The sequence below is a fragment of the Papio anubis genome, unplaced genomic scaffold (assembly GCF_008728515.1).
Source record: "Papio anubis isolate 15944 unplaced genomic scaffold, Panubis1.0 scaffold255, whole genome shotgun sequence".
Classification (NCBI taxonomy): domain Eukaryota; kingdom Metazoa; phylum Chordata; class Mammalia; order Primates; family Cercopithecidae; genus Papio; species Papio anubis.
In genome coordinates, this window is record NW_022162623.1 from 698 (window position 1) to 72,786 (window position 72,089).

Sequence of the window (72,089 nt, forward strand, 5' to 3'; positions counted from 1 at the left end):
CTGTTAAGAGAATAACGGGCCCAGCACAGTGGCTCATGCCTGTAATCCAAGCACTTTGAGAGGCCAGAAGTCGGTGAATTGCTTGAGCTCAGGAGTTTGAAATGAGCCTTGGCAACACGGCAAAACCCCATCTCTACAAAAAGTACAAAAAATTAGCTGGATATGGTGGCATGCACCTTTAGTTCCAGCTACTCAGGAGGCTAAGGTGGGAAGATCACTTGAGTCTGGGAGGCAGAGGTTGCAGTGAGTCAAGATCACACCACTGCGCTCCAGCCTGGGCAACAGAGCCAGACCCTGTCTCAAAAACAAAACAGACAAACAAAACAAAAACAGAGAGAGAGAGAATAATGGCTTAAAACTAGAAACAAGTCAAACATTCATCAATAGGAAAATGGGTAACAAGTTGTAGGCATATCCGTATGTATTAGTCCATTCTCACATTGCTATAAACAACTACCTGAAACTGGGTAGTTCATAAAGAAAAGATATTTAATTGACTCACAGTTTTACAGGCTGTACGGCAAGCATGGCTGGGGAGACCTCGGGAAACTTACAGTCATAGCAGAAGGGGAAGGGGAAGCAGGAACATCTTTACCTGGTTGGCAAGAGGGAGCAAGATAAGGGGAGCAGTACTATGCACTTTCAAACAACCAGATCTCTTGAGAACTCTATCAGGAGGCAGAATTTGGGGAATGGCACCAAACAATTAGAATCCATCTCCATGATCCAATCTTCTCCCATTAGGCCCCATCTCCAACACTGGCAGCTACAATGCAACAAGAGATTTGGGTGGGAACACAGAGTCAAACCATATCACCATACAATGAAATATTACTCAGTAATAAAAAAGAATGAAATGGCCGGGTGCGGTGGCTCACACCTATAATCCCAGCACTTTGGGAGGCTGAGGTGGGCGGATCACCTGAGGTCAGGAGTTCGAGACCAGCTTCAACATGGAGAAACCCCATCTCTACTAAAAATTCAAAATTAGCCAGGCATGGTGGTGCATGCCTGTAATCCCAGCTACTCGGGAGGCTGAGGCACGAGAATTGCTTGAACCTGGGAGGCGGAGGTTGCAGTGAGCTGAGATTGTGCCATTGTACTCCAGCCTGGGCAACAAGAGTGAAACTCTGTCTCAAAAAAAAAAAAAAAGAAGAATGAACTAAGGATACAGAGAACAACATGGATGAACCTCAAAGCACTACATTAAGTAAAGGAAGCCAGATGAAACAAGACTCCATGCTTTCTGGTTTCACTTATATGTAACTCTGAAAAGGTGAAACTATAGTAGAAGATAGCAGATCAATAGTGGCTACAGGTTAAGGGTGGGGAAAGAGGATTGACTACAAAGAAAGCACAAAGAAAGCTTTTGGGTGCTAGCAATGTTCTATACTATATATTGATTACTCATATTTGCCAGGGTTCACTGCACTTGGGCTGAGTGAATTTTATGTTAGTTATACCTCAATAAAACAGATTATTTAAAAATACATCTGCAAATCCTATTCCCGCCATTGATCAACAGTGTCCTCTTTCCATTGCCTAAAATATCCAGAATTTCATTTGAAGTTTTGATGCCATATAAAGTGAGTCATGGAAGCCAGCTTTTATTCATCCATCCATGCAGCCAGATAGCCAAGTAGAATAAGAATAAAATACAGTTTGGTTTTTAGAAATCTTACAATCTAAAAATAAAACTATCATGTTTAACATTTATGGTGTGAATGTTTTATACTGCTATTCTAAGCACTTTGTATATATTAACTTATTTAATTATTTCAATAATGCTATTATATGAATTGCATTATTAACTCCATTTGAGGAAGAGAAAAACTGAGAAACAGAGAAGCTAGGTTAGCTTCCTGGCTGGTAAATGATAAAGTTGGAATTTGAACCCAGGGAGACTGACTCTATACCTGCTCTGCCCAATATAGTAGCCGCTAGCCACACATGCCACCTGAGTACTTGCAATGTAGTTAGAATAAACTGAGACATAAGTATAAAAATGTACCACAGAGTTCAAAGAATTACTAAAAAAAGTAAAATATTACATTAATAATTTTAATATTGATTATATATTGAAATATTTTAGATATTTTGAGTTAAAATGAAATATATTATTGAATTACACTTACCTTAATTCAATAATTTATTTACTTTTCAAAATGTGGCTATGAGAACATTCAAAATTATCTATGTGTCTAACGTTATATATCTATTGGACAGCACTGCTGTAGATGTTGAGAATTTAACTATCACATTCTACTGCTTTGGTGACAGACCTAAGAGCAATTATGAGATGATGCATAAGTGGCGAAATAGAGGTATGGACAAAGGATCATGGGAGTATTAAAAGAAAATTATCAGTTTTGTTCTGACCAGGGATAAAGAACCTAAGGAAGGGCCGGGTGCAATGGCTTACACCTGTAATCCCAGCACTTTGGGAGGCCAAGGTGGGTGGATCACCTGAGGTCAGGAGTTCAAGACCAGCCTGACCAACATGGTGAAACCCCGTCTCTACTAAAATACAAAAAAGTAGCCAGGCATGGTGGCTCATGCCTGTAATCCCAGCTACTTGGTAGGCTAAGGCAGGAGAATCGCTTGAACCCAGGAAGCAGAGGTTGCAGTGAGCTGAGATCGCGCCATTGCACTCCAGCCTGGGCAACAAGAGTGAAACTCCATTGAAGAAGAAGGAGAAGGAGAAGGAGAAGGAGAAGGAGAAGGAGAAGGAGAAGAAGTCAAATCTCAAATCCTGCAGGCAGAGAGCTTTGAGCTCTCATCCTGCCTCCACCGCCTATTATCATGAAATCTTGGAGTTTCCTAAGCTCTCTCTTAGCCTTTGTTTCCTTACCTCTAAAAGAAAGATGACAGCAGAGCCTATTCCTAAGGCTTTTCTTTATTGGAGTTATATCTATAGATATTTAGTGTATTAGGTATTAAAATAAATAAATGTTAAAATATTAATTCACTTAAAAATATAAACTCATAAAATGTTAATGCAAATAACATATTTTAATTTGTAAAAGCCTATATTTTCCAAAACAAAACAAAAACTTAATGAGAATAGTATCATTGTTTTACATTTTTGCAAGTCTCTTTAATGTCTGGCTTAATAGAAGATAACTGGATTCTCATATCTGTTATATCTCTATCTCATATCAAAGAATGCCAAGGTCCCAGAACTACGCTTTCAGAACTACTGGCCTAATACAAAGCTCTCAATGGCTGTTAGCCATTTTTATTCACAGATTCCATTCCCCTATGAGTTACTGTGAGGATCAAATGAGAACATGTATTTTTAAAAGACTGTGAAATCATGACAAGCTTACAATGCGAAAAACTCCAGTCTGAGACATTGGTGGCTATTCTTGAGTATTTATATTTTTTCAGCAATTGAAATTTAAACTCTTGAAATGAATTTATCAGAGCCCTGCTTTGCTATTTTATGACCTCAAATGGAATTGGTCCTCAGAAATGCATATAGAAGAAAGAAAAGGAAAAAGAAAGAAAATGAAGAAAGGAAGCTCCGAGAGGAAGGATGGGAGAGAGGGAGGGCATGCAGGAAGGCTGTCTGACATTCTAAGATGTCTTAAAATGTTTAGGGATCTGCTGATGGAGACATTGTCTTAGCTACTTCATCCTAAGACTCACAGACTCTAGAAGCCCTGATAAGTATCTTCACAAAAGGACAATCATCAAAGCAATATATAGTGCCCATCAGAAGACGACTCAATTCCTTTGAACAGAAAGCCCAAGAGCTGGGTCGAGCGCGGTGACTCACACCTGTAATCCCAGCACTTTGGGATGCCGAGGAGGGCGGATCACGAGGTCAGGAGATCCGGACCATCCTGGCTAACACGGTGAAACCCCGTCTCTACTAAAAATACAAAAAATTAGCCAGGTGTGGTGGTGAGCGCCTGTAGCCCCAGCTACTCGGGAGGCTGAGGCAGGAGAATGGCATGAATCTGGGAGGCAGAACTTGGCAGTGAGCCGATATCACACCACTGTACTCCAGCCTGGGCCACAGAGCAAGACTCCGTCTCAAAGAAAAAAAAAAAAGAAGAAAGAAAGCCCAAGAGCTACCCAGTTGGCCCTTCAAGGGTAAGGGATGAATTTGAGTTGCTCCTGCTGATGAGGAGAAATGGAAGGAACATAGTATTGCCCTTTACCCACAGTTTCAGTTACTAGTGGTCAACGGAGTGAGGTCTGCAAATAGGTGAGTAGGATATCATAAGGTATTTTGAGAGAGACCACATTCACCTAAGTGTATTACCATATATTATCATACTTGCTCTATTTTATTATTGTCGTTAATCTGTTACTGTGCCTAAATTATAAATTAAACTTTATCATATGTATGAGTGCACAGGACAAAAACATGGTATATATAGGGTTTGGTACTATCTACAGCTTCAGGCATCCACTGATGATCTTGGACCATATCCCCCATGGATAATGAGGAGAACTAATGTAGGCAAAAGATTCAGCATGAAAGTTGCTGTGGATCTCATGACACTAAGGAAAGTATATTAGTCATAATCACTTCAGAACTTAGCTCAAACAGGCTTAAGGCAAAAGAAAAAGTATTGGTTCACATAAAAACCAGGTCTCACATAAAGAGAGCTCTCGCTCTCTCGCTCTCTCTCTCTCCCCCACCCCTTCTCTCTCTCTTTCTCTCTCGGTCTCCTTCACAGACTACTTTGCTTTTACCACAGACTCTGCTCTGTTTTTGTCTTAGAAGCTCCTAGAGACCGTTCTTAACTGTGAGTAGTCCCAAAAGAAAGCTCTTCCCAGCAGCCGAAACAAGTTTCAGTTTGCATCTTATTCATCGGGCTTATGTTTCTGTATCCATCCATACAATAGTATAACAGCACTGAATTTAATTCAGTTGTTAGTGACCTAAAAGTATTTCTAGCTACCTTAGGCTTATTGCTTTTAGCTTTATGGGGCATTATATTAAAATATACAGACTTTATAGGCTGCTATAAATCAATCCATCCACGATATCCATCCAAAGCAATTGATCAATATGTCTGCAGCTCTAATTTGCACAAACATGATTAGCAAAGTTTGTTAGAAAGATATTGGCCTGTTCATCCTCTAGTCTAGCAGGATAGAGGCCTAAAAACAAAACGAAACAAAGCACTTCTTGTACACAAGCCACACTGTGCCTTGAAAGATATATGTCCTGTTTCATTAAAATTTATTATGTTGGACGATCATAAGATGTTTACTGGAGTCTGGCCTCTGCAATTCATTAGAGCTCCAGGGAATAGAAATGCTCTCCTGCAAACCGAAGTATCACAATGGCATGCGATAGCTTTGTTTGACATCATCGGTTTGGGTTTATCACATCTGGCTTATTTTGAAAATTATTTCACATTAAATGATTTACTTTTTAAAGGGGAATGAAGGGAAAGAGGAAGAGTAATCTAATAAAAGAAATTTAAAACTCAGTTAATTAGGACAAAAATGTTTTTAATCCAGCTCTATAGATTTGGCAAAAAAAAAAAAAAAGACACCAGCTGGAAAGCAATAAAGCATATCTACTTCTCATCCACACCGCTGCCAGCTGCTGCTTCAAGGGTTTGGCAAAACAAGCCTTTGTACAATAAGTCCACTTCTTTTATTCCTAGAGACTACAGCCTTTTTTGAACTTGGATGGTGACTTCATAAAGAGTGCTGTTGTTTTATTTACTCTCAATTAATCATGCTCGACTGTAAACAAAGTGTCTGTTTTAGTTCTGCTGACAATTATCCACTTGTCAACAGCTCCCTCAAGTACCTTCAGCATCTGGCTACGGCAGGAAACCTCTACATCAAAATGAATGTTTCAGTAAACTCAGGATTTCATCAGCAGTCAGGATTACATTGTAACAAATGTCACCAAGCCTCCTTGATGAGAATACATAGCATCAGTTGATAAAGTGTTTTTCAGGATATCCCTTCGTTTCTCTCTGTTTGCTTTGGCACAAACAAAAACAAAAACAAAAACCAAACAAAAAAAGAAGAAGAAGAAGAAAATTTCAGCTAAGGACTCTTGGAAGACGGGGCTGAGGAGGTGGCGGGGGGTGGGCAGCGGACAGGGAGGGATGGGACTGTGACTTGGGATATTTTTACAAACAACCAAGCACATGAAGACAGCTTCAGAAGTCTTCAACTATGGACAGCAAACGTCCTCATTAGTTACATTCCATGAGATCAACAGAGCCAAACTGTTATAATTGGTGGTAATTTGTGTGAGGAATTCATAGTAAGTTTTAATGCTATTTCACTAAGGCTTGAAAGTGGCACGACTTTATCCAATGTTCAAATACCCGCTTTCCCTTGGGAATTTTCCTCCCATTTAAGATGTGTATAGAACGTAGGGGAAAGTCAGTGCCAAGGTCATTAATATTTTGACAACAGTAGAACTGTTATAAAGACAAAACAAATGTTACATTTGGTGGTTTGTTGAGGGGGAATTACTAAGGTGTGTTCCCTGGAGCTCCCCTTGGAGAAGCGAGCCATAGAAAATTAAACTGAACATCCATACTATATCCCATTTCTGTTCTTCCAGCCCTAAGAAAGGAGAAAAATCATATACATCATGTGGGAAGGAGAGCTGAGTGGGGGCTCTGACAAACCAGTCCTCAGGGACAATGTATGGATTATTTACTTAGACTTTTTTATCTCCTTGGGATTAATTTACACCCACTTCAAAACCGAAGAGATTCAAATAATTTGGCACCACTCCCTCAAAGTTGGACTTCTGAGTGAGGAGTCAGTGGTGGGGAGCCCGAGAGGATTATAAACCATCAAGAGATATCAAGCACCCAGCACCGCCAGACCGGCGTTCCCATGGACCCTAAGCGGCCTAGAACTAACGCCTAATCCAGAAACCTTGCCATCCTTCGCGACAGGAACGGAGGGCCAGGACAGAGAGACCCGCTCAGCGAGGCCCCTCCCCCAGGACCCCCCATCTCTACAGTTACCAGCTAAGGTGGATTGGCGGGGTAGGGGGAGGCGGACCAGTGAAGAGTCTGCTTCTCTCCTCTTTCTGACAAAAGCTAATCAATCTAACTGCACATAATTGATTTTAATGAGGGGGGGCGGGGTTCTTCGTTTTAACGATTGCCCGTGGTCCTCAGCTTGCGCAGGCAGCGGCTGCGGGTGCTGATCTCCGTCTTTCTTCGCCGGCCGGCCTGCGCGACCCGTGAGCCAGCCACACCGCCTAGCTTTGGGGCCCTAAAGAGCAAAGAGGTCTGAGAACGGGGATCCTGTCCAGACCGCTGCCCCGTTTCACCTGGTAATTTATGCACAATTAATTGAGATATCTTTTATACTTGATGTGTTGCAAAATTAATGCCTAATTTATGTAATTAGTCAATTAACTCTAATTCCAGCATATGTTCCCAATGCCCAGAAGGTGTTCTGTTTCCCAGGTACTTATTTTGATGTCACGAAATGCAGCTAATTAATTTTACATGCATATTAATTTGGGATCTCTTTAGCAGTTCCCTTTGTGCAAGTAATTTTAATATTTGTCTTTCTAACCTTTTGGGGTAGGGTGAGGGAGGTGCAGGTGGGTATGAGCAGCACGTGGGGGCGAGCGTGGATGGTGCCTGAGGGTGGCCCAGGTGGCGGGGCGGTGTTCCCGCAGAGGCTCCAAGTGGCAGGGAGTGTAGGCGCTGCGCTCAGCAGGCCCTTAGGGGGCGTTACTGTTGCTGACCCCACGTAGTGCATTTTGCTCGCCTTTGGGAAACAGAGAGCCTTCAGGGCAGGGAGGTGGAGGCTCCCGGGTTGGCTGATCGTTACCCCTGGGGCATTTCCCGGGTCCCTAGACAAATCGCTCCTCGCCCAGTGGCCCTCACCCCTGGGAGCCAGTGACACTTTATTTATTTATTCATGTATTTGCGCCCTGAAGGACGACTCGGATTTCCAGGCCAGTCGGAGGAAGCAGAAAGCGAACAGGCTGCTCAGAGGTAGTGGCCCTTCCTTCCAGACGTCGTGCTGATCCCCAAGTGCCCGGAGCCCGAGTCCCTGAGCTCCCCAAAGCTGAGGGGTGGAGCAAGAGGGGAAGCGAGCCTCCATCTCGGGCTGCGCGAGCCTCCATGGGGCGAAGACTAAGCAGGGCGAAAGTCTACTTTCCAAGTTATTGGGTGGCACATTAAAACTTTTATCCATTTTGGACAAATTAATGAGCAATTTAATTAATAAAATCAGAGAGTAGTGTAAGTGCTATGATAATGAAGTTAAATGAGTGCACAGTAAAATATTCACTAATCCAGCGCATTGCCAAATACCCCCTTAATTCTGCTTAACACTAAAAGGGTTTTGAGCACCATAATGAGATTCTTCTGTCTGCTAATTAATTGACACGCTCCTGAATATTCATATGAGCTAGCACCAATACGTTCCTAATTGCACCGTGGAATAGATCTCAGAGGAAAGTAAATCGCCATAGACTTAATTAAAATAATGTATTCCAGATCCAGGACGGGAAAGATGAGACATTTGCCTTCGAGCGCGCTAAGAAAGTGGCACCTGGTTGGTGGAGGGGAGAGATATCAAACGTCGGCGCCCAGCCTGAAATAAGTGGCGTGGGACGCGCAGGGAGGGCGTTCAACTTCAGAAAGCAGCGGCTACGCTCGGTCCAAACACGGCGGCTCGGGAGGCCATAGCTCTTAGGTGCGTCGGTGTTCCTGCTACCCTGCGCGATGTTGTCCTAATGGAGGAAGTGGCCGATGGACAGTCTAGGATCCCGGCCCCTGACCCAGGGCCCTCTCTTTCCTCCCTGCGGTCCTGGTCCCGATCATGGTCCCGGGGCTGGTCTGAAGTGCTGTCTACAGAGGCACTGGGGGAAACATCATAGGTCCGGAAATTCCTAGGGAAACTTTTTCGAGGATTTGTGGACGCCACAGCAGCCCCAACTCTCCCAACCCAGCTTGCGACATGAGAGAAGTCACTCACACTTCTCTTTGGGGGAGAGCGACAGCTCCGGGGAGGATGCTTGGATCCTGAAAATGACGGGATCCAGGTCCCACATCCCTCAGGAAGCGCTGCGGTCCTCAAAACTGCGCAGCTAAATTCCTGGGCACATTCTCCCTTCCTTGGCCAGTCCAGTGACCGTGCCAGGGAGCATTCCATCCGAGCTTACCTCGGCAGGTAGAAAGCAGAGCAGCGAGGCTGCAGACCCTACATCTGGGCTCCACATCAAGGCCATTTTTACCAGATAATGCAAGAGAAATAAACTCTCCTCCCTTGGAAACACAAGTCCCCCACCCCCTTCTTTTTGGGGGGAAAAATCACCACAGGTTAGAAACTGAAAAGAGTTTATTTGAAGGCATACAAATGCATATTTATTATACACATGTAGGCATTAACAATGTAAATTACACCGCCAGCAGTTGCTGGTTGTTTATTCATTAGATCTTTAGAAAATCTACATTGCCTCCAGACAGCGCGATGATAATGTGAAATACACAAGCAGTTTACATAACCAACTTCAACGCAGAGCTTCGCGCTCCGCCACTCGGAGTCATCAACAGGTCGCGGGGAAGCGGACGCGAAGGAAAACCTAAGTTCCTAATAACTACGGAAAATCTGGGAAACCTATGAGGCCCACAGTTCCCTCTGTCCTTTTGGGAAGCTATAAAAGACCTGGAGAAAAAGAAGCAACTGTCTCACTATGTTTGGTTCATATATTTTACCCCATTTGTGTGTAACTTTTTTTTTCCTTGCAATTAAAAAAAATCGGTAAAAAGGGAATGGATGGGCGGAACGGAAAGATCAATGTCCTCCCCAAACTCCTGGTATTCTGGAGTTTTCCTTAAAGACTGTGAACCCAAACTGCTTTCAGGGGTGAAGTAAGTGACGAGGTTTCCTTTACTGCCTGCGCAGGAAGAAAAGACAGCCAATCTACCTTGGCTAAGGGAGGCCATCGGCTCCACCAATCAAATCGCTATGGCTATAACAAATGGTTATCCACTCCAAAGAAAATCACTTGCTGGATCAGCCTTCTTGGAATTAAATCCTCCGTGGTTCTAGATTTATCCAAAAGATGGAGATGAGGTGACACTTTAAGAGAAAAGTAGCAGTGCAGACTTAATGGTTATTTTAAGTACATAAATATTGTATATCAATATATTTACAAGATTCTTTCCCAGTAAAAATATTACTGGGAAATGAGGAGGCGGGTGCCAACTAGGGTCTCCTGCGTTGGGCCAGTGAACGACGTCAGCCACAACTCTTAAGTGGTAACGTTTTCGAAAAACCGCGCCGATCCTCTGAGGGTCGGGTTAATGATTTACCCCATTTGCCAACCACCTGGCGTAGCCTACCGCTACGCCGCGGAGGTGTGCCAGTGATGCGCTGCAGGAGGGATGCTGGGGCTCTGTTTTCTGCTTCCTTCTTTTCCTCCCTTCTTTACCTCCTTTCTTTTGGTTAGGCCAGCTGAGCACAGAAGAAAATGCCCTGTCAATCCCGGAAAGCTTGCGCTACTGGGAATGCCTCGAGTCAGTTTGCAGACCTAAAATCTGGTGTTCATACCTGTGCTGGAATTGAAACTGTGGGCTGAGAAAAAGGGCGGGAGAAGGAGGGTAGAGAGGGAAAGGTTAGCGGGAATGAGAAGGGGTGGGGAGAGGGAGGGAGAAAGTGGGGGAGAGGGAGGGAAAGGAACGCAGGAAGCAGGGATCTATTTTGGGGGCGTCGGTAAGTCCTTGGGGCAACCTCGTTTTCCCCTGCTGACAAGCTGTGTCAGTTAACTACAACCCCCCAAAAGTCAGCCAACAGTCCCCGCGCTGCTAGAGCGCCCCAAGCAGAGGCCGCGAGGGCCAGGGTGCACCGCGAGGGGCTTGGCACCGTGCACCAACCCGCGAAGCGGCGCGCTAGTCCCAGGTGAGCCAGAAATGAGCTGAAGGACTGCCGCGGCGGGGCGGCGAGCGCCAGGCAGCACTGCAGGCCCCACCAAGCCCCGCCCCCTAGCCATTCTTAGCTGGGGGAGGCCAGTACGGATCAGCCGCTTTCTTCCTTTTCTCTCTTTTTCAAACCAGCTTTGTGGGTGGCAACTCAGCGGGGGACCCATGGAGACAAGAAAAGAAAAAGCAGAGAAAAAGAGGGAGAGAGGGAGAGAAGGAGAGAGGGAGAGAGGGAGAGGGAGAGACAGAGAGAGATCAACAAATAGTTTGTAACCTTCCTAGGAACACAGCGAGTTATTACATTTGAAAGCTGTTGTGGTCTTCAGCTAAACCTGCTTCTGCCATTAAGAAAACACATACTACACACGTTTACCCTGGTTAAGCTCTCCTCCCTGGTCAGCCTGAACAAACAAAGCAGAAGCGCAGGGTTTAAAGGCTGAAGATCTATAGGTTGTCCGGTTTCAAAACAAATTAAAGCAGAGGGATCCACCAAAAAATATATATATTATAGATGCCAAATATTCTTCATTTCACATATCTGCAGTTGCTCCCCAATCGATTTTATTCCAATATATTAGCAAAGCACATTTTAGCCTACTGTCCAGGATTTACGTTAATATTCTATTCAATCAGTAACTTATTTTTCCCAAATCGTACATTCAAAGGAGCTTAAAACCGTTTTCCCACTTATTGGAAGCTTTAAAACATTTTATAAAGCTAAAAATCACTTCCCTGTTGCAGCTCTTCCAAAATTCCTTCCCCAAAACTAACATTTTAAGAGTGGGTGCCCAGCCAGAAATACAATTTTTTTTTTTTAAAAAGGAGCAAACCAATAATTTTTGACAAAGAAAATTCATATGAACAGTATAGGATGATTTTTCTCTCCCCCCCCACTTTAAAAAAAAAAAAAAAAACCCTTTGCTCCACCCCGCTATTAAACAAAACACAATACCTTTCTCTGGGTGGTACTGCACAGAAGTTGATTCAGTTTTGACAATGTTGTTTAGCTATCATTTGCTATTTTGAATGAATGGGAGCAATCCCCCCTTTTACAACATTTGTTTCCTATTATGGAGAGGTGCAGCAGTTGAGGGCAGACATGTGAAAGTGGCTGTTTGATTCTCTTTTTCATCTCCCTGACCCTGCTTTTGTCCCTTCTCACCCTGGGAATGTCACGCCTCGCTACTTCACTTTGAGATGCTCCAGAAAGTGGCTTTGTTATTCCCTTTTAGACATACACGAAATTGTTCTCATTCCCCCCGCTGTAAAAGATACTTCACATCGGGACTCGGTTCACAAGTGCAATGCAATTTGGCTTAGTCCAACCTTTGTTCTGCTTGTACAAATGAGCGAACAGTGCACACATTATACAGTTGATCTACTGCTGTCTTAACCCCAGAGTTAGGGGCTGGGAGAAAAGCAAGTTAATCCCTTCAATACCAAGGTGGCTTTAGCAATATTTCCTCCAATAATAATAATAGATTTGAATTGCTTCTTCTGTTTCACACAGTACAGAGCAAAACTTATGGGGAGGGTTTAGCAACAACACAAAAAGCCTTCCACCAACCTTTTGCAAATAACTTTTTAGACAAATACACTTGTGTGCATGGTAATGCCCAATTTAAAGCTATGCAACTGTTTGTGCAAAGGAGGGATTTGATTTGGAAACAAAGATTTTAAAGCCTTGAAGTCTCAGAACAAATCACAGCCAAGCAAACATCAAATGGTATTTAGCAAAGCAATTCCAAAGAGAGGGCATTGTGCTGAGCAGGGAAAGAGTTGTTTTCACAGGCAGGCATTGAAATTGCTTGCTCACTATGATGGGGGAGGGGGAGGAGGAGAGCGGGTGGCACCTCTTGGGGGTGGGGATCAAGCTGCACCAGCACTTAATTCTGGCTACTCTTTATTTTATGCTTGAGGTGGAGGGGAAACTGGGCCTTCCATGCTCTCCAAACTGCAGCAGCTGCTTGGGATATACTATTAAAATGTGTGGGGTGTTGCCTCTCCCTTTACCTCACTCCTAAGTGAAGCACAGATTTAACTCTAGGTGCCCCAGCCACAGCCAGAGGCCCTATTCACCGCTGGACAAGTTATTCTGGTGGCGGCTAAAAATTGACACCCTTGAAGTTGAGCCCCCCAGTTTGGATGGGAGTAAAGGGTGAACAGGAGGTGGAGACTCTTGTCTTAGAACCCCGCAAGATTGGGCCCGGAGGGGAGATCTAATTATGGCCAATACACTACTTGTCAAAGGTTTTTTTGTTTTGTTTTGTTTTTTCCTCTCTGTGATGAGTTAAGGTCCAAACCCCCTGTAGCCCAATCACCAACGGATGAAATAGCTGGCTGCAAAGTTCTCCGGCAGATATTCTTCCCCACTACTTGGAAAAAGTATGCTCCTGCGGCAGCACAGTGCAGGGGTCGCTGGCGAGGATAGGGAGTGTGGATGGGTACGGAGTCCTTTCACTGCCCGTCCGCAGTTGGCACCAGAGCGGAAAGTGTGTCCCCTCCCCCGCCTCTTTCCTTTGGGCAGTTTGATTTCCCGCCAGACTCAGTCGGAGTGGTCTGAAAGAGCGGGCTCAAACTCCCGGGGCAGTCGTGGGAGAGTCGTAGCGGATAGGTTTCCCCTGACACGCGCCGCGTGCTCGTCTCTGCCCCCCCCCCCCATCTCCGCCCCCAACCCGAACCTGCAAGTCGATGTTGTCCGGTGAACCCGGGAGAGGAGAACTTTCTGAGCTAGTTCCCTCTGGTCCCAAAATCCAGCAAGTTAAAGCCAGGCCTTGCGGTGTTGGGGGGTTGGCGAGGGAGGCGCACAGATACTGAGGACAAACAGCCCCCAGGACACTCAGGATGGCAATTTTTTTAAATTGACCACTGACAAGCTGAGCGAGTTTGTTTTAGTGCTGAATACCCCGGGAATGAAATCCTTTTAAAAGGGAGGCTAAGTCGTTTCACGCCACCAAAGTGCAGATTTGAAGAATGACTGATGGGACAAAGAGGCGCGATGCGTTAGCGCGGGTTCCCAGAGCGAGCGCAGCACTGGGGCAAATTCGCGAGGCGGCCTGGAGAAGTGGGGCGGGGCAGGGGAGACTCTCAAGGCCCTAAAACCTGAAATCGACGGCGCACCAGCCTTCGACCCTCTCCCTCAGCACATTTCACTGTCAATTTGGTAAAGAAGATGCAAAAAGGAGAAGGGAGAGAAGAAAAGTGTAGCGAAGAGGAGTGAAGGACCGGAGTGCTGTAGGAGAGGGGAAAGAAGGAGAGGGAGGGACTCAGATTGAGGAAACGTAAAGGAGTTCAGGGAGACTCAGGGAGAAAGAAGAGGACCGCGCAAAGGAAGGCTTAGCCGAAACGCTCCAGGCAGCGCAGAGTTCATTTTCCAAGTGGGGACGACGGGTATTGTTTTTGGCACCTAGGAAACCTTCGGAAGCTGCCGGGTACTTTCCCTCCACCTCCCGTCTATGTTTGGTAAATATTAACAAACCAGAGCGCGTTATTTTCTGGAGTGTGCATGGAGGGGCTGGCGGGGACTAGGGACAGATTTCCTCTCCTGGAGCCCCCGCCCCCCAAGCCGCAGCCCCACCCTTCACACACACACACACCTGCTTGACAACAGAAGGAATCAAAATCAATATTGTATTTGTCACCCCTCTGTCTCCTTTTTACTCCCTCAGCAACCCGGGTGCCACTGAAGCGAATTGTGGATTTATGGAGGGAAATTAGCATAAATTATTACGAAATCTGTAGCCGTGTGTGGTCCAGCTTGTGGGAAAAGAGGCTATTGCGAACTCTCCAAGCAGAAAGGTGGTCGGTGGTGGGCTCTGCGGAGGCGATGAATGGCTATTGCACGAAAGAGATTTCCATTTGGTTTGCACATGGGTATAATTGACTTATGTGTATTTTATACAGTTTTCCCAACAACTCGCTAAGCCTCCGGGTCGGATGTGCCTCCCCCCAACCCCCACCCCCTGTTTGCTTTGGGTTCTGCACAATAGACTCTGATGCACTTTTCAAGATTTCTGGAAAGTGCTCCTTCCCTCCTCCTTTTCATAATACCAGTCTTAAAATGCTGTCAATAACATGCAAATCCTCCCTCCCCGCCCTGGGCTTTGTAGACCTCCAGCAGAACCAAGATAAAACTTTGTAGCAAAGCCCGAGTTTTAAATGTGTATCTCACAACTTCTCTCCTCATCCAAGGCAAACTTGTGCTATTAGGCTCGGTTTACTTAAGTAACCCTGGTCGTGTGCAATGTGCGTCAAACTCCTATCTCCACACTAGCCAAACTTTAAAGATTCATCATACACAAATTCCTACTTGTATCCTCGCATGTTCCAAACTTGGGGGTGACAACTTTCCCGGGGAGAGAGACAAAGATTTATTCCAACTTCGGTCTTTTTTTTTTTTTTTTTAAACCCGAACGTTTTTACTCTTAGAATTTAGTTAATCTCCTGTTTACTCTGAGCAATGATTTCGACAGGCATACAATGGCCTCTTTGCAGGGCAACAAAATGCCAATTGTTAAAATAAAACACTCCTCTCTCCTTATTCCCCACCCTCAACAGGCACCCATGCCGGATAGAAAAGAATCTTCTGGCTGTCACTGGGCGAACGGAGGAGAGCTTTCATTCCTATCTAAATCCCGAATCCAGCCGCCCATGATATTTTATCGGTCTATATATCAGTATGAACAGATGCACATATTTACTGAGAGGATCCTAAAAATTCTTGGGGGTGTCTACACTGGTACCCTTCCACCGCAGGAGCGCTCCTGCCTTGCCCACAGTAACTGTTTTGTACCGAGGCCAGCCGTACTCGCGAGCAGGAAAGCCGTGGACCAGCGCCTTTCCATTCTGGGAAACACAAGCCTTGCCCACTATTCCTCCTCACGGATCCCCCAGGCTCCCAGGCTCTTTGGACTTCCCAGCTCCTTCCTCCCCCGGACCTTCGATTCGAATCTGGCCGCACCAAGTAACCCCCCAAAACGCCGCACCTCCTTATGACCTGAAGCGCGAGCAGCTGGGACGAGTACGGCTGCCTCCGGCCAAAGCTTGGCGGAGGTTCCACCCGAGTCCAAGTGGTTTATCTGCTGAGAAGGGCAATACATTTATCTGCCCTTCTCGAGTCATACCCCCAGAGACAGGTCAACATCCCTCCCCCCAGCCCCTCGCACCCATCTCCTCCTCCCGGTTATTTTTTCCGAATTAAGAAGGTGACATTATTCTTTTCTTCAAGCACTTCTGTTAATATTGAAAAACGTGCGCTTGCATCTCAAGCGAGGCAGCCCAGAGCCAGAGCCATTTCAATATTAATGAAATTGTTTAATCTCCTAAATTCATCGTGTTTAAGTTACGTTTTGGTGAGTTATTGACCGCCTCCGAAACTATACTTAATGAAGTTGTGTGTGTGTGTGTGTGTGTGTGTGTGTGTGTGTGCATGCGCGCGCTGAAAGATCTTTTTTATGCTAACCCAAAACAGCTCCACTAATAATGCTCTAATATCACTTAAAGTGTTGTGTTGAAACTTAACACCCAGAATTCTCTACGACCACCATTTCTAGGGGAAAAAAAAGTTCTCACATTTCTGGACTTTGAAGATGATTCTGTGTGGTCTGTAGGTATTGAGTTTTTAACAACCCAGTAAAATGAATGTCTTTAAAAAACCTTAAAGGTCGGAGAACGTGCAGAAACCGGTGGGAACTCCTGGTGTGTACTCATAGAGTGCGTGCATGCAGGCGGGGTCGACTCACTATTTACTTCATAGCAATTTGATGATGATGATGATGACGACGGCAGCGACGACGATGAGGATAATGACAATAATAATGATTCATTTAACCCTCCCAAGGCGAATCTGAGCCGAAGGGAGCCTGCTGTTCGCACCAGGCGGAGTGACCCGAGGCACATTGCCCCCTTCCCAAAAAGGAAAAATCTATGGTTCTTTCTCCAAGTTGTAGAAGATACTGCTGTTTTAGTGGGATCGCAGGCAGCTTTTGCTACACTCTAAATCCTAAGTAAGTTCTCCATACAAAAAAAAGCGGGGGTGGGGGAGTGAGAGGGGTGGGAGGGTTGGGGAGGGGAGTTCCGGCTGTAAAATGAAAACTTCCAGGATATGCCTGAGTTCTAAAGTTTCAAACCACCTGGGAAAAGCGAGAGCCCCTGAGGCTTACCTGGTGATAAACTGTATCAAACTCAGGCCCTCCCCAAGTACGCACAACATTTGCCCCAACAGCCCCTGAGCCTCCGTCCTGTGTCCAACCAAATTCCCGGAGGACTTTTAAAGCAAATACCTGGACTTTTCGCCCAGATACACTATTTTAATTTTTAAAAATTTGATCGATACAGTTACATCCAAAATGGGCTCTTACATGGGGATGTCCAATCACATTTTGAAAGTATTTTGTAAATTCCATCACTTTTTCAAAGCTACACACCTAACTAAACAGAGCTGAAGCAGCTTCATAGGAAGGTCAAGTCAAATTTCGACCTAACTCCTGGGGTACTAGGGGGCAAGAGTGTGTTTTCATTATAACAACCCATGCAAACAACCCCGGGTAGTGCTAAGCGCAGGAAAAGGGTCGGTTTCAGGGGAAAGGCGTGCCTAAAGTTACCTAACAAATACAAACCGGATACAACGCAGAGGAAACAGAATACCCCAGCCAAGCAATTTCCATGTCAAATATCATCTGCGCGGCTGCTCCATCTGTGAATGTGAGTGGTCGCCTGGCTCCCTGCTCCGCGGCGGCCGCCTCCTCATACCTTCACACGGCGCACACCGGCCGGCGCGTCCTGCTTGCTGCCAGTGGCCGAGGCTCTTCCCCCTCGCCCAGTCTTGAGCTGGAAGTAATTCCTATTGGCCAAGGTGTCCATGTAAATAGGTGTGAAAGAAACCAGAGCTGGCCGGGCTCTCCCTTCTCGCTCAGTCCCCTCCCTCTGCAGCCCCCGCTCCCCCTCCTCTTCCTCCTCCTCCCAAGGCGATTGTCATATGATAGCTAAGAAGTGGCACATTAATGAAGCGCCGCTACAGGGGTCTTTTCTGCTCCTGTCACTGCTTAAAACTATCAGATGGTTCGAGGGAGGGCATGGAGGCAGCCACCTAGCTCAGCCGAGACACGGAGCCCACAGTAGCGCCCTCCGGAGCCCTAAGACCTTCGCTGCCACCATCCGCGCCGGGAGTCCTCAGCCGAGCTCGGCCGCCCGCAGGACGCTCCAGGAGCGTCGCGGACCGGGCGGCGCGGGACGCTGCGGGGCTGAGCTCAAGAGCCCAGGTTCCCGCCGAGTCCAACAGGACACAGACGCTGCGCTCGGAGAGCGCGCCGAGAGAGAAGCGGCGCGCTGCGGCGCCCTCCCGGATGCGGACGCGCAACTTGAAGCAACTTTAAGGTGAGCAGCTCTGTGTTCCGTCCCTGCACCCCGTTCTTGCCCCAGGCCGGACTTACTTCCCGGCTATCCTAGCGCCGTTTGTCCGCTTCCCCTCCTGCGCCCCCTGGCTGGGTCCCACTAAGCCCGCAAAGTTGCTGGCTCAAGAGCGCGGGCGCCGGCTGATCGAGCGCCGCAGCCCCCACCCCCGACCCCCGAAGTCTGTTACTCGGCCTGGCTGACCCCGCCGGTGTCTCTGTGCACCCATGCTACCTCCTCTTATTACCTCCCCCTTCCCAGATCCGAGTAGTCCGCCGGCCCGCGCGGATCCAGAGCAAGAAGAGGGCGAGGAAGAAGATGCCTCGGCCCGGCCGTAACACGTACAGCGACCAGAAGCCGCCCTACTCGTACATCTCGCTGACCGCTATGGCCATCCAGAGCTCTCCCGAGAAGATGCTGCCGCTGAGCGAGATCTACAAGTTCATCATGGACCGCTTCCCCTACTACAGGGAGAACACGCAGCGCTGGCAGAACAGCCTGCGCCACAACCTCTCCTTCAACGACTGCTTCATCAAGATCCCGCGGCGGCCAGACCAGCCAGGCAAGGGCAGCTTCTGGGCGCTGCACCCCAGCTGCGGGGACATGTTCGAGAACGGCAGCTTCCTGAGGCGCCGCAAGCGCTTCAAGGTGCTTAAGTCCGACCACCTGGCGCCCAGCAAGCCAGCCGACGCGGCGCAGTACCTGCAGCAGCAGGCCAAGCTGCGGCTCAGCGCGCTGGCGGCCTCGGGCACGCACCTGCCACAGATGCCCGCTGCCGCCTACAACTTGGGCGGCGTGGCGCAGCCCTCGGGCTTCAAGCACCCCTTCGCCATCGAGAACATCATCGCGCGGGAATACAAGATGCCTGGGGGACTGGCCTTCTCCGCCATGCAGCCGGTGCCCGCTGCCTACCCGCTCCCCAACCAGTTGACTACCATGGGCAGCTCTCTGGGCACCGGCTGGCCACACGTGTATGGCTCCGCCGGCATGATCGACTCGGCCACCCCCATCTCCATGGCGAGTGGCGACTACAGCGCCTACGGCGTGCCGTTGAAGCCGCTGTGCCACGCGGCGGGCCAGACGCTGCCCGCCATCCCCGTGCCCATTAAGCCCACGCCGGCCGCCGTGCCCGCGCTCCCTGCGCTGCCAGCGCCCATCCCCACCTTGCTCTCGAACTCGCCGCCCTCGCTCAGCCCAACGTCCTCACAAACAGCCACCAGCCAAAGCAGCCCCGCCACCCCCAGCGAAACGCTCACCAGCCCGGCCTCCGCCTTGCACTCGGTGGCTGTGCACTGACCCGCAGGAGCCGAGGCCCCCTCTCGTTCTCCTCCCCACCACCTCACTCGCCTTCCCTGGCTCCCAGCCCTGCCCGCCGCAACCTGGAACCGCCACCCTAACTTATCCCTTTCGCCTTCGGCCAACCCGTCTTGCCCCAAGAGAACTTTGTTTTGGACCCAGGAGACAAAACACAAACTTGCAGATGGGCCGGGAGGCGCGTAGGAGTTGTCCTAGTCCCCACGTCAGGGAAGGCCGGGGCCACCTGAGCCGAGCCATCCCCTCCCTGAGGCCCCGAAACCCCCTCCCATTTGACTGGCGGGGGAAATCCTGTCACCCTCTCTTCGCCGAGAAAAGCGCGTCTTCCCTCCGCCCAGATCGGCGGAGCCCCGAACTCTGCGCAGTTTCGAGACTAGAGAAACTGCCTCAGATGTTTCCAGGAACAGATCCCCCCCACACCCCCTCCCCGCGAGGGCTGCAACCGCGCAGGGGAGGGCCGGATCTCTTTACGTCTTGGAAATCTGCAGCAAAAAGGAGCCACTAATCTTCCTACCCCACTCGCCTCCGCCCATCCGGCAGGGGCTGGGCAGACCACAACTTCCCGGGGTTGCGGCCCTGCCTCCTGGGCTTCTGCGGAGATTTTGTTGTTGTTGTTTGGGGTTTTGTTTCCTTCCAGAGGCTCCAGGCGCTGGGAGTTAGGAAAGAGGCTGCCAAGCTGAGAAGGCGACGCTTGTCCTCACACAGCAAAACAAAACTAAAAGTAACCTTGTATTGTTTACAAAGCGCCCAGTAATATGTAAACAATGAACTTGAATCTGCCTTGCTAGGCGGACGAATGGGCAAAGCCCACATTATAAGTACCTGTTGTAATGTGAATGTTTACTCTTCATTTCTGGCCAGGTTTAGGGGAGGGAAGTGGGGATGGGAAAGTTAATTGGGATGTTAACTTTCCGATTACTTAGAGACCTTTTTAGCTATTTATTTTACTGTTGGAAAAAAAGAAAGAAAGAAAATGAAATAAGCCCAAACCAAGAAAGCATCAAGGGCAACCCGGGAAGAACTTAGATAAGCTGACTGATAACATGAAGGGATGTCACCGGATAGCTCTCCCACGGACAAGTCTTTCTGTTTGCTACCAGAACTTTTCCAAGAAGCTAAAGGGCTGCAAAGAGATGTAAATACTTGTGAATAGGAATGATTATACACTGTGTAAAATGCACTTTTGTTTGTCGTATTCCTTTAGACTCTTAGATAATTGGCTGGAAAACGAACTGTTGTTCTGGTGTGACCTGCTTAAGTTAAAAAAAAAAAGTTGTAGTGTCATCAGAGCTGTAAAATTTTTACCTATGATTTTTCCCTCCCTGTACAGAATTAGCATGGCATTTTAAATATTGATGTTCTTGTTCCCAGCATGCCTGTTTTAAAACAAAGGATTAAAAAAAAAAGGGGGGGTGTCTACATTAAATTATGACCTAGTCCAAATAATATTTTCTCATTAAAATATGTAAATTCAAATTTTAGTTTTGTGTGTTTTTGAAGAGTTGCTACAAATAATAATTTTGCAAAAGATGGATGTAATGCTCCCCTAAGCATGCTTTCTGCAATACACCGAGTAATTTGCCTTTTTCATATCATATTGTGAAAATAGCCAAACCTTTTATGCACTTGCAGATTGTGGGAGAAATTATTCAGACAGAATTTTGAAGGTATTTGTGTATAGGGAAAAAGGAAACAGACTATTTCTATTACAGATCAGGTGCACAGGTGCAGTGTTGAAAGAAAACCTGTTTTTGAAACAATAAGTACTTTATATGTATTTTGTCTATATTAAAATATACATTTTATGAAATATAGCACTTATAACGCTTATGTAAAAATCAGGTAGAAAATATGGAGACTTAAAAAGTAAAAACAGACTTGCTTACTCAATGCTTATATTCTGATGCATCTTATTTAGTGTGAGTATTCAGTCCCTTGCTCCTTTAAATTATTGCAGTTGTTAAAATTTTTTAAATAGAAATTACCTAAAGGTTCACCTTCATGTCAAGATACCTGTTCACTTTGAACTGAACAGATTTCTTTCATTCCTTCCTCTGAGAAAATAATGCTTGATGCACTTATTTTAAAGATATGAATGAATTTACTTCAAACGCCTGACTTGAAGTATTTGCTTTTCTTCATATTTTTGCAGAGAATTAACATTTGCTAAGAATTTATGGCTCAAGGCTAAATGACACTTTATTGAAAGGGTCACAATATTTCTGGAATGAGATGTGTATTCACCTAATGAACTTACAAGGCAAAGAGAAACTTAAATGGTGATTAACACTTTACTGTGTAAAATGATTAAACAAGAGACCCTTGTGCAACACAGAGAAACCCACATAGAAACCACAATCACTGTACTTCATAGGAGGATCCTTAGCACCTGCAACCATTATATATTTAGAGGACTACCTGAGAAACAACTTAGGATTAATGCAAAAGGTAATTAATCCTGTTCCAACCATTTTTTAAAAAGAAGGATCCCACACACAGCCAAAAAAAAAAAGGTGGAAAATAAATGAATCATTGGACTGATTAAAATGCATGAAGCTACTAAAGCTCGTCAAACAGGGGACAACTAAACTCATTCATCAAGCCCAATTCACAATTATATCAACAAGATCAGCTAAAGAAAGCCTGGAAAACTTAACCACCCCGGGCTAGGAAACTCTTAAAAACTTTGTTCTCAACAAGAAATCATATACTTTAAAAAAAAAATTAAATATGTTTTCAGTTGCCTGCAAAAGAAAATTAAGGCCATCTCTGGAATACGCTAATCTCATCGAATTTGGTAACACTGAATTCAAGCTGGGGATGAAGGAAGTATAAAGGCCTAACATGGGCCTCAAACAGTTTATAAATCTTCAGCTTAGATAAATGTTCCTCTTATAACAGGCACTAGAATTCAGAGATAAGTGATGTGTACATACACACACTTAATACCTAGAGGTAAATAAGATACAGATCTATTTCTGATTTTTAGCAAAGGAGAGATTTCAACTCAGTATTTGAAAATGCTCTTTTCAGCTGGTAAGTTCGTCATGGTGTATTGCAAAGAATGAAATAACTTGGGCATTGTGAGCCCTCCTTTCACAAATGCAGGCATCTTTTCTCAGCCAAAGTTGAATGAGTAAAGTAAAAAAAAAAATCCATTGATGATATTTTGACCTTGATCAGAAATCCAAAGGCAGTCCAAACACACATGCCTCCACGCCACTCCATCCCTGCCTCACCCCCCCAGCTTTGAGACTTATGCCCTGTTTAGCTGAAGTGCCCCACAAATAAGGAAGTTTATAACTATGATACCTTCAATGGCTCTCTTTGTCATGTTAAATCTTTTCACCTGGCTCAAGTCCAAAGTCAATACACACAGCTTTAAAATAAAACTGGAAGAGACAACGCCATGGAGTGGGAAGGTGTCTGTGTGGGGTTTGTCCCCAGAACTGAGATAAGTGATAATATTTTCTATTTTGTAAATTCAAGCAGTATTGATTTCTTAGTTTCGGATTTTGTATTTGGAAACTTGGCTATTCTGTTACTTTTGGTTTTTTACATGATTCTGCATTTGACTGAGTTTTTAAACAGGATTCTCTGTGATTTGAGGAAGCGCTGACACAATGAATGAATTTCATGCACTTTCTCAAGAGAGAAGCTACAGAAATTCTCACTGTTTCTATTATCTGATTTGGGAGTCTTGAAAAACCTGAGTGAGGAGTGGCACTAGTAAATGATCATCAAAATGGCCTAAATACTATAGCAGTGAGTTTAATTCCTTTAAAGAGATGAGAACATTGAGGGTCTTGCAAGCATAAATATGGCCAGGTGCTCAAGAAGGATGAGGTGGGAAGTAGGAGGGAGGAAGAGTCCAAGCCGGTGCTGCAGACAGTAAGATTTACATTCGTTTATGCAAGACTAGGGGCACTGGGGGATTGCAGAGTGTAGGGGTGAGGAATGGGTTTATACTTTTACAAATGAAAATTCCCTTTGCAAAAGGTATTCAACTAAGAAACAGAAAGGATCAGGATCTATTCTTAAATTCTTAATATAAATGTCAATTAATTTTTTTCTCCTAAAAGCCACATATGCACAGAGACACCCAAACAAAAACAAAACAAAAACCACCCAACCCACCGGCTGTGAAGCCTCAAAGGGGATGCATTTGTTTCGTTTAAACTAACAACAAATTATCTAATTAATATGTTTCAATTACAGCATGAAAGGCACAGCCCCTGGACCGCCCGCCGTGGAGGCACAATAGCCCCAGAGCCCACTCTAGGAATTTACAATAACTTCACATCTGTTTCTTTATTTTCCACTTTTTGAGTCTAAAACTCCTCTCAAGATTACTTCAAACCACGGCCTCAGTTATGAAATATGTCCCAGTGTTAAAGGGGGATGAAACTTTGCCCACGGATGCTTCATTTGCAAGCAAAAAAAGGTGAAAGCCCATTGAAGAGCATTAAACAAATATATTAGAATTCTGTCACTTTATGCAATTGAGTAGATCAAATGAAGGGTCCCGGCCACTTCATTCACTCTCATTCACTCGAATAGAAAATGCAAAGAATAGCAATCCGAGACTGGGCCACCGATGTAGATTTAGCTCCTTTTTACTGGGAGACAAAAAGGCTGAATTTTCACAAACACATTGCTGACTCGGGGACTAGGAAACCGGCACTGGAACCCCTTTGGAATTTAAATTCATTTTATCTTCCTCTCTCTTTGGGGGAATCTGTTTGCACTACAGTGCAAGATGCAGCAGGCATCCTCTGGCTTCTGAAAAAATGGGGGAGGGGAAGAAAGTGAGTGGGGGCAGGCAATGTGGGACTTGGGATTCTCAAGGAACTCTTGGTGATCAACAGTCAGGTCTGAGATAATAAGTTTAATTTAAACATATCTTTTTTATATATACTTTATGTTCTAGGTAGACAAATCTTTACCTATGTCAATATAAACATCATTATATCATACACATTTCTAAATCTACCTCTTTGCTAGGCTTGGATCGCATAAACCACTTGTTTTCAAAAACCAGAATCACATCCGGGTCATCAAATTTTCTTCTTTCAACTAATATATCTGGTCTTTGGTGTCATAACAGGCTAGATAGCTGAGCTTGCAACCTCACCTGTTCTATCTCTCTTAGTCTCTTCTCTTCTCTTATCTCTCTTGCACACGCACGCGCGCACACACACACACACACACTACTTTCTGCTAGCTACCCTATCTGAGCACTGTGATAGTTAAACAGGTTATGTTAAAATCAGGAGAGAGGATACTCTTTGGTTAGAATTTCCAAGTCAGAATTCTCTTACATTTTCATTTTTCATGCCCGGAGTGGGGAAAATAAGCCACATGTATCAGGGTAATTGAGATAATCTTGCTCAATTTTGGGATACTTTTATCTTTTGCCTTCAATGCTTGATGTTTTTGTTTTGGTAAACTTTGTAGACTTTTATTGGCCAACATTGTAGAAAGGTTACAGTGACTATTAGTGGTATTTCTAGAGACAGTGTAAGAAAAACTAAAGTAGACTTATCAGCTTTCAAGATGTGATTGCAGAGGAATAAACCAATTTTTCTCAAACTTGAAATCAAAATGAGATCTGATCTAAAGGAGAATATATTTGGAGGGTTTTCTACTGTGTTTTTAAATTTTGTCTGGTATTATTTCCAGGTACCTTTAACATTTTTCAGTTAGCTTTAAGAATTATAAGATCATATTCGACGCTATTCTTCATTTAATTCTTGGGATTGTGCCTGGAGCTGGGAATAGGACTTTGAAGGGGAAGTAGCTCAGACCTCCAGATATATTTAAAAAAAAAAAAAAAAAAAAAAAAGATGTTGAAAACATAGTTGGTTGCATATAGCCATAGGCTATCAAACTCACTGGAACTAATAAACTAATCAGAGATTAACTATGAAAAATTGTCGTTGGCTAACTAAAATCTTCCCTGAAAGATTGTCCTTCTAGAACATCTTCAAGAATATTTGGACAAAGCGTTCTTTGGGGGCAGCCTCCTTTTGCCTGTGTCTGCAAATAACTGATGTCAAATCAGTTGCAGTCTTTTGAAGGAACAAACTCTTGGAGCATTAATTAGAGCAGATTAAGCTCAGAGATAAAACACATTCTTTATGTATCTGTTGTTTGCAGACATTGTGATTCTAATTCATGCTTTGCAGCCTGTATATTTTTATTTACTCAGTTAATTTCTCTCCATGAGCGTTCCCTGTTAACTGGGTTTACTAAGTATACAGTACCGCAAGAGTTATTGGTTAGCAGAAATAATTGTTTTCAAACTCTGCTTTTGCTACAGATTTCTCTCTTCTTCATGAAATACAACATATTGGTAATTCCAGCATGTGATAGCATATAGAGACAGCAAAGGATTTTAATTTTGTGCCACTTAGAAGAAGCTTAGTATTTATTAAGTAATATCTAGAGTGTTTTGCATTAATTAGAGCAGCTCCTTGGAGAGACATTACAGCCAAGAATGGTTTCACATAACAGGAAAACTCTGAGCATCTGAACTTCCCTACTAAACCTGCTACAGTAAAACCAGAGCTGCAAAGGTCTGGCTTGCTTGGAAATATCAACACATATTTTATTGATTTACATATGTTTGATAGACTGAAAGTCTGTGTATAACAATAAAGTGATCATTGACAAGTTCCACACCACTCTGGGTGCCAGGTGAGCTACAAAAAAAAAAAAAAAAAAAAAAAAAAAAGCTGAAATAATGGTTCCTCTGAAGATTCTTAGCTTGATTTCATATTGGAGAAAAACCCTCCACATTCAATGTATTCTTCAGACTGAACCAAGTATTTCTATGACTGCCTAGAAGATGAAAAGTTGGGTTTCCATTCTTGTGTTGTGTGTTGGTAAACAGGGGAAGGGCAGGGGAGAATAAGGGAGAACAGGCAAGGATAACATCTTCTATCAGATTAGTCCAGATTATGTTTAACACAGTGGTTCCTGTGCCTAACACAGAACAATTGATGACTGAATGATTGAGCATTCTGAAAATAGTCCCATTGGTTTAGCTTAGGTAAGAACACTATGCTTTTGCTCCAGGTGTCAGTAATTAAGAGTGTTGACTGAGATTACGTTTCTGCTGTGATATTAAGTTTGTAAAATTAAAACATGTGAAATGCATTTAAGTTTACTTGTGGATGTTATTGGCTTCAGTAAAAGACAACCCCTCACATAAAACAAGAAAATGAAAATGATTAACTTTGACATAGAAATATAAACAGCAATTTGATTAATTATAGTGCTAATTATTCTTTGCTGTGTAGCCAAACATTATCCAATTCTTAAAATGGCAGGTGCTGAATAAATCATGTAAAATAATTACTTGGAATTTCACTGCAATGAGAAATGGTGCAGTTTAGAGAGAGGTTTATATTGATTTCTAAACATGTAATAGGTTCTATTCTATTTCATTTAGAAATTTAGTTGGTACTGTAAAAATACTTTGTTATAGGAATATTTTATATATTTTGCATATGCATATTTTAAATCATTCATTTCTTCTTTCAATATTTTCCATAGTTATTTCTGTATAATACATTTTTATATCCTGCTTTTCTCCAGCATACCATAGACATTTTCCCATCTAACTATATACTTTGAATAACCATTGATTTTAAAGGTTGTATAGTATGCCACTGAGTGAATTCCTTCTGTTTGGGCATTTAGAATGCTTTTAGGTTTTGTTTATTTTTGCTAATACAAAGAATGTTGCAGTGAACATATTTTATACCTAACTAAATGCTAGTTCCAATTATATAAAATAAATTAGCTTTTGGCATACTGAATTCCTTAGCAGCTTCCTGCAAATTCAATAATGTAATTTAACTTAAGATTTCAGCTTTTGCTCTTGTATTTCCATTGCTATTTACCCTGCACCCAGGAACCCAGAGCAATATCGGCTTGACTTAGAATCATGAAAGCACTGAATGTTAGTGTTAGAAAGGTCCTGAGAGATTCCAGGTAAACCAATATATTTATTTTACTTACTTGTGAATCCCTCTGATATATTATCTTATCTGCAGCCCAATGACTTAACAATACCAGAATCAGGTTCTAAAAACAAAGAAGAAAACTTCAGTCCTACCACAGATGCCAGACAAATGCAACTAACAATAAAAAATTATGCAGGAGGCCGGGCGCGGTGGCTCACACCTGTAATCCCAGCACTTTGAGAGGCTGAGGCGGGTGGATCACCTGAGGTCGGGAGTTCAAGACCAGCCTGACCAACATGGAGAAACCCCGTCTCTACCAAAAATACAAAATTAGCCAGGCATGGTGGTGCATGCCTGTAATCCCAGCTACTCAGGAGGCTGAGGCAGGAGAATCGCTTGAACCCAGGAGGCGGAGGTTGCAGTGAGCCGAGATCGCGCCATTGCACTCCAGCCTGGGCAAAAAGAGCGAAACTCCGTCTCAACAACAACAAAAATAATTTGCAGGTATTGAAATTGACAAAATGAAGTCTTTATCTGATCATGTGAGTGAGCATGATTTCAAGGCAGCTCATGATGCATGGCACGCCATACCCTTTTGAAGTGGGTGTACTGGGCAGTTTGAGCGACTAGAGGGAATGGTCATTGCTTAACACCGGATCTCAAGAGAAAGAGATCCACCTTGAATTGGAATCATTTCTTAAGTGTCTCATATCCTTCCCCAAATTACAAACAGTCTTCCAGACAGACTGCCTTGAGTCCAAAGGGTTCAGGCCCACAACAGATATTGACCAATTTGTTTCTTTGACTGCTTTGAAATGACTAATTCCCAAGATGGGAGATTGAGAGGAAGGGGATGGCAAAGCAGGCAAGGAAACTGAACTTCAGGCTTCATCTCCTTGTTGTAGCATTTTGTTTTGACCTTTCTTATCTGACACTTTTGTGTCAGACTTCCCCATTCCAGGTTCTTGAGACCTTATTTGTTTTTAATAATATGACTTTGGCCGGGCACGGTGGCTCACGCCTGTAATCCCAGCACTTTGGGAGGCCAAGGTGGGCAGATCACGTGGTCAAGAGTTCGAGACCAGCCTGGCCAACATGATGAAACACCGTCTCTACTAAGAGTACAAAAATTAGCCAGGTGTGGTGGTGCGTGCCTGTAATCCCAGCTACTGGGGAGGGTGAAGCAGGAGAATTACTTGAACCCAGGAGGTGGAGGTTGCAGTGAGCTGAGATTGCGCCACTGCACTCAGCCTGGATGACAGAGAAAGACTTCATCTTGAAAAATAACAATAATAATAATAATGATAAGGTGGCTACACAGTGCGTGAGGCATGACACTGGCACCCATCAGTGCTTGTCAGTTGGAACAGTCAGAAGAGAATAAAGAAGGATAAGCATGAGGTCCGCACCTCATGCTATAACTAGTCACTGAGATTGAAATCATTCTCCTGAATTGGGATCAATGTTTTTTGTTGGGAGAAAAAATCATAAAACCAAAGTAATATTTTCACAAACTACTTTTCCATAGTCTTCAAACAACGAGCCACCATCTTCTGAGCTGATCATTTCCACTGTTCTAAGTTCTTTAAAAAAAACTTACTCATTTTATCCCAATAACAGCTTTATGAAATAGGTACTTTTTTATTATGCCCATTGTACAGATGGGAATATTGAGGCACAGAGCATTTAACTAACTTGCCCAAGTTTACCCAGCTAATAAGTATTATCTATACCCTATGGATACTCAATAAAAGTTGGTTTAATATAAAGACACTGACACTAAACTGCATATTCTTCCTAAACTGTCTTCTATTTAACTTATTTGGGGGAAAGAAAACCTTCTATATAACCAAACATAGTCCTGTATTCTAGCTTACAGCAATTTTTGATATTTGATCTCGGTCAGATCATGTACCAAAAAAGTCACACTGAAATATCTCCATCGCATCCTTGAAAATGGACCTCCGCATATAGCCAACCAACCTGGATCCATACATCATGATTAACTTAAATCTTCCAGAATTGAGGGCAGCCACATGAAATCTAAGCAGGAATGCGTTCTTACAGTTAGAAGAAAATTACCAACCTGAGTGCCTTTTTCTTCCCTGACAGCCTCTATCAGATCATAAAACACATCAGAAGCAGGAAAAAGTACGATTTTTGCACTTTTTTTTTTTTTTCTTTTTAGATGGGGTCTCACTCTGTCACCCAGGCTGGAGTGCAGTGGCCTGATCTCGGCTCACTGCAACCTCTGCTTCCTGGGTTCAAGCGATTCTCCTGCCTCAGCCTCCTGAGTAGCTGGGATTACAGGCGTGCAACACCACGCGTGGCTAATTTTTGTATTTTTAGTGGAGACAGGGTTTCACCATGTTGGTCAGGCTGGTTTCGAACTCTGGACCTTGTGATCCACCCGCCTTGGCCTCTCAAAGTGCTGGGATTACAGGCGTGAGCCACCGCGCCTGGCCCATTTTTGCACTTTTGATTTTAAAAAGAAGAAAAATAGAAAGAAGGAAGAAATGATGTAACTTTCTAACTCAGTAAATATAATTTCATCTGTTGTCGATGGAACCAAATATTGAGGAAATCAGCATTTGGTGTTTTCTCTTAATGCTCAGCTTTCTAAAGTATGCTTTCTAAAGTATGCTTGGGCACTCCCATAGCTTTTTCAATGCAACTCTCAAAAGGCTGGCATTTATTTGTTTTTGTAAGCGTGCATTTTAAGAAGGTTGTATGTCTTTGTGTTGACTGTCCCAACTCTAGCCTCCATTTTGACCATTGGTCGCAGTTCTGAGTGACTCCTGAGAAACAGTTTATGCTCCCAACTCGAGTTATGGGCTGCCAGTTTGCTGTGTGTCTGGGAAGTTTGTCAACCTTTCCCTAATAGAGCTGTGCTTTGGTAAATGTGTTTCGGCTGGATAAGGCTAGCGAGGTTCACCCGGGCTTCTTGTTTGTCTCATGCTGGTTTGGTGGTTGAACTTGCCAAATAAGGGTTTATACCTGGTACTGCACATGATCGCTCACTACAGGAAGTCCTGGAGCTATTACTCCAGTGGCCAAGCTTAGCCTTTGGAGTCATTACAGCCCCCATGCCATTTTTAAAGATGTATACAGTTGCAAAGACTGGGGTCCTTGTTGTCCCTCTCTCCCTATTCTGTTCTGAATTTTTGTTTTTTTTTAAATTTTTTAGGAGGCGTTTTCCTGTTGTCACCCAGGCTGGAGTGCAATGGTGCAATCTCAGCTCATTGCAACCTCTGCCTCCCAGGCTCAAGCAATTCTCCTGCCTCAGCCTCCCAAGGAGCTGGGATTACAGGTGCCCGCCATGAGGCCCAACTAATTTTTGTATTTTTAGTAGAGACAAGGTTCCACCATGTTGACTAGGCTGATCTCGAACTCCTGACCTCAGGTGTTCCATCTGCCTTGGCCTCTCAAAGTGCTGGGATTATAGGCATGAGCCACCGTGGCCGGCCTACAAATATAAAAATATCTGGTCACAGCAGTGCATGCCAGTATTCCCAGCTACTAGGGAGGCTGAAGTGGGAGAATCACTTGAAGTCCAGGACTTTGAGGCTGCAGTGAGCTAGGATCATTCCGCTGCACTCTAGCTTGGGCAACAAAGAGACCCTGCCTCTTAAAAATATAAGTAAATAAATTTAAAAATAAAATATCTAGTGTTAGTTCTGTTTTCCCAGCTGAATCCTGACTAATAGAGTGTTTATGAGCCTGGATCACTTAATCCTTCAGCACCATAAAGTCTACTCAACTGATGCATACTGAACAATGGACACGGATGCTCTACTGTGCTAGGAATTGGCAACAGGGACATAGTTACGAATACATACCCAACAAATCCTGATTTCCAGGAACTTACCATCTAGTAAAGAAGACACACATGGAGAGTATGCCTCAATAAAAGAATCGGTTCTTTGAAAATTCTGAGAAGGAAGAAGAGAAAGAGGAGGAACAGAAGGCCTTGAGAGGATTTGGGGTTTAGGACTGGCTGAAGACTAATATTTCAAATTCAAGTTTACTAGCATAAGGACTTTGGGTGGCATATCTGGCAGATAGTGACTTTTCCCACTTGGTGGAAAGAGACCTGATGGTTGAGACAGAGGGAGGTCAGATTGAGTGTGTTACAGTACCAACAGATTCATATGCCTGCTGTGTAGCAATAGGCTAATACGCAGAGACAGCAAGGGTTGTAGCAGAGAAGGAATTTAATAATTTCAGGGTGGCCAAGCAAGGAGATAAGAGGGATAAGAGAAGACACTCAAATCCATCTCCCCAAGGAGCTCTGGGCTGAGTTTTTAAGGGGCTCATGGAGTACAAGGGGCTGGAAAATTGGGTTGTTGATTGGACAGGGTAGGTGATAAAATTATCAGGATGTAGAAACCACATTCTTTAGTGAGTCATCTTCTCTTGGGGTGCTTCAGACCAGCTGACATCAGTAGTTTCATTGGCATGCAGGATCTGAAAGAATATCTCAAATGGAAAACTTAACATTTCAAAATGCTCAAGTTGTCATCTGTAGAGCAGTTAAGGGGAACTATAATCTAGGGTCTATGTGATTCTAGGGCAGCAGGCAAAGAATTATAAGGAAGCAAGTCAGAGTGTAAGCTGACCTAATGTGCTACAAGCATGGTGTATTTTCATTTCTCCCCCCTTCTTCCCTGGTTAATTTTTATAACGTTTATAGGGATAATTTCAGGTGAAGAGAGCAAATTGATGTTCTGGAGGCCAGAGTGAAGAGTCTGTGGAGCCAGTGTAGGCCTTAGGAGATTTATGAGCAATGAGGCTGCATACAGAAATGGCCTCACATAGCAGGAAGATAAGAAGTAATGAGAAGATGGATAGAGAGGTGCAAGCCCCATGAGAAGGACACCTGAATGTTCTGCAAGGATGAGAGTTGGGGCTTTCACAGTTCCTTTCATCCAGTACTAAGAACTCTAATTTCTTAGATGCCCACTGTGTATGTATATGGTCTGATTCATATGTCATTCTTTTTTAATCCTCATATCAACCCTAAAAGCTACCCCTATGACACACACGGGCAAACTAATACCTAAAGAAGCCAATACATTTCCTGATGAGGGGCTGACTGAGATTCAAACCCAGATTCTACCTGACTCTAAATCCAGTGCTCTTGCCAGTTTAGTCCACTGCAATTGTAACATACAGCAGCATGTCCTTCAAAAAGTATCTATTTAATAGGATACCATTGAGGCTAATGTGACAAATAGAAGGAGGTAATGGTGAAGTAATTAAGAATTGAAGGAAATGGATGAATTTGGAAGACATATCCCACAAATCAGAGGACATGGTAACTGACTAGAGAGTGGGGGAAAAGATACTGGGCAGGAGAGGTAAGGATTAAAATAATTGAATGACAATTCATTTAGTCAGCACTACTTGATTGCAAGTAACAGAAACTCAACTCAACCTGATAGTTCTAGCAAAAGTCCCATGAAGGAGTCTGATTCTTTCTCTCTGGATCATCACTGTAGCTAAAGAGATAAAGTTCTCTGATTGGCCACATATGGGTCAAGTTCCATCCCTGGGACCTAGGGAGGCAGGTCCACTACACAGAAGTCCTGAGGCTGAGCAGGATTCCTTTTGAATGCTCACTATACAGTAACACTAATTTTCAAGGCTGGTTAACTAGAAATGAGGTACCGTGGATGGAAAATAGCAACAGTGGGGAGCAAGTGGCTTTGGGAGAAAATGTTGAGTTTGGGTGAGGACCTGGTGAGCTTGCACCAGCTCCAACAAAGATGTAGCCCAATCTGGTAGGTGTCCAGCTGTAACCTGAAATCACTCTCATGTTTTCTCAAAAACTTTAAATCTTTTTACCTTTTAAGGTAAAAGTGTGAATTCTAGAAATTTTGGACCACCCATTGATTTCAAAAGTAGAGTGAAAGGGACAAAAAATAATGAATGAACTTATAGAACCTACATGCAAAGTAGAGTGAGATTTTTTCTTTGTGAATGCACAAATTATTGGTTCAGGTAATACCATTTTCATCCCCTCTCCATAAACTTTATGGGTTTGTGGCATTGAGCAAAAACAGGAGTTGACAAATTTCAGCCCACGAGCCAAATTCAGCTTGCTGTACAGCCTGTGTACTAAGAATGATTTTTATTTTATTTTATTTTGAGATAAAGTCTCGCCCTGTCGCCCAGGCTGGAGTGTAATGACGCTACCTCGGCTCACTGCAACCCCTGCCTCCTAGGTTCAAGTGATTCTCCTGCCCCAGCCTCCTGAGTAGCTGAGATTACAGGCATATGCCACCACACCCAGCTAATTTTTTGTATCTTTAGTAGAGACAGAGTTTCACCACGTTGGCCAGGCTGGTCTCGGTCTCCTGACCTCGTGATCTGCCTGCCTCGGCCTCCCAAAATACTGGGATTACAGGTGTGAGCCACTGTGCCAGGTCTAGTTTTTACATTTCTAAATGCTTGAAATAAGTCAAAGGAATAATAGTTTGTGACACATGAAAATTATATGATATTCAACCTTCAGTAACCATAACTAAAGTTTTATTAGAATATAGGCATATTCGTTAATTTACTTATTTTCTGTGGCTGTTTTGGGCTACTAAAGCAGAGTTAAGTTGTGCCAGAGACCACATGACTTGCAAAGCCTAAAATATTTATTATCTGACTCTTTAGCGAAAAAACTTGCCAACATCTGAGCTAGAAACGTGGAGTATGAATTGGTCTGTGACAGGCCAACCAATATTTATTGGATGGTTACTGAGCTACAAATCTGGTAAAAAGCCAAGATGAAGTCTAGATTTTTATCAAGTAATCCATTTGATTGTAAATGTGGGAGCTATTAATAAATTTATTCATAGCCTGTTACAGAAGTTGGATCAGAAAGCAAAAGCTAGACACAACTCTTAGTATATCCTTATATTTCTCTAGTTGCTCATGGGACCATCTCATATTTTTACAGACTGTGTAGTTTACAAAGTACTATCAAACACGCCATTGGTTTGAGCCAATATGTAAAACACTTCATAGTTATCTTATGATAAGACCTGACTTCTCCTGAATATAACATTTGCTAGGAATTGGTTGGTTAAAATATGTCATAATATGCTAGCATACAAACAAATGGATCAATTTAAGAAACACATTACTTGTTAGATCAAATAAGCACATCCCAGGTAGAATGAAGATTAGCTGGATGCCTTCCCAGCATCATTCTCACCTTTCCAAAACCTGCAGTTTCAGTTTGGGAGTGCATGAAGTAATAAGAAAGCTGCTTCTACCAAGAAACCTATACTAAGACAAGCGGTCCATTCTCAGGCACCATGACTGGTCAGACAGATATGTGGTCCTTAGTTGATCCTATCAGCGTGATTATAAGAAATGTGCCAGGGCCGGGTGCAGTGGCTCACGCCTGTAATCCCAGCACTTTGGGAGGCTGAGGCGGGCGGATCACGAGGTCAGGAGATCGAGACCACCCTAGCTAACACGGTGAAAGCCCGTCTCTACTAAAAAATACAAATAATTAGCCGGGCGCGGTGGCGGGCGCCTGTCGTCCCAGTTACTCGGGAGGCTGAGGCAGGAGAATGGCGTGAACCCAGGAAGCGAAGCTTGCAGTGAGCACTGAAGCCTGGGTGACAGAGCGAGACTCCGTTCCCCCCTCCCCCACAACAAAAAAAAATGTGCCAGAAATTCTTCAAAGTCAGTCGTTCTTTCCTGATAGAATTGAGTGAGGAGTGGATGGGAGTGGCTGGCTGCCCTCGTAGGAACCCCAGATAAACTGCTAAGATGAAGCTGGCATTGCAGAAGCAACAGTGGAGAGAAAAAGAAACAAATGGAGAAAAAAAAAAAATGCTTGGGACATTATTGAGTCACTCTCTAGGGTGCTACCTGATGTATATCAAGTTCTGCCTTGAACATTTGAAGTGTCGTGAACCAGTAAGTGCCCTTTACTCTCCTAGTTTGAATTGGATTTTCATTTACATGTGGCTAAAACACATCAGGTAACAAAGATTCTTTGATTTATTCATTCATTCATAAAATGGTGTGTGTGTGTGTGTGTGTGTGTGTGTGTGTGTGTGTGTGTGTGTTTCTGACCCCAAATGTTAGTCTTTTCCAAACAACAACCACAACTGTTACCGGATATGAGTCCTGATCCAGACCCCAAGAGAGGGTTCTTGGATCCCTCACAAGAAAGAATTTGGGATGACTCCATAGAGTAAAGCGAAAGCAAGTTTATCAAGAAAGTAAAGAAATCAAAGAATGGCTACTCCATAGGCAGAGCAGCACTGAGGACTGCTACTTGGTTGTTTTTTTTTTTTTTTTTTTGAGACGGAGTCTCAGTCTCGCTCTGTCGCCCAGGCTGGAGTGCAGTGGCCGGATCTCAGCTCACTGCAAGCTCCGCCTCTCAGGTTTACGCTATTCTCCTGCCTCAGCCTCCCGAGTAGCTGGGACTACAGGCGCCCGCCACCTCGCCCGGCTAGTTTTTTGTATTTTTTAGTAGAGACGGGGTTTCACCATGTTAGCCAGGATGGTCTCGATTTCCTGACCTCGTGATCCTCCCGTCTCGGCCTTCCAAAGTGCTGGGATTACAGGCGTGAGCCACCGTGCCCGGCTGGTTGGTTATTTTTATGCTTATTTCTTGATTATATGCTCAACAAGGGGTGGATTATTCACGAGTTTTCCAGAAAAGGGGCAGAGATTTCCCAGAAATAAGGGCTCCTCCTCTTTTTAGACCATATAGGGTAACTTCCCAAAGCTACCATGACATTTGCAACTGTCAGGGCACTGGTGGGAGTGTCTTTTAGCATGCTAATGCATTATAACTAGCATGTAATGAGCAGTGAGGACCACCAGAGGTCACTTTCATTGTCATCTTGGCTTTGGTGGGTCTGGGCCAGCTTCTTCACCACATCCTATTTTATCAGCAGGGTCTTTAGAACCTGTATCTTGTGATACCAGTCCTGCCAGTGTGACTAAGAATGCCTAACCTACTGGGAATGCAGCCCTAGTAGGTCTCGGCCTTATTTTACCCAGCCCCTACTCAAGATGGTGTCGCTCCAGTTCAAATGCCTCTGACACAACCAATTCTTACATTTTCCTACACCAACTCTAATATTACCCAGAGGTAGTGTAGAACCCACATGTCAAGGGATCAGTCCCACAAGACTGCCCCACTTCAGACACCAGCCACAAATGAGGTCCTCAGGTTACCTGCACTTGTTACTGGCTGACTGCAAATTCAGAGTCTCCTTGCCCCCATTCTGTAATTCACTAGAACAACTGCCCAGTTTATTATAAAGGACACAGCTCAGGATAGTCAAATAGAAAGGATGCACAGGGCAACATATTTGGAGGTGGGGGGTGGGGGTGCAGGGCTTCCATGCCTTCTTTGGACATGCCACCTTCACAGTGCATCCACGAGTTCATTAGGGGTTTTAATGGAGGCAGTAGGCAAATTGAGTAAATCAATGGTCATGGGTGACTGAATGTGATCTCCAGCCCCTCTTCCTTCCCCAGAGGTCAGGAGGTGAGGCTGAAAGTTCTAACCTTGTAATCACTTCGTTTTCTGGCGATCAGCTTCCTTCCAGAAGCTGTATAGCCCGCCCATCGTCCCCTAAGTCACTTTGTTAGCATACAAAAGACAGTAAATTCCAAGTGTTTTAGGAACTCTGTGTCAGGAACCAGGGACAAAATCCGAATATTATTATTATTGTTGTTATTGTTATTTTCACACAACACAGGAAGCTTTATTCATCCACTACTGCTCCGGAGAAAAGCAGGCTCAAAGAGATCATTTACTTTAATCTGCTGCAATCTTGGGCTTCTGCCAATTCTCAAAATCCACTTCAGTTCATCCAGCTTCTTTTTCTCTTCCACCTCTCTCCTCCTCTCCTCTTCGGCTTTTCTCCTCTTTTAGGTAACAGTAGCCTGTGGCTCCATAGGCCATGCTGAGGAACAGGGTATTTTTGAAAGAACAGCCAAACTCAAGGAGGCAGAGAGACCTACACTGGTAGCACCATTTTCTATTTTTTATTATACCAAAATTACCTACACTTATCCTGCTCATATGTTATGCTCGGCTCTGGAAACTACTCAATCTGTGCCTTCAAATAACTCATGGGGCTGGGCGTGGTGCCTCACGCCTGTAATCCTAGCACTTTGGGAGGCCTACACAGGCGAATCACTGAGGTCAGGAGTTCAAAACCAGCCAGGCCAACATGGTGAAACCCCGTCATTACTAAAAATACCAAAAATTAGCCGGGCATGGTGGTGGGTGCCTATAATCCCAGTTACTCGGGAGGATGAGGCAGGGGAATCGCTTGAGCCTGGGAAACAGAGGTTGTAGTGAGCCGAGATTGCACCACTGCCCTCCAGCCTTGATGACAGAGTGAGACTCCTCCAAAAAAAAACAAAAAAAAAAAACCAGAAAAATAACCAGTCACTGGATGGGGAGAGAGAACAGGGTTGAGGAGGGAGAGCAATGCACAGAAACATGGAGTTTAAAGCAATGAGCTGTAAATTGTATCTGTCAGAATAACTAGTGTCCTAGACACTTTTAGTCATTTCCAGTAGTGACTTCACAAATACGGGAAAGACTTTAGTTTGCACTTTGTATCCCTTTCCTCACATAATCCTCAGATGTCATTAATTAATGATAAATTAATAACAACAAATCTGTTGAACAAGATTCTTCTCTTGAGGTTGTAGTGTCTCCCTTCAATACTCAATTCAGCACGCTGTATATTTTACAGATTTTGAGATAAGCTCAAATTCTATTTCTCCAATGCATCTAGGGATCTCTTTACAGGTATTTTTTTTCTGAAGCAAAAAATTTCTCAGTTTTGCAGGGTGCAGTTGCTCATGCCTGTAATCCCAGCGCTTTGGGAGGTCAAGGCAGGCAGATCATTTGAGGTCAGGTGTTTGAGATCAGCCTTACCAACACAGTGAAACCCCATCTCTACTAAAAATACAAAAAAATTAGCTGGCTGTAGTGGCACATGCCTGTAGTCCCAGCTACTCAGGAGGCTGAGGCAGGAGAATCACTCAAACTCGGGAGGTGGAGGTTGCAGTGTGCCAAGATCGCACCGCTGCACTCCAGCCTTGGCAGCAGAGGGAAATTTTCCTAGTTTTATTACTTTTTAAACTTTTACTAGAGTATCCATTTACTAGAATATGCAGCCTTCTGCATCAGAAAGCTGACTTCCAGGAAATCTTCAGCTTTGTCACTTGAAAGAGTTTTTATTAGTTCCACTTTGCCAATAACCCCTTGGATGTATGGGATTTTAGGGGATGCCGGTTTCCAGCTGTCATGGCTGGGCCAGCTTAGATGCCAAACTGCAAAAGACTCAAATGCTTGGGGTGGGGTGGTGTCAGCTCAGTATTGACTGGGATATCCATGAGACAAAAAAAGGATGGAGTAATAGAAGTTTAACAATGGTGATGGCAAAGGATGTGTGGCTTAGTGAAAGGAGCCGAGTCTTAGAACCAGACAGGTGCAAGTTCACTTACTGGGTGTGTCACCCTGGCCCAACTACTGAGCATTTTGGACTCTTAGTTTCTCCCCCTGCAAAATGGGGGTAAGACTTTTCTCTTTGCTGAGATGTATGTAGTAAAGGAGCTAATGTCTGCATGGTGTTTGGCCCCTGATTGGTGCCTGATAAATGACTGCCATATTTATTTATAATAAATGCCACACAATTCTATACTTGGTTATTGCTTCAAAACGTTTCAAAAAGTGATAGCTTATTTAGCATCCTAGACTGCTGAGTGCTCGGCCTTTGCTCTGTTCGAGCACCGACTATATGCAAGTCCTGCAGGGCACACAAATCATGCCAAGATGTAGCTCCTGACCTCAAGGCAGGGCCATGGAACACTTAAATAACAGCAAAGGATAAAAATGATCATTCAACACAGCAGTAGGAAAATTTGAAAAATAGAATCCAGGATGAATTACCAAACACATTAAACCAAGTGTTATATAACTAAGAAGAAAGAGGAGTTGCAAGTCAAGCTGCTTCAGGCAATTTTAGTTTTCACCCCACTTTGGAACTTGTAGAATTCTTCCAATTTTTTTTTTAAGGTGGAAAAAGAGCTATTTGGATTTACTGACATCCTGTTTCCTAATGAATGGTCTTTCTGATTCAGAAGTTCTATCAACACTCTGATGTTATGTCTCAGGGATGCAAAATCAAGGGGAAAATTCTCCACACAAAACAAACCTCAGATGTCCTAGAACAACCCTTCTGTTCCAAATCTGGTTCTTATTTTCAATTCCAAAAACAACACACAAGGCCTTAGAAGGCACAAACTACTTCATGTTTATGCATGTGGCCCTGGAGAAGCAAGAATTTCAGATGCCTTTGATTATGAATCAGCTGAAGAAAACATCTACCTAAAGTTACTTACTGAAGAATCAGTTCTCCCTGCCCCCACCTCACCTCAACCCTAAAGAACCTCCATCCGGCATCAATTTACAACAGAGCACTTGACATGACTTTATTGGTATATCTTTCTTATGCATTTGACCAATCAAAATGATAATTTAGACAAACTGGGGATGGCAGAGTGCATTATCCAGCAATATCTCATTATTATGCAAAAAATCAGATATTCACGGCAACTGTCTCATCTATTTATTGTTTGGTTACTCATCTGGAAATTTTAATACTTTCTTCAGGGGCAGGGACTGGCAATAAAAAAATAGACCTATATATCAAACCTTTAACTTCCAGCCATCATTGTGTGCCATAATACAGATGGAGTGGCTATCAGCAAGCTTTACTGTGTTGGTTTATTTTCTTTAGCAGAGAATGTGGGTTTAAATGCGATAAAGCAACAAAGTCGACTTAGGGCCGGAGAGCCCGTCGGAACCTTCCACTTTGTTTGCAAGCAGAGATAACTGGCTACAGTCAGCCTCCCCGGGACCTGATGCCAATGGATACCTGCAGTATCAGAAGGGTGAGTATGAGGGGAGGGAAAGGAGATTGTTTAGGGGGACGAATGAGGCCTCTGCATCTCAGAAGGGCTGTTCTTCCTCATCCTTCATATTTCTATGGGTTCCTTCTCACAAGCACAAAGCTTGCTGTGTGCCAGGCACTGCTCTAATTACTTTACAAACAATTACTCATTTCGTCTTCATCATAGGCCTGTATGGTAGATACTAGTATTATCCCTGTTGTATAGACAGGGAAACTGAGGCACAGGGTGGTTACATAATTTGCCCAATTAGCAAGTGATGAAAGCAGAATTTAAAAGCAGATAAGCTGGCTCCAGAATTTGTGTTCATAACCACTCTACTCTGCATGCCAGTTATACAGAAGTGTAGTAGCTCTCTGCTTCTGCTTTTTATGTTCTGCATCAGAAAAATAAATTGGTGCCGGGCGCGGTGGCTCAAGCCTGTAATCCCAGCACTTTGGGAGGCCGAGACGGGCGGATCACGAGGTCAGGAGATCGAGACCATCCTGGCTAACACGGTGAAACCTCGCCTCTACTAAAAAATACAAAAAACTAGCCGGGCAAGGTGGTGGGCGCCTGTAGTCCCAGCTACTCGGGAGGCTGAGGCAGGAGAATGGTGTGAACCCAGGAGGTGGAGCTTGCAGTGAGCTGAGATCCGGCCACTGCACTCCAGCCTGGGCGACAGAGCCAGACTCCGTCTCAAAAAAAAAAAAAAAAAAGAAAGAAAAATAAATTGGTGGGGAACAAATTGCAGGCTATCTGAAAGAGAATTATATGAAATACTTGTTAAAGACCAGATTCTTAGACACAGATCAACTGATTTAGAAACTCTTCCGGTGAGATTCAGGAACCTGCATTTTCAACAAGTTCCCTAAATGATTTTTAATCACATCAAAGTTTGAGAACCATCAAAATAGATTTTCTGGGCTAGGAATCAGAAATTAATCTGTATTTAGGTACCAGCTCTGCTGTTTATGAGCTTTATAATTTTGAAGAAATCTCTGAGCTTCCTGGGCCTAGAGTTTCTCATTTGTAAAATAAGAACAAAAAATATCCGTGCTACACATACTACATAGAGTTGTTTGTAAGAATGAAATGAGACAAAGTGTGTAAGAGAAATCAGCAGATTGAAAAGTGCTTTCAAGGCTGGGTGCAGTGACTCACACTTGTAATCCCAGCACTTTGGGAGGCCAATGTGGGAGGATCACTTGAGCCCAGGAGTTTGAGATCAGCCTGGGCAACACTGTGATTTCCACAAAAAAAATAAAAAAATTAGCCGGGTGTGGTGGCATGCACTTGTAGTCCCAGCTACTTGGAGGCTGAGGTGGGAGGATCGCGTGAGCCCAGAAAGTCAAGGCTGCCGTGAGCCATGATTGTGCCAGTGTACTCTAACCTGGGTGACACAGCAAGACCCTGTCTCAAACAAAACAAAACAAAAACAAACAAAGTAGAAAAGTGCTTCCAAATATGAACTATTGTTGGTATCTCATTATTTTACATGTACAAGACTTGTCTCCCTGCTAAAATTATAATCTCCTGGGTTAACTATAGTTTTTTTCTACCTCATAATACTATGTACTATGTTGTAGCTATCCGATAAATGCGGGCTTAGTTAAATACATTTTTAAAAATATGTAAGCAGGAAACATAATAAAAAATAAAAACATATAAGCAGATCCACAAAGTCAGCCCTATCTATTTTTTGCAATTCTAGTGACCAAGGTTTATACACTGGGCTCCAGAGTCCATACAATGTCATTACACACATTTCACATTTGATTCTCACAAGTCTTATGATAGATAGGGTAGTTAACGGCGGTATCTCTGTTTTGCTGGAAAATATGGAACTCAGGTTTAAGTATTTGCCCAAAGTAACCTAGTTAGTAATCAAATAACATCCACAGCTTCTTGCAACCCTGTACAACACATTCACATGACTTTCAGAGTTTTATTGTTGTTGTTTTGTAAACAAAGACAGAATCTCGCGATGTTGCCCAGGCTATCCTCAAACTTCTGGGCTCAAGGGATCCTCCTGCCTCAGCCTCTCAAAGTGCTGGGAGTATAGGTGTGCACCACTACATCCAGTCTTCAGCATCTTTTATTTTGGGGAAGTGTTCCCTGGGTTCAGTAATACTCCCTGCAGCATTAAATAATTTGTCAAAGGCAGTCATAAGTCAGTTTCATCTGCTGGACCTAGTCCAAATGTATTTAACATTCTAATATTCTTAAATTTTCTGTGAAATATCTTTCGGTGACACAGTATGTTGAAATTTATTTGAGAACCCTTGCTAATAAGATGACGCTTGTTTACTTTTCATTTGACCCACTGGATTGAGATATCCTTATATAATGGATAGTCAAGTCTAGTCTACCCAGTAGCTTTGATATTGAGCAAGTCACAGCCACCAGAGTGATCCTTTTAAAATTTAAGTCAGTTCATGCTATTCTTTTTTTTGTTTGTTTTTGAGACAGAGTCTCGCTCTGTCGCCCAGGCTGGAATGCAGTGGTGCGATCTTGGCTCACTGCAAGCTCTGCCTCCCAGGTTCACGTCATTCTCCTGCCTCAGCCTCCCAAGCACCTGGGACTACAGGCGCCCGCCACCATGCTCGGCTAATTTTTTGTGTGTTTTTAGTAGAGACGGGGTTTCACTGTGTTAGCCAGGATGGTCTCGATCTCCTGACCTTGTGATCCGCCCGCGTTGGCCTCCCAAAATGCTGGCATGACAGGCCTGAGCCACTGTGCCCGCTCAGTTCATGCTATTCTTTTACTCAAAACTCTCTAAAGGGTTTTGTTGTACTTGATAAGCTGGTTATAAAACTGTTGTGGAACTCTAAAAGACCTAAAATACACAAAACAATTTTGGAAAAGAAGAACCCAATTGGAGCGCTTACACTATCTGATTTCAAGTCTTACCAGTAAGCTGTATTAACCAAGATATGTGGTGTTGGCAGAAAGATAGACATAAATCAGAAATAGACCCATATATGTATGGTTACTTGCCTTTCAACAAAGATGCCTAGGTAATTCAATGGCTAAAAGAAGTCTGTTCAGCAAAGAATGCTAGAAAAACTGAACACTTGTATGACAAAAATCTTAACTACTATCCTATACCATTCACAAGACTAACAAATTGGATCATAGACTTAAATCAAAAGCCTAAAACTCTAAAAAGTCCAGGAGTAAAAGCAGGAAAAAATATCTTTGTGTCCTTGGGTTTGGTAGAGATTTCTTAGAGAGGATACAAAAGCTTGAGCCATTAAAAAAAAAAAAAAATTAATGGATATGCTGGAATTAAGAAAAATGACAAGCCACAAGACTTGTCACTCTGTATATCTGATAAAGGACTTATACCAAAACATATATAAAGAACTTTTACAACTCAATAATAAGAGACTAAAAAAATGAGCAGAAAATTTGAACAGACGCTTCATTAAGGAAAATATTGTGAATGGCAAATAAGCACTTAAAAGACATGTGCTAAAAAACATTACCCATTAGGGAAATGCAAATTAGAAATTGCTTGATTTCAAGATTTACCATTAAGCCACATTAATTAACATGGCTAAAACCTGACAATACCAAGTATTGATGAGGATACAGGACTACTGGAACTCTCATACAGCGCTGATGGGAATAGGAAATGGACATCCACTGACTGGGCGCAGTGGTTCACGCTTGTAACCCCAGCACTTTGGGAGGCCAAGGCAGGCAGATCACCTGAGGTCAGGAGTTCGAGACCAGCCTGACCAACATGGTGAAACCCTGTCTCTACTAAAAATACAAAGTTAGTCGGGCACGGTGGTGCATGCCTGTAATCCCAGCTACTTGAGAGGCTGAGGCAGGAGAATCACTTGAACCCAGGAGACAGAGGTTGCAGTGAGCCGAGATCGTGCCATTGAACTCCAGCCTGGGTAACAAGAGCGAAACTCTGTCTCAAAAAAACAATGGACATCCATTTTGTAAAATAATTGGGTAGTTTCTTAAGAAGTTTAATATACCCTTACCAAATGACCAAAAATTCCACTCCTTGGAATTTACCCGAGAAAAATAATAACCATATAATATCCCATATATAAGTGTTTATAGCAGCTTTATTTATAATGATCCCAAACTGGAAATAGTCCAAATGTTCTTCAACTAGTGAATGGGTAAATAAATTGGTACAGCTTTTAAACAGAATACTTCTCAGCAATAAAAAAAAAAAAAAAAAAAGAACTACTGATATATGCAACACTTGGATGAGTCTTAAAAGCTTCTTTCTAAGTAACAGAAACCAGCTACAAAAGGTTACACGTCTGTGATTTCATTTATATGACATTTTGTGAAAGGCAAATATAGGAACAGAAATCAGATCAGTAGTTGCCAAGAGCTGGAAGTGGAGACAGGGATGACCTCAAAGGGGCCCTTGGGAACTTTTGAAGGTGATGTGGGTGTTCTATATCTTGATTGTGGTGGTGATGGTCACTCAATTCAATGCAGTCGTTAAAATCTGTCAAATTATTCACTTTAAACTGGTGAATTTTACTCTATGTAAATTACACCTTAGTAAAGCTGATTTTTAAACAATCCTTGCAATGGTTCGCATTTCCCTCCGCGTGAATGACTCTGTGCAAGCCAACAGGCCCTTCAGGATCTGAACCCACCACCACCCTCTCTCTGCCCTTATCCCTGGTCACTCTCCTTACACTTTGCTGCAGCTACCAGAGCCTCCTAGATATGAAGCCTTCTCAGACTATGCAGGTACAAGTCCTCTCTGAGCATTGCGCTAACTCCCTCTACCTCCTTTAAGTCTGTGGTTAATTGTCACCACTTCAGAAAGGCCTAATCTCTCACTGAATGTTCCTTGAATGGGCCTCAGTTTCCCCATCTGTAAATGGAGGAAGCAAAACCACAGGATCTCTCTGAGAGCTTTCTAGTCTGACATCCTACAGTTCTGACATATAGCTTTTAGGTATGTAAGAAGGCATCGAATAACAAACTACAGGTGAGGGAAACAGAGTTCTGGAGTATTCTAAGGGCAAATGACCACTTCCAGCTGCCAGAATCAGAAGATACTTAATGGAGGAGTTGGCTCCTAAAGAACAGGTAGGATTTCTTTATACAAAAACAATTAACTCAACAATTGGGAACACTGTTCTAGTTTCTTTTAGAGTAAAGTTCTGGCTTCTACTTGGTTTGCATAGTTAACATTTTGCCCAGCTTTGACAACATCCTTGAATACTGTCATGCTACCCATTCTGAGTCTTTCCCACATGTTTTCTTGCTTGCCATCCTGCTGGGGTCATTGGTAATTAACTGGCCAAGGTGTACATTATGTCGATGCTGTGCCAAACTTCAGGAAAACTGACAAGATCGCTACCTTGTTGCAGTATATCTGTTCACATTCTTTTTTGTACTAGATTCTGATCTCCTGCGGGGCTGAGTTTGTGTCTCTCTCAGCTTTGGATCCACAATGATAAAGCATGGCAAACTCAAAGAATGAATGTTCCTGAGAATTCTCAACATTCTGCTTGTATGAGTGTGCACATCAGGAAGAACAATTATTTGATTGTCAAAGCTAATTGCCTATTAAGGTAAAGCAGGACTTATTTCCTTAATCAGAAGGATTACAACCTGAGCATGCTGGCAAATTTTGAGATGCTGCTGTGAAAGACAAAATAAAAGAAGTTCAAGCACAAAGCTGAAATCTGAAGGTCTTTTCATTTACTCTTGTTTACTGGTGATCTACAGTCAAGGTTGAATCCTCCCTCTGCGGAAGTAATTAAGGTGAAATGAGATCATAACGATGGGGCCCTGATCTGATAGGATTAGTGTCCTTATAAAAAGAGACATCAGAGAGCTGGCTCTTTCTCTCACTTTCCAGACACACATATTGAGGAAAGGCCGTGTGAGCACACAGAGAGAAGGTGGCTGTCTACAAGCTAGGAAGAGAGCCCTCTCTAACAACTGAATAGGCTATCACCTTGATCACAGGCTTCCAGTCAGAACTGTACGAAAATAAGTATCTGTTGTTCAAGCCACCCTGCCTGTGGTATTTTGCTATAGCAGCCTGAGCAGACTAAGACAACGATGGCACACTTTGTCCCAAATAGGTCCAACCTAAAATTCTCTGCTATATTGATTTACAGCCTCTTCTGTCCCAAGATGTGAATTAGCCTAGGGCTTTCCAGAAATTTCTCATTCCCAAACTGACACGCTCTCTCTTAGTACTTTCCCTGCTACCTTTCAACTAATACATGACATTGAGAATTTCTCCTTCTGCTGTATACTTTCAGTTGTCAGCGACTTTCATTTTCTATAGCCATCATTTAGATTTGAAAATAACATTTTCTAGCAATTTTGGATAGTGGAAATTTTTAGAGTAACCCAATGGAGAGTGTACGCATTACCTCTGTGTATGCATGCCCAGGAAGGAAAGCTGGAACCAGCAAAAGACTGTCCACAATCTGCATTTCCTGACATCACATAATACTCTCTGTATTAGTTAGGGTTCTCCAAAGAAACAGATTCAACAGGATATACACATACACACACACACACACACATACACATATATATAAAATCTCCAATTGTGTATGTGTGTGTGTGTGTGTGTGTGGCAAGAGAGAGAGAAAGAGACAGAGAGAGAGAGGGAGACAGATTTACAAGGAGGAATTAGTTCACACGATTATGGAGGCTGAGAAATTCCATGATGTGCTACCTGCTATCTGCAAACTGGAGACCCAGGAAGCCTGGTGGTCTAATTCCAGTCAGATTAAGAAGGTCAAAGAACCCGGGGAACTCATAGTGTAAAGTCCCAGTTCAAGGGTGGTAGAAGACCGATATCCCAGCTCATGCAGGTAGAGAGAAGAAAAAAGGGTGGGGGAGTAACATTCCTTGTTCCTCCACTTTTTTGTCCTACTCGGTCCCTCCATGGATTGGATGATGCCAGCCCACCTTGGGGAGGGCTATCTACTTTATTGAGTCTACCAATTCAAATGCTAATTGTATTTGGAAACAACCTCACAGACACACTCAGAAATACTGTTGAATCTAAGCATCTTGCGGCACAGTCAAGTCGACACTATTAAATTAACCATCACATTCTAAAACAGTCTTTGGGGATATTTATGAATATCGTTATAGAAGACTTTTTGGCCGGGCCTGGTGGCTCACGCCTGTAATCCCAGCACTTTGGGAGGTTGAAGGGGGCAGATCACTTGAGGTCAGGAGTTCGAGACCAACCTGGCCCACACGGCAAAACTCTGTCTATACTAAAAAATACAAAAATTAGTTGTGCATGGTGGTATGCACCTATAATCCCAGATACTCAGAAGGCTGAGGCAGGAGAATGGCTTGAATCCAGGAGGCAGAGGTTGCAGTGAGCCGAAATTGTGCCACTGCACTCCAGCCTGGGTGACAGAGCGAGACTCTATCTCAAAAAATAAAATAAAATAAAATAAAAGAAGAAGAAGATGACTTTTTGGCATTACATAGAATTAATCCAAATTTTAGTTCATGATATCGAACAACATATGGCTGATACTCATCCTTGCATTCATTCAAAAATCGCTAAAATGTTATAAGGCTAATGTCCCTCATCTCCCCAGAATGTGCAAAGAATTTTTATTCTTAATGTTTGTCTTTTATCACAATGAAAATGCCATCTTGAGCGCCAGTGCTCTCAGTTAGGAGCTGGGGATGTTTTCTTTAATCTATTCTGATGGCTGATTTTTCAGATATTATGACAATGTTCTTTTGCTGTAAGCTCCCCTCTTACTTTGGAAGCCAACGCAATATTGTATTGGCAGAAAGAGTACAGGTTTTGAAGTTAGATTGTGACATGGTTTGGATCTGTGTCTCCACCCAAATCTCATGTTCATTTGGAATCCCCAATGTTGGAGGTGGGGCCTGGTGGGAGGTAATTGGATCATGTGGGTGGATCCTTCATGAATGGTTTAGCACCATCTCTTTGGTGCTGTTCTCATGATAGAGTTCTCAGGAGATCTGGTTGTTTAAAAGTGTGTGGCACCTGCCCTCTTGCTCTCTCTTCCTTCTGCTCGGGCTATGCAAGATATGCCTGCTTCCCCTTTGCCTTCTGCCATGACTGTATGTTTCCTGAGGCCTCCCCAGAAGCTGAGCAGGAGCTATCCTGAAGAGCCATGAGCCAATTAAACCTCTTTTCTTTATAAATTATCCAGTCTTAAGTATTTTTTTATAGCAGTGTGAGAATGGACTAATACAGAGAGATTCTCAGCCTTGATGCTTACTTTCTTTGTAGAACCCACTTTCTTACTTACAAAGTGGAGATACTGATGCCTAGGTATTCTGTGCTCTTAGCAATGATAAGACTAAGACATGTCTCTGGACATTTTGGGGAAGTATATCAAACAGAATTAAACTAGAGAAATGGAAACACTATGGGACCTATAGAATAAAGCATTGATTATGGGGATTAGACCTCATGCAATTGTAGGAGCAAGTACAGAAGTCTATTCAAGATTGTGACCACTATGATATTGGGTCTGAAGCTGGCATACTCAGCTAGGTTGGCAATTGGGAAAGAAGTCTTGGTATGAAGTAGAGGAGAAAAGGGCAAGTTGGAACCCAGGAAGATGTATTGGAACCTGTATCTGTCTTGCTGGACCTCCATCCTCCATAATGTGGGTGACTTGCAGGGAAAGCTAGTATATTTTGCCATGGAGTTACACACATACCTGGCCCAGGACATGGAAAAATTGAGAGATGAAATCTGGTGGGAGCCAGAGGAACTGTGAGTCCAATTACAACCCACATCCACACCCACAAGGTGAGCCAGCAGATCAGTGACAACTTGTGCAAGTCACTACAGTGCATGGCACCCTCAAAGACTGAAAATTAGTGCTGCCTCACTGCTGCCTCCAAATTTCAGGCAAGTTTCTCTTGTGGCTCATGCAAACCTACAGCCCTATAGGGAAAGGAATCCTGGGAAATGAGTTTTGGTTTAGTTACATTTACACAGTGCAATGCCACTACAGTAAAGATTTTCATATTTCTTAGAGAAGTGGAAATGAATTTATCACAAAAAACTCTATGGTTAAATGTGTGTATTTTGTGTGTGTATGAGAGAGAGACAGAAAGAGAGAGAACATGAATATCTGTGATTCTACTAGTTTGTAAATAGCAGCATCTTGATCGTTGTCCTCATGCCCCTGTGTATTGTTAGAAAAGCAAAAACAGTTTAACATGCAGGCACCAAATGATATTCTTTCTGGACAAACCAGAGAAGTAAATAATCTGTCAGAAAAGTTTCTGAACCAAACCTATTGCTGTCTGGATATACCATGCATTATCCTACACATACAGAGTTTCACACAGTGAAAACTGGATTCTAGAGCAAATTATCAACAGCACAGGACACTTGTTCAAGAAATGTTAGTTGATTCAAAGAAAAAAGGACAAAGGCTTACTGCTGCCTTCTAGTTATTAGCATATAACTACTTTTAAACCTGGAATTTGTTAATTAATGCAACTCATATTTAGTTTCCTAACATAAAAATGCTCAGTGTGAAAATGCAATGTGTGAGTTACTCTATTATAAGATAATAAGTTATGGAGAATATTATTAGCAATCAAATGGCTTTAATCATGTGGAGAGATGTGTGCAGAAACTAATAAAAATGTATTTCTAAATCTACTATTATGCAATCTCCACTGGCTTGTCAATATTTTACAATGTCACCTTGAAAACTTTTAAACACATTAACATTTATTTAATTTTAAAAGGGACAATACATTTTAAAATTAGGTTAAATTATAGTAATGCACAGCATAACTATCTTTTTTTTTTTTTTTTTTTTTTTTTTTGAGACGGAGTCTCACTCTGTCGCCCAGGCTGGAGTGCAGTGGCCGGATCTCAGCTCACTGCAAGCTCCGCCTCCTGGGTTTACGCCATTCTCCTGCCTCAGCCTCCCGAGTAGCTGGGACTACAGGCGCTCGCCATCTCGCCTGGCTGGTTTTTTGTATTTTTTAGTAGAGACGGGGTTTCACTGTGTTAGCCAGGATGGTCTTGATCTCCTGACCTCGTGATCCGCCCGTCTCGGCCTCCCAAAGTGCTGGGATTACAGGCTTGAGCCACCGCGCCCGGCCAAGCATAACCATCTTTTGGTCAATGTTGGATCACGTGTAAGACAGTGGTCCCATGAGATTATAAGGGAGCTGACAAATTCCCTTTGCCTAGTGATGCTGTAGCCGTCATAACCTCATAGCACAATGCATTACTAAGGTGTTTGTAGCAAAGCTTGTGTAAACACACTGACTATACTGCCAATTGAGTAAACATATAGCACACACGATTATGTACAACACATAGTACCTTATAGTGCTAATAAATGACTATGATACTGGTTTATATATTTACTGTAGTTTCTATTGTCACTTTAGAATACACTCCTTCTACTTATATATTAAAAAGTTTAACTGTAAAACAGCTCAGGCAGGTCCTTTTGGAGGTGTTTCAGAAGAAGGCATTGTTATAACAGGAGAGGACAGCTCCATGTGTGTTATTGTCCCGAAGACCTTCTAGTGTGACAAGATGTAGAGGTGGAAGATAGTGATATTGATGATCCTGAACTGGTGTAGGCCTAGTCTAATGTGTATGTTTGTGTCTTTGTTTTTCCTAAAAAAGTTTACAAAGTAAAAATTAAGAAATTTTTAAACATAGTAAAAAAGTTTATAGAACAAGGATCGAAAAAAAGAAAATACTTTGTACAGCTATACAAAGTGTTTGTGTTTTAAGCTAAATGTTGTTACAAAAGAGTCAGAAAGTTTAAAACAATTGAGTGGTTTGTTTTGTTTTGTTTTTTAGAGATGGGTCTTGCCATGTTGTGCAGGATGGACTCGAACTCCTGGATTCAAGTGATCTTCCTTTGGACTCAGGTGATCCTTCTGTTTCAGCCTCCTGAGTAGTTGGGGTAAAGCTTATAAAGTAAAAACCTTTAGTAGGCTAAAATCAATTTATGATTGAAAAAATATTTTTAGTAAATGTAGTGTAGCCTAAGTGTACAGTGTTTATAGAGTCTACACTAATGTACAGTAATGTCCTAGGCCTTCACGTTCACCCACTATTTACTCATTGACTCACCCAGAGCAATTTCCACTCTTGAGACAGAGTCTCTCTCTGTTGCCAGGCTGGAGTGCAATGGCATCATCTTGGCTCACTGCAGCCTCCATCTCCCAGGTTCAAGTGATTCTCTAGTCTCAGTCAGCTGGGACTACAGGCACGCACCACCACGCCCAGCTAATTTTTGAATTTTTAGTAGAGACAGGGTTTCACCATGTTGGCCAGGATGGTCTTGATCTCTTGACTTCGTGGTCTGCCCACCTTGACCTCCCAAAGTGCTGGGATTACAGGCGTGAGCCACTGCGCCCAGCCACAACTTCCACTCTTGCAAGCTTCATTCATGATAAGTGCCCTATCCAGGTACCTCCTGTTGTGCAGCCCAGTTCCTAAGAGGCCATGGACTGGTAGCGGCTATAGAGGTAACATGCTATAGAGGTTTGTAGCCTAAAAGCAGTAGGCTATACTGTATAGCCCAGGTGTGTAGTAGGCTATGCCATCTAGGTTTGTGTAAGTTCACTCTATGATGTCTGCACAGCCAAATACCCTAGCAACACCTTTCTCAGAAGGTATCTTTGTCATTAAGTGATGCATGACTGTATATAAACGTATACAGTAAAAATTCCCATGCAATTCCCCATCTGCTCATGGTCTTCCTCTCTTCCCAACATAGATAACCACTGTTATTAGCTATTCATATATCCTTCCAGACACTCTTATCCACATATGAGCCAGTACAAACATAACCATCTCACCCCCAACCTTATCAACCTTATTATGCAAATAGCAGAAGAGGTTTATTTATTTATGTATTTACTTCATTTAACCCATTTTAGGGTTCTTTCCATATCGGTAAGTAAAGAATTTCCCCAGCCTTTTCTTTAACTGCCTAGAATTCTATTGAATGTATATTCAGTGATTTATACATTCAAATTTCATCTTTTAGTTTCCACTCTCTGGAGATGGAGTTTGGCGTCTCCCTTCATACCTTCTGGAAATAACTGCCATGCAGCAACTGGTAATTCTTTCTCTGTTCAAAGAGCAACAACGTAAATAATGCTGACACCTGGATTTGAGCAGTTCTGGTGTTCTGCCCATTGCGTAGAGCCAAGACACACACACACACACACACACACACACACTCATCAGCAAGCTGCCTGTGCTCCCCTCAGCCAGGCTCTGGCTGTCAGTGAGCGTGACAATGCTCCAAACTTCCATCTAGAGCTGAGCCTTGAGCCTGTGCAATGGCCACTGTGTTTAGCTGTAAACGAGCGTCCCAGGCCCACTGCCACAGGCACTCCATTTGCCCTGGAGCCCAAGGCTGGGCCCGCCCCAAGCAGTTCCTTTTCCAAGGTAGAGCTCCCTTCCTGGTCATAATGGACTCCTAAGTCCATATGCTTGATTGAGTTCTTCTTAATTACATCCATTGATGTTGAAAAACACTCAGACCAAGAAAGAGACCAAAGAGACTGCGGGCACTTGTAGCTGCCAAACAGGCAGGTTTTCATACCACGGCCACTGGAGAGCTGCATAAAGGCCAGATGGTAAGTCACAGCATATGTTCCTGCAGAGGACAGCCTGAAGACACTCTGTGTGTAGATAAGCCTGGGGCAGAAACGCCACCTGGGAAGCCCTGGGAACACAAAAGGATCAAAGCAGAGTGCACTGGCGCTGAGTGCTGGAGTCACTCCAGGGCAGTGGACAGCCCCAGGTGGCTGCCTCCACAGGGCCTTCCTGGGCCTTTTTCTCCAGTGCTGGTGCTCTTGCTATTTGAGATACACCCTCTACTCACGGGCACACCTGAACACAAGCATGCACTCACCTTCTGTGTGAAATACACGTCATTTCTGAGGAAAGGGGCAGAAAGGACTGACACTCTCTGCTTTTAAGTAAGTCAATAAAAGTAGCATTTGGTTGTTTAAGGATTCATCCCAGGTCTTTCATGTAGGTCCTCAGTAATAGTAATGTGGTTTCTAAACCGAAATAAGTGTGTGTGTGTGTGTGTGTGTGTGGCGTGTGTGTGTGTGTGTAGTTTTTGCAGTTTCACATGCCCATGTAAATGGAAACCATCCTGGCTAACACGGTGAAACCCCATCTCTACTAAAAAAACACAAAAAACTAGCTGGGCGAGGTGGCGGGCGCCTGTAGTCCCAGCTACTTGGGAGGCTGAGGCAGGAGAATGGCGTAAACCCGGGAGGCGGAGCTTGCAGTGAGCTGAGATAGCGCCACTGCACTCCAGCCTGGGCGACAGAGCGAGACTCCGTCTCAAAAAAAAAAAAAAAAAAAAGAAAGAAATGCTCTTGTTTAGCATTCTAGGATGTAGTTGCCTTACTCATACTAATTATTATGACAGTTAACACTTACTGATTACTCACTTGAGGCCTATCACTTTGCTAAGCACCTTACATCCACTATCTCGTATAATCCCTATCAACAACCCTGTGATGTAGGTCCTATTATTGTTCAAGTTTTACAGATGAGGAAGCTGAGAATCAGAGACGCTACATGACTTATCCAATGTCACACAGCATATCCAAAGGCGACCTGAGTTGTCTGTCTCAGGAGCCACTGTTGTCATCATAAAAAATGCACTCTGGAGCCTAGTTTTTGTCATAGATTATTTAACAAACTGTGGAGCTTCCTGAATTTGCTGAGTGTCGGGGGAGAGAAACATTTTTCTTTGGGTTTAGCCATCTATCCATTGTAGAACTCTGCCTTTACATTATATTCTACCTATGCATATCGGCCTTTCTTCTGCTTCTTTGGTCTAAAATAATGAAAACGTCAGTTAAGCCTTTGAATAGATTCCATTTTAAAGGTATATTTGCACTGTACTCAGGAGCCTTCAGGCTCTCTGAGAAATCTTCCCAGTTTCATAGGGAAGAGTCCTGGTTCCCAGTTCTGTGTTTGGCTTTGAATAGAGAAATACATTCATTCCTCTGTATTACAGTGGATTGTCCGTGACTCTTTTTTCTCTGTGAGCTATTGGAGAGCAGGAACCATGCAACATCCATCTTTGCATTTTCTGCATCTGGCACACAGCCCTGGCTCAGTAAATAACTGAAAGGTATTGATCATACCAGCATCAGGGTAGAGATGAGATAAATCACCTTGCCTCTTCCCCTGGTTGTTGCATACGCACATGGGGTCTCTAAGAGGCCAGGAGAGCCAAGCGAAGTTCTACCAAATCCCTCTTTCTAGGACTTGTTGCTCTGTGTTTGGGAGGCTGGGTTCCTTTGCCTGACTTGGAGCCACCCAGTTTATATCAGGGGATCCTTAATAGCCTCATCATAAGGAAATTTGGTGCCCCAAAGAACTCCATCAACGGCAAAATACGGAATTTGAGACCACAATGGTCTTTACTTTCCCTGTTCTTCCTCTATTGTGGCTACGAAGTGAAGGCGGGGATACCATTTCCAAATGTAATGAAAGGTTTTAATAGCTAGGCTTTGCTGATTTTAAAAACGCTATATTTTCTTTATCTTTCTCAGCAAAATGAAGATCAGTTACATCCTACCTCCAGGTCAGTTGCTTTTGTACACATTTTAGGTTAAGTTAGGGCTTGGTGAAAATTTTTCAGGAACTTTTGGAAAAAACTCTGAAGTTTGGATTTCAGGCATGTCCAATTATTTTCCAGAGTGAACAAAATTTTTGAGATTATCTACAATGTATCGTTCCCAATCACCTTCTTATCAGAAATCAGAATGATTCAAATGCTAGTTTTATTTATTTTATTTTGAATATTTGTGGGTCCATAGTAGGTGTATCTATTTATGGGGTATATGAGATGTGTTGATACAGGCATGCAATGTAAAATAAGTAGATCAGTGCATCATGGAGAATGGGGTATCCATCCCCTCAAGCATTTATCCACTGAGTTGCGAACAATCCAGTTACACTCTTTGTTATTTAAAAATGTAAAGTTACATTATTATTGACTATAGTCACCCTGTTGTACTATGATACACTAATTCTTATTCATTCTTTCTAATGTACTATGATACAGTAATTCTTATTCATTCTTTCTAACTTTTTTGTACCATTCAAACACTATTTCTACATGTCACCAGGAAAGCCCTAGAGTAGCATATCTACTAACAGGATTTCTAAGAGAGAACAATCTTAGGTGAGTGGAATTATCTCATGCTATCTTCCTCTTCCCATTACTCAATGGCTGAGTCTTAACCTGAAAAACTCTCATACTCATGTTTCAAAACCCAATTTACATGCCACCTCCTCTGAGGAGTCTTCCCTGACTCCACCAGACACTATTAGATGATCCCACCTCTGTGTTTGCAGAAGAGTTTGTGTGTTCACGTTTCACAGTACTTGCCATTAATATATTACATTGTATGTGCTTTTCTCCCTGACTGAACTATGAACTCCCTAGTTATTTTTATTGTTTCAAAGTTTTAAATGAAAAAGGATTACATGCTCATGGTAAAAACAAAAAAACAAAAAAAAGAGGGCAGAGGATAAGGAGAAAGATACAGAATAAGTGCTTTTCCCTCCCAACAAAGACCTTTAATATTTCTCAGAAGCAAACCCTCTCAAGAGTTTTTTGTGCACCTTCCTGAATTCATCTACATAAGTACAAATATAAATACACAAATGTATTCCTTTTTCTTTAAAAAATAACACAAATAGAACAATTCTCAATCATCATGATATTCTGTCTCAGACACAGGGCTAAAACTACAATAGGTGCTCAATTAACATATTGACTTGAACTGGGGCCTCTGCTCTCCCAGCTGAACTACCTAAGGGAGTGAAGCTTCCTGGGATCTAGATAGTAGCTCAACTGTTTCCTCTGCCCACAATCCCCAATCAGATACCAGGGAGGTAAAACTCAAGGCAGTCAATTTTCCTACCTACAAGCAGGAGCTTAGTAAAAAGACAAGAGAAGATGTATACTCATGGCTAAAATATGCACTGGTTTCAATCTTCTCTACTGCTGTATCCACCAAGTGTTCCAGATAATAGAGAACTGATTGTATCCTTGAAAACTGGACTCATGGTAAAGATTATTTGCCGTAAACTCAGGAATATACAGATTACAAAGTGAAGGATGCTCTTTGCTTAGTTTACATATTAATAAGAACATTGTTAATTCCTTTTATTATTTCTACGTTAAAGACTGCAGGGCTGTGCTGGTTGATTCTGTCATTTCAGTTTTTCTTTGTTTTATCTTTTTCTTTTCCATCTCAGTATCCCCAGCAGAATCATAACTTTTCACAGAGGCATCTAATTTCTTAACCTCAAAGCAGAATAGAAACATCTTTCAAATTTTCCTATGATAGTCAAGGAGTGGGGGTTGTGGAATGTATATACTTAGATGAATTAAACTCAGACCTTCTCCGGTTGGACGTGTGAGCCGCCCAGACAAAGATGAAGGTTAACATAGTTTAAGGATGAAATATAGACCATCCTGTGCAAAACCACTGTGTTGCAGTTTAATTAAAAGAATTCATTAAAGTGGTGCCCCATCCAGGGTAATTAGTATGCGTAATTTATGCGTTGCCTAATACACAAGGGCAGTAGCCTGAATAATAAACTCAAGTTAACCTTAAGTGAAAGAGATTGAATGGTCAGATGTTTATTTAGCTCAGGTTTGCTCACGAGTTAAGGTTAAAGAGGTGAAATTCAGTTACAGTTAATTAATTAATTTCTCAGATTTTCTTCATGAAAATCTTGCTGGCTCAATTGGGTAAAAGTTTTGTCAAAGGCAGACAGCAATATTTTTATTCATCAGCTATTTTCTACCCTGTCCTCCAGCAAGTTAGTAACCATTTGAAACAACAAATGTAAGGGAACTGCAAAGAGAGAGAAAATACGACCAAATCAAACCAACCCAAACAAACCCCAATATAGGAGCAGATCTGTGATCTGTGCTTACAGACAAAAAACAAAACCAGGACAGATTTCAGGACATCATTAACATTATCAAAATGTTGGGACCGACTAGGAGAACGTCCACGTTTTTTTCAATTGTGAACCACATATTTGAGAAATCATGTAAGTATTTGAGCTACATGAGTTTTTGTTAACAACAATGGAGAACGTCCATGCCTGGCATGGGCATAACATGTCACAAATATGAACCAGTGGTTATGCAACTTCCCTCTATTCCTTTGGTTAGAAATACTTTATCATGCCCCAATTCTGTGATGTAATTTTCATGGAATTAAACTTGAAGAGTTCACAATTATGCAATTAACTGTATTCAGCTTCGATTATAACGACTTATTAATCAAGTCCTTTGACAAGACACCTGGCACCCCACACAGTGGTTGTGATGGGAAACAGCCAGGCCTGAGGAACTTATTGGTTCATGTGAGCAAGCTAATTAGGTGAATTGTTGTTGATTGATTGCTTTATTGGTGGCTGCATGTAGGTAAGAGTGCTGAGGTTTAGAAGCTGGGATAAGTCAGGAAAGATCTAACTTAATTTGTACTGGAAAGACTGAAGGCTGTAATAAAATCATCTGATACTTATTGAGCACCAATTATGGGCAAGGCAGTGGGTTCGTCTCTGGGCTTCCATATTAAATTTAAGCATAGGACAGAGGTGTCCTTCCCTTGCTCTCACCCTGACCTTCCAAGATATGCTAAGACAGAAGCACAAGGAAATACAAACAGCCACACAGAGTTACATGAGCACTAAGTAATGAACTCCATTTATGGGAGAGCATTTCTACATTGTAGAACTGCCTTTCCTCCATTCCATATCGTTCCAGTGGGCTGCCAACCACCCCCGCCCATCTGCTCACATGGTGGGCACCTGGCCCAGGCTAGCTCAATCAGATCTTCTGTAAACTTGGATCTTCAGTGAAAAGAGACAGACAAGGTGAAGGGAGACAGTTGGCACTGTCACCCAATGGCCGCCCCCAAGGAGCTGCTGCGATTCCTGGGGCTGCCATGGTTCCTTCCCAAAAAGTGATTTTCCAGCTTTTCTCTTTTGTGATCTTAACAGGGTCTTGGCAAAATCCTATTTGCTGTTTGTCAGCCAGAGTTAGTTCCTGAGGCATGAAATCAAAGACTCCTGATAAAGACAATGAATGCTCCCTAAGTTCAGAAATGGAAGCCCTTCCTTATTAACATAATAGTTGGAGTGGTGTTGAGGAATAGTGTAGAGAAATGGCAAGATGCACTGGATTCTGGTCTGGCTTGCTGAATACTTGCTGTCTACAAAGTCTGCACATTCAGAATATGCAACCTTGCAGATACACAACAAATATCTCCATTTTATAGATGGAGGAACTGAGGCTCAGGAAAGCTCTGAAACTTACCTGAGGCCGCAATGCTAGCAAGTGGCAAAGCTGAGATGTGAACATAGGACTTTCTGACCTCAAAGCCTGGGGTTTTCTAGCTTGTGGCCTTGGGCAAGTCATTTAGCCCCTATGGCTTCAGCTTCTTTAGTGGTAAAATTTGGATGATAACAGCTGCCCTGACTCCCCCACAGAGCTGTTGTGAGGATCAAAGGGGAGAATGTCTGTGAAAGCACTTGAAAGCCTGTCACACTCTCCAAACACTTGTAAAGGCTTCTAATTGTTAGGTGGAGCTCCAGCGAGGATGGGCAAGATTCTGAGAGGTGACAAAGGAGAGATGGGTACAGGGTATGATCACAGAAACAGGATGCTGGGGAGAACTGGGGACATCTTGGTACACAAAGAGTCACTGGGGAGGTTGGGGCCAGCAGATGGAGGGCAGTAGAATTTGATCTACCCATCCAGAAAACTTAATACTGGAGCCTGGAGAGCTCGAAGTTTGAAATAGATGGTTTGAAGCCCAACAAAAGGAAGTCCTACTTTGCAGATAGTGAGTAAAGGAAAGTTCTCACCCTGAAGAGGTCAAGGTGTTTGCACATTAGCCCGTCATTTCATCAAGTCTTTACCAAAACCTTAGGAAGTTTATGTCATCCCCATTTCACAGCTGAGATTCTGAAGCTCAGCAGAATGAAGAAACCTGGCTAACATGAGAGCGGAAAATACAGGAGCAGACTTTAAACCCTAGCCTTACTGAGCTTTCCACACAGTCTCTAGCTTCTTCTGATTCTCCCTCCCACCTCCTCTCCTCACCCACAACTCATTAGCTGGAAAGCAAATGTAGACGTCCTAGTCTCACTGAATGAATGTGCTGGGTGGCTTTAGATTAATCACTTAAACTCTCTGAACTTTAGGTTTCCCCATCTGTACAACGATCTGGTTGAACTCTGAAATATTCTGCAAGGGTTATCTCCCCTGAGGCTTTACTCAGGGGGAAAAAACAAACAAACAAATAAAAACAAAAAACAAAAACTTTTGTATGCGTAAATCTCTACCTGGAAGATCCAGCCGCCCCGGTACTCCTCAGCTGCATCCTAAACCACAGGTGGTAGAGTTTTATAGAGCTGGTTGCACCACCCAAAGGAAACTTCGTGTAGCATTTGCAGTAGCCTGAAAAGAAACCATAGGTCCGAAACGTTGCTTTTACAGATCATAGTTTTACTGATCACATCAGTACCTTAGTATGGGGTGCTCTGAATGCGTTTCCCTTATTAGGAAACAATAAGTCTCCTAATCCATCTGACGTTCTTCATCTGAGGACATTGCTCTTCTTTTTTTTTCTTTTTTTTCAGACAGAGTTTCGCTCTTGTCGCCCAGGCCGGAATGCAGTTGCAACCTCCGCCTCCCAGGTTCAAGTGATTCTCCTGCCTCAGCCTCCTAAGTAGCTGGAATTACAGGCACTTACCACCATGCCTGGCTAATTTTTCTATTTTGAGTAGAGACGGGGTTTCACCATGTTGGCCAAGCTGGTCTCGAACTCCTAACCTGAGGCGATCTGCCCTCCTCGGCCTCCCAAAATGCTGGAATTACAGGTGTAAGCCACCGTGCCCAGCCTAACATTGCCCTTCTACTTTTACCATTTGTCCCTTTGACCTGTTGCCCATTTCTCCTTAGAGACTAGAACATGTTAGCCCCGCAAGGATAATAACGGACAAATGGACAGGAATGAAAATAATTGCCCAAAATTGGAGATGATAACTTCATGTTCAATAGCAAAAGCGCCTACTAAGGACCTATTTGCACAACCACACTTGGCAGAGTTACTGCATGCTGAGATGATTTTATCCCATCCTAAGATCAGACAAAGCAGTGTCACCATAAAGATCATCGCTGTAGGCCGGGCGCGGTGGCTCACGCCTGTAATCCCAGCACTTTGGGAGACCGAGGCGGGCAGATCACCTGAGATCAGGAGTTCGAGATCAGCCTCAACATGGATAAACCCTGTCTCTACTAAAAATACGAAATTAGCTGGGCATGGTGGTGCACGCCTCTAATCCCAGCTACTCGGGAGGCTGAGGCAGAAGAATTGGTTGAACCTGGGAGGCGGAGGTTGCAGTGAGCCGAGATTGCGCCATTGCACTCCAGCCTGGGAACAAGAGTGAAACTCCACCTCAAAAAAAAAAAAAAAAAAAAAAAAAGAGCATCACTGTGGCCGGGTGCGGTGTCTCACACTTGTAATCCCAGAACTTTGGGAGGCCAAGGCGGGCAGATCACGAGGTCAGGAGATCGAGACCATCCTGGCTAACACGGTGAAACCCCATCTCTACTAAAAATACAGAAGATTAGCCGGGCATGGTAGCGGAGGCCCGTAGTCCCAGCTATTCGGGAGGCTGAGGCAGGAGAATGGCGTGAACCTGGGAGGCGGAGTTTGCAGTGAGCCAAGATCGCACCACTGCACTCCAGCCTGGAGGACAGAGTGAGACTCCGTCTCAAAAAAAAAAAAAAAAAAGCATCACTGTAAGCAAACTCACAAACTCACAATGCTTACTTCTTAGAGAAGTATCTCACCGACAGTGTTTTTTGTCATTTTCTGTTCCTTTTGCTTAAGACCGTAAACTGCATGAAGGCAGAGGCTCTTGTTTCTTGGTCACTAGAGTAGTGCCTGACCCATAGGGGACAATATATATTTGTTGATTGTTCCAACTTTCACTCATACAAGATTGTTAAAACAACTAGAGACTTGTGAATTTCAAAAGGGATCCAGGCGTGAGGGAGATAAGGGAAAAGCATCCTGTTTTTTGGTTCAGTTATGTATACGATTACACCAAAGCAAGGGGCCCCACACCATCACAGCACACACAGCATGGGCTTCGGGTTCAGACTAACAGCTGCATTCCAGCTGCTTCACTAATTTACTGTATGGCCTTGGATAAGTCACTAAATCTCACTGAGTCTCGGTTTTTCATGTACAATGTGGGTAATGATAGACAGGACTGTTCTGAGGAATAATTGAGATCCTTTCTTTGAGATCCAACTATCTAACAAAACGCCTGGCACCCTAACAATCGGTTCTCATTCTCCTACAGTCCAAGTTTTGGCATCCAATAAAGTGGCCACTAGACACATGTGGCTATGGAGCACTTGAATGAGACTACCGCGGCTGAGGAATTACAATTTTAATTGTATTTAATTTTAATTAAATTTAAACACTGAAGAATTGTGAAAATTATTTTCCTCTTCAATACCATTTTATCCTATTTTGATAAGACAGCATTTCACCTTACCCATTGCATTGCGTAAGGCATCGTTATGATGTTGTAGTGCATGTATGGGACACCAGCATTGTTTCTAGTATTATTCACAAACACATCACTGATGCAGTCAGTGGACAGACTGACTCCCTTCAGATGATTTTCTTCTATGCACTAATGTAACATTATAATGCATTCATTTGGATATTTCATGCAGACAGCTCCAGTTATAGCAATTTCTATGTAAACTGTAATTGATAATTAAATCGAAATACTTATTTTAATTATAATATAATTAAATTATGTTTCTAGTTAGAAAAAATAAGTATGGGCAAATTTTCAAATTTAAAATGAAGGCGTCCTACGGATATGGAATTGAGTGGCAATGCAGAAACTAGTCCCAAGACCTGAACAGTAAAGAATAAAAGAGACTGGAAGAAGGTGTGTTCCAAATCTCACAACATATGGCAATTGCAGTTGGCTGCCACAGAGCCAAACAAAAAAGCTGTTAAGAAAAAAAAAAAAAGGAGAATAACGTGGACAATATTAAAAGCTGTTTAAAGCAAACACACATTGAATTTGATAAGAAGTTTCTCTCAACAACTAAAAAAGGATTGAAGAAATTAGTCACTTGCAATCAGTATTAAATGTCCAGCAAACATATCTTAAGCAATTTTTGACACGTTCTGATCTTGTAACTGGTCAGGTATAAAATGGCTTGAATTCTTTCACAAAAATCCAAACTAAACCAAACCCAAACCCACATGTTTAGATGGAGAGGTGGTGAAAGAAATCATTTCAGTTGTGGAAATTTTGTTAGAAAATTATGAGGAAAAGACTAAAAGATATTTCACAAAAGCAAAATATAAAGTAAGCCATCAAACAAGTGATTGTAGAATGTAAGACTAACAATGTCAATGATCAATTGATTCAAAATGTGAAAAATGAGAAGGCCCTTTTTTAAGCTTTAGACATGCCGTATAGAATAAGAGACTGTGCCCAGTTAATACTGGACACATTTGGTTGCATTTGTGTTTACAAACTTTCAAATTTACTTAGAAATGTTGTCTGTGACCTAAAGAAAAAAACCAACTCAATGTGTAGATAGCTTTGAATATTTTAGATATGTCAAAGAAGAGTTTCAACTAGGTAAGAAAAAAAAAACTACCACTATCAACAAGACAGATGATGGCCCAGCTATGTTAGGTCAAAAATCTAGATTTATCAGAATTTTAAAACAAGAGACTGATTTTTCCCTTATTGCTTCACTCCATTGTGTGACACACACTGAAAATATTTGTGCTAATTTTTTTTTAATGAAAAGTATCATGGATACAGCTGTTAAAATCATTCAGTATGTACATGTTGTAAACCACGAGTGTACGGAACTATTGAAAGAAATAGAAAATGATGTATTTGATGATTGTGTGCTCTTTACTAATGTTGACTGCTTAAGAGTTGTGGGAGAGTTTTATAAAGATTTACAATACTAGTAACCCCAGTTCAAGATTTTCTTGAAACTGAAAGAATGATTAAAGTAAAAAAAAATGGCTGCATGATTTATGGTTTATCAACTATATCAGATTGCACATGAATGATCTAAACTTAAGTACTACAGAAAGCAAAAATAATTTATATTGAAATATAAATTGTTCATAAAGCAAATTAGTGATGTTTTTACATATTTTTTTAAAGCATAAATTGAGATGCATATTTTAATTGTAATCAACTGTTAGGTAAATTGGCGGCAAAAATTACAAGAAAAACGTGAGCATCTCTATGTTTATATTGATAAATTTAGAATTGCTTTTCAACTTACGCAATACTCTTTTGAAATCAATGTTAATATTACTGAGTTGATATAAGAGTTAATGAATTTATTTAACTTGGACAGATGTAGTTTCAAAATTGGTATGGTTTTGCCTCAGAGTCAAATTGATTCTTTGAAGGAAAAACATGAACCAGTTTTAGAAATAAAAATGCAAACACTAAGGGAAAAATGTTTTGGTACAAGATTCAGTTATTGAGAAATTTTTAAGTACATTTGGAACAACTTGAATAGGTGAATGTACTTTTTCAATTGTAAATTTTATAAAATCTAAATATCGATCAGGTATTTCTGATGAAAATTTAACATTTGAATTGAGATGTATCTAAGTATAAAACAGACAGTGGAGTTCCAACACTTACTATGAAGAAAATAATGTAAAATATCTTGTTAATTATTTTTATACTTATCAGATGTTGAGATGATCATCATTATGATATATTGGGTTAAATACAATACTAAAATTAATTTTCTTATTTCCTTTTTACTTACTTTAATGCTGCTTCCAAAAATTAAATTATGTATGTGAACTGACTTAGATTTAAATTAGACAGTGGGAATCTGTAGGTACAAACACTATGCCACATATAGGGCTACCTCTCCTACAACCTCAAAGGCTCCGAGATTTCTTCTTCACAGTGTTCCATCTGAGTCTGTGATTTCCTGGGTGAAAAGGACAAGTCCTGTCGTCCCAATTTAACCTCACTCCATATTTACCCATTTGCTTTTTTAAAATAAGTATACCATAATTCTGTAATTATTTTCAAGTTTTGTTTTTATTTTCTTCAAAATTAGATTTTCACGTAATTTATAGAATCAAACAATTCTGTGAGACTTATTCCAAAAACAATCATCCTACTATTCAACCCTTGACCACCACCTCTTCTGTTTTTCAATAGCAACCACTTTCATTTATTTTAGCTGTTTCTTTGTTATTTACCTCCATATATAAAAATAACAGCCTTGTATTTCCTACCTTCTGAATTTTCAATTTTAGGTATCACGTAGGGAAAATAAGGATTTAGCTCTTATTCATCATCTCCCATTCCTTTATCACAGACCACCACACCACCATTACTACCACCCACATTCACACAAACTCTCTGTCCCATGATCCCTTCAATATAATTATATCATACTTCTGTTTAGATTAATACTGTGTTTAAATTAGTATGACAATTTCAATGTTATTCATAGCATTGAACCTATAGATACGAATGATATAGTATACTATCTTTACTTTTCCTTTCTTGCACAATTTTATTTTTCCTAAAGTAATGCTTTCCTCTTTTTTGGTTTAGTTTTCTATTCGTTACTAATTCAGCCTCTATTTTCCCCTAATAACCTCAAATATTTCCTCTCTGCATTCAGATACACCAGGGTGTTCTATTGTTTTCTTTACTTGGATTAATCTCTCCTGGCATCTTCTGATCTGCCCCACTCTAGGCCTACTTCACACTCTATTCCTGGGAATTCATTTCACCAAAGTGTTAAGAATTTCTTTGACTTCTTTCTTCTTGGATCCAACGTCTTTATGCTTTTATTTTTGTGCAGCACATTATCTACTAGCTAGCTTCCTGAGAAAAGGTACATGAGATGTAATTTTTGTGAGCTCCTGAAAGCCCAAATTTTCTTTGGTCTAGAGCCTTTCTTTAGTGATAGTTTAGTTGGGTATAGAAATCTAGTGGGAAAATATATTTGCTCAGGATTTTAAAAGATATTGCTCGATTGTTTTCTAGCATCTGGTGGTGGTGTGAAATCTGATCCTTGATTCTTCATATGTGGCTTGTTTTATTTTTCTCTCTCTCCTCTCTGAAAGCTTATAAATTTTTTTTCTTTAGCCTATGTTCTGAAATTTCACAATGATATACTGCATGTCCTCCACTGTTTTCTGGAATTCATATTATTCAAATGTAGGATTTAATAAGGGAGAAGTAACATAATTATCTTGTATTTTCTCTCATTTATTTCATCTTCATTTTTAAAGGTTTTTTTGCTTTATTTTAAGAAAGATTTTCTCAACTTTATCTTATGAGCTTTCTATTGAATTTTATTTATACACTATACTTTTAATTTTCAAAAGTTATGTCATGATTGGAATGTTTTTGTCACCTCCAAAACTCATGTTGAAAATTAATTCTCAATGTAACAGTGTTGGCAGATGGGGCCAAATGGGCAGAGCACTCATGAATGGATTAATTACTCTATAAAAAGAGTAAAAAGAGCTTCTGAGAGTGAGTCACCTCTCTTCTGCTATTTGAGGAACAGCATTCTTCCCCTCTGGAGGATGAAGACTCCAAGGCCCCATCTTGGAATTGGAGACCAGGCCCTCCCAAGACACCAAGCCTGTTAGCACCTTTAGCTTGGACTTCCCAGCCACCAGAACTATGAGAGAATATATTTCTATCCTTTAGTAAATTACTCAATCTCATTATTCCATTATAGCAGCACAAACAACCAAGACAAGTGTTCCTTGTTCTTTTTTTTTTTTTTTTTCACAAAACCTCTTCTCATTTCATGAATCCTTTTATTTCAGAGGCTATTAATAATAGTTTCTTTTTTCTTTCTGAAGTTCTGAAGTTTCATCTTCCTGCTTTGTCTCTACTTCTTCCAAGTTTTGTTGTTTTCTATTAGTTGTTTTGATTTCTGTCATGTTATAGGCTTCCTTAGGTGTTTACTAGTTCATAGCTGTTTATTCATATTTAAAAATGGGATTAAAAAAAATGATTGGAAAATTTGTCTAAATGGATGAGACCTGCTGACTGTGGTATTCTGACTGAGTCATTCATGTGGGAAAACCTTGATGCCAGTATCTTTTTTTTTTTTGACAGAGTCTTGCTCTATCACTCAGGCTGGAGTGCAGTGGTGTGATCCCGGCTCACTGCAACCTCTGTCTCCCGGGTTCAAGCGATTCTCTTACCTTAGCCTCCCAAGTAGCTGGGATTATAGGTGTGTGCTACCACGCCTGGCTAATTTTTGTATTTTTAGTAGAGACAGGGTTTTGGGATGTTCAAGTGATCTGCCCGCTTCAGCCTCCCAACGTGCTGGAATTACAGGTATGAGCCACTGCACCAGGCCCGATGCCAGTATCTTTAGGACTTTTTTCTCTTTGACTAGTTGGATTTTTTTTTGGTCACAATTCATTTTTATTGATAGAAAATAAACACTTATTCCAGTTTCAAAGTTGTTATACTTGAAGTTGCTATTTTAAAAATATGAATTTTAAATAATCACTTAATAATCCTGCTTTGACTAAGACAATAAAATGTGGCTTAAAAAAAAAGTATTCAGCACCATTTGCTCATAGATCTTTCAGTGTTCTTAATGTTTCTGGAACTTTCCTATCTGTAAAGTACAGGAATTAATCAGCTACATGAGAAAGCCTCTCTGGCACAGGCAATGGGAAGTTAAGCAGTCATCATAAAGGAATCGATGTATATTCTGTGTGATTTGGACTACAAAACAGTCTCTTCCCTTCTATGGTAGCTCAAGAGAGACATGCTTCTAAGCACTGAGGTATGAGGAGTCTCAGATTGTTATTTGCTGTTAGAATTGGTCTTCCCAGCTAGTAATAGTAAATCTCTGGCACAGGTGCTATTGGTCCTTAATGTCCTGTGATTTTAGGAAATTCTGTAAATAGTTTGGATTCAGTTCAATTTATTCAGAAATGAAACATGTTTAATTAAGTTCACTACTCTGACAGAGTAAGGATATTTTGGTTTAGCATCCTTATAAAATATATGTAATGTGTAGGTAAATAATGGTCCTAAATCATACTTAGAACACTACATTATTTAAACCAATATCTCTTTTAACAAAATGTTTATAATTAAAAACAGCTGATGAAACTACATCCAAAGGTATGACAAAGGAGACTCAGCTCTGTGTTGCTTTTAAAAGAACTTTTAAAAAGCCATTCAAGGATAGGTAAAGAAGCCCACTTCTCATTGTAGAATTCCTATTGGGACTGGACCAGAAATTAGCACTTCTAAATATTTCAGAAAAGTCCAAAGTGTTAAAAAGCCTTCCAGGCAAAAGAACGTCTTTCTGCATCAGAGAGTAGTAGTGCTCATCAGAATTTCCTAATAACACAAAAACAAAGGCAAGTCTTTACATTTGATCAGATGTCAAAAAAATGGGAGACAGACTATTATGTCAGCCTTACTTAGAGCTCATGCTGGCTTCTTCCTACATACTGTTGACCAATTTGAGTTAAGTGGACTTTGTGAGAGAATAGTGTTTGATGGCTAGGATGTCTTTTGGGCGTTTCTTCCTAAGTGGAATACACAACATATAAGGGAATAGGGGAAATAATAGAGGGAAGCCACTCTTTCCAGCTCAGAAGGAGTTGGTGATGCCCATATATGCATTCAAGAAGCCCATGGGATCCTCTAGCTGTGGATAGTGGCTAATGCGGTCATCCAGAATCGACACTGTAGACCGCAGAAGCATTTTCCTGTACAGCTCCAAAAACTCTGGATAGGGATTTACAGGATCCAATGACCCATAGATACAATGAATGGAGATACTTTCAGAGGCAAGAGCTCCCACCCAGCGCTTTCTAATCTGCTTCCTCTGATTGATGTACTCTAAGACACTGTTGGTGATGAATTCCTGTCATTGTTGCGGACCCCGGCCCACATGTCCCACAGCTAACTCTCAGACGGCTGAGTATATGGCCCAAAGACTGGCGTGAAACCTCGAGAGAATACAAAGGAGTTCATCAGCTGCGTGAGGATGGGTGACAGCACAACTCCATTTTTGCGCAGCTTTTGGAGAAGGAGTAGACAGTGAGTCTCAGGAAAGATACCTCCATTTGATAGACAGATGCCACAAAAGTGCTTCCAGGATGCTGGTCTACTCAAATATGGAATAGTGAGTGATATGGTCTCAGTTTGTCACTGAAGCCAAAGCCTAATAAATCAAGGACAATCACTCAATGAAACCTCAAGGTCAGACCTTCCCAAATCTTGTACCAATCATAGCTGGATGTTGGAAAGCCATGTAAAAGAACAACTATCTCTGGACTTCCAACCACATCCACAGAGTCTCGGTAGAAGATAGGCCGTCCCTTGTAAGTGAAAAACTTGCCTGAAGACTTCCATGAGTGAAGGGCAAGGGAGAGCTGAGCGGGTGGGATGTGCAGGTATGTGGCAAGCAGGAGCACTTTCAACAGCCCCACCTCGACCCACCACCCCCTCATCCTGATTCAGGTTAAGACCTGGGCTGCAGGACTTCATGTGTGGGGAAATCAGTTGCGCATGCTGGCTAGTTGGATTTCTTAGCGTAGAGTCTTCTAATCTCTTGCCTAGAGGATCTAAAGCTGACTGCCAGCATTCTAGAAACAAAATAAGTGAAAGGGCTGAAGAGGGAGAGGAGAAGTTTTAAAATTCAGCATGTACATTTTCACTAAGTCTCTATCCTCAATTGTCCTAAAGTCTCATAGCCCTCAGTCCTCTTACTAGAGAGAACAAACCTCAAAAATTCTGCTACGGTGATACTAAAGCTATCATTCTAATAAATGGAATTGGTAAGGAGATTCCAAATCTAACTGTGTTTTTTAAGTCTTTCTGTTTTTATCCTTTCTTCACCCCACTTCCAGAGGTACCCAGTGTCATTAACTTCTGAGCCCTTTGGCATTTCCATGCTACAAGTTTCTTCTTGGATTTTTCCACTGCTGGCATAAGAATCAACTTTTTCAAGTCTGCTGAACCAGTTATTGTCTTGTCTGGATTCCTCAAAAGCAGATCCTGAGACAAAGGCTGATGCACAAAATGTGTACGTGTGGGTATGATCCTGAGACTTAGGAATGGGAGTGAGTCAAGAAAGGAGATAGAAGAATGCATTATATTGTTGGCCACAGCTTCGGGGCACTTGTATGTGAGTTGTCAACCAGGTTCCTCCAGGTATCCCACCACTTGACATCAAAGAAGCCTAAGAGAGGCATTGTCTGTTTAGACTTCTATGCAGGTGTTAGAAGCATGCTCAAAACTGGCCTCTACAGTTATGGCTGGGACAAGAGGTGAGACTTAGAGGATTTGTTGGATTTGTGCTGAATCTATCATTAATCTATAGATTAGGTAAAGAAGAATGAACATCTCAACAATATTGAGTTGTATAATGCATTAAAAAAGTTTGTGGTCGGGCACAGTGGCTCACGCCTGTAATCCCAGCACTTTGGGAGGTCGAGGTGGGCGGATCACAAGGTCAGCAGATCGAGACCATCCTGGGTAACGCGGTGAAACCTCGTCTCTACTAAAAAAAAAAAAAAAAAAAAAAAAAATTAGTCGGGCATGGTGGCAGGCGTCTGTAGTCCCAGCTACTCGGGAGGTTGAGACAGGAGAATGGCACGAACCCGGGACGGGGAGCTTGCAGTGAGCCCAGATCTCGCCACTGCACTCCAGCCTGGGCAACAGAGCAAGACTTAGTCTTGAAAAAAAAAAAAAAAAAAAATTTTGTGTGTGTGTGTGTGTGTGTGCATGCATGTGTATAATCTTTATTATTTAGATCTTTTTTATTTCTCTTGGCAATATTCAGTATGTTTTGCATTTCTACAGGTCTTGTGCTTCTGCTGACCCTCTTTTCCTTTGCTGTGTCCAGTTTGCTGTTAAACACATTATATAAATTATTCGCTTCCAATATCATTTTTTTTATTTGTAAGATTTTCATTTGGTTCTTTTTAATAGCTTTTAGCTATCTGCTTATACTCCTTCTCTATCCACACATGTTTTTCACTAGATACTTTAACATATTTTTTCTACTTATTTTAAAGTCCATATCTGATAATTCCAACATTAAAATCATCTCTGGGTTGGCTTCTACTGACCTCTCTTAACCATAGGTCATATCTTCTCGCTTCTTCACATATCTCTTTAATTTTAATTTTATGCTAGTAATTGTATATTAAAGAACAGTAGCTTAAAAAGTGCTAACATCGGCCAGGCATGGTAGCTTGCATCTATAATCCTAACACTTTGGGAGGCTGAGGTGGGAGGATCATTTGACCCTAGGCGTTCAAGACCAGCCTGGGCAACATAGTGAGACCCCATCTCTATGAAAAAAAAAAAAGGAAAAAAAATTTTAAGTGCTAATATTTACCTCCAGAAAAGGGCACACCTCTTTTGGGTCATGAGTGTAGCAGGCTGAGTCAATTTAATCTGTAGTTGGACTTGGTTGCAGCTTTAGCTAGATTCACTCACCTTGGCTACAAGTATTTTGAGGAAGGGATTAGGACTTTCCCTCCAACTGGGCTTGGGATATGAGCACTGGACTCTAAAGATCTCTTTGTGCTTTATTGCCCAGCCCTCATGTTTTAGCTATGGGAGATTTATATGTGCTTTAAAGCAGGCTGCCAACCTTTTGGGTTGCTGGACAGCTCTCTTTGCTCTCCAGTTCAACTTCCAGCCTTTTGCTTCTCAGAAGACTCCTTTCTGCCTTTCTTTTCTGTCCCCAGGTGTTGGAGAGCCTCTGTAGTGCATTCAGAGTGCCTCAGATGGATATCATTCAGCTGTCTTGTCCCGTCCAAGGCTGGGAAAAATTGAAATGATGTACGAAAGATATCCAATATATTTACAACTGCCCTTCTGCTTTTAAGCCTTCAACACGTTGCTACAATCATCTCCTTTCCCATATGCATTGTCCTTGTGGTTTCTTCTTCTTCTTTTTTTTTTTTTTTCTTTCAGACAAGGTCTCACTCTGTCATCCAGGCTGGAGTGTAGTGGTGCAATCGGTTTACCGCAACCTCCACCCCACCGGGTTCCATTGATTCTCCTGCCTCAGCCTCCTGAGTAGCTGGGATCACAGGCATGTGCCCCCACACCTGGCTAATTTTTGTGTTTTTAGTAGAGACGGGGTTTTGCCATGTTGGCCAGGCTGGTTTATTTTTCTTGTGTATTTAATATCATAAATTAAATATATATTTAATAACGATTTTTGGAGGATGCACAGTTATATATATGTGTTCAATTTATTCTCATTAATCCAACATCTTTCTATTTGCTGAGTCTTTTGTCATTGTTCTTGTTGTTAAGCCTTTACATATTTACTTATAATTATGATGTATATTACTCTAAAAGATCAGCCTCACTTCTATACTCTAATTCTTACTAATTCAGGCCCACAGAAATAAACCCAAGCCTTTAAAGTAATTC

General features: G+C 42.3%; 1 protein-coding gene, 1 long non-coding RNA gene and 1 pseudogene across 2 annotated transcripts; 2 read left to right on the forward strand and 1 right to left on the reverse strand.

Moving 5' to 3' along the window:
• Nucleotides 1–16,527: 16,527 nt before the first annotated feature.
• LOC116272915 lies at nt 16,528–47,723 on the forward strand. The gene is made up of 3 exons (XR_004181439.1): nt 16,528–16,903; nt 40,369–40,522; nt 45,919–47,723. It is a non-coding gene; the product is annotated as an uncharacterized LOC116272915 (long non-coding RNA).
• Nucleotides 18,535–21,077, forward strand: LOC116272914 (forkhead box protein B1). The gene has a single exon (XM_031661812.1). It carries the CDS (start codon nt 18,606–18,608, stop codon nt 19,581–19,583), a length of 978 nt encoding a protein of 325 aa, XP_031517672.1. The 5' UTR covers nt 18,535–18,605; the 3' UTR covers nt 19,584–21,077.
• A 19,241-nt stretch (nt 47,724–66,964) lies between the features above and the next one.
• Nucleotides 66,965–70,174, reverse strand: LOC110743690 (annotated as a pseudogene).
• Nucleotides 70,175–72,089: the final 1,915 nt, after the last annotated feature.

Coding starts and splice junctions, on each gene's coding strand:
- LOC116272914 (XM_031661812.1), top strand. CDS start 18,606: ATGCCTCGGCCCGGCCGTAACACGTACAGCGACCAGAAGCCGCCCTAC.